The sequence below is a fragment of the Nicotiana tabacum genome, chromosome 7, assembly GCF_000715075.1.
Source record: "Nicotiana tabacum cultivar K326 chromosome 7, ASM71507v2, whole genome shotgun sequence".
Classification (NCBI taxonomy): Eukaryota; Viridiplantae; Streptophyta; class Magnoliopsida; order Solanales; family Solanaceae; genus Nicotiana; species Nicotiana tabacum.
This window is the reverse complement of record NC_134086.1, coordinates 113157287-113229375: the sequence shown is the minus strand read 5'-3', so window position 1 is coordinate 113229375 and position 72089 is coordinate 113157287. Positions and strand designations below refer to the sequence as shown.

General features: G+C 38.2%; 2 protein-coding genes across 3 annotated transcripts; both read right to left on the bottom strand.

The window, feature by feature from the left end:
* Nucleotides 1–2146: 2146 nt before the first annotated feature.
* LOC107761957 (potassium channel AKT2/3) lies at nt 2147–10090 on the bottom strand. The gene is made up of 11 exons (XM_016580254.2): nt 9640–10090; nt 8567–8785; nt 5509–5667; nt 5282–5339; nt 4595–4912; nt 4163–4402; nt 3770–4087; nt 3497–3685; nt 3287–3362; nt 2622–3185; nt 2147–2502 (listed from the first exon to the last, which is right to left on the bottom strand). Exons 1-11 carry the CDS (start codon nt 9882–9884, stop codon nt 2375–2377), a joined length of 2514 nt encoding a protein of 837 aa, XP_016435740.1. The 5' UTR covers nt 9885–10090; the 3' UTR covers nt 2147–2374.
* A 30092-nt stretch (nt 10091–40182) lies between these two features.
* LOC107818951 (UDP-glucose:glycoprotein glucosyltransferase) lies at nt 40183–63449 on the bottom strand. 2 transcript variants are annotated; one of them, XM_016645030.2, is made up of 37 exons: nt 63102–63449; nt 61820–62269; nt 61547–61697; nt 61213–61384; nt 60456–60529; nt 60162–60258; nt 59963–60075; nt 59735–59850; nt 58136–58193; nt 57318–57470; nt 57128–57226; nt 56835–56999; nt 55283–55351; nt 54113–54195; nt 53791–53953; nt 52855–52989; nt 52655–52760; nt 52475–52569; nt 52238–52350; nt 51914–52124; nt 51305–51373; nt 50953–51098; nt 50005–50106; nt 45675–45822; nt 44777–44833; nt 44558–44688; nt 44380–44468; nt 43903–44255; nt 43312–43407; nt 43160–43224; nt 42620–42722; nt 42362–42520; nt 42097–42237; nt 41943–41986; nt 41744–41858; nt 40891–41043; nt 40183–40778 (listed from the first exon to the last, which is right to left on the bottom strand). In XM_016645030.2, exons 1-37 carry the CDS (start codon nt 63260–63262, stop codon nt 40602–40604), a joined length of 4932 nt encoding a protein of 1643 aa, XP_016500516.2. In that variant the 5' UTR covers nt 63263–63449; the 3' UTR covers nt 40183–40601. The 2 variants fall into 2 exon arrangements, with proteins under 2 accessions (XP_016500516.2, XP_016500517.2); XM_016645031.2 differs by having other exon boundaries at nt 43160–43218.
* Nucleotides 63450–72089: the final 8640 nt, after the last annotated feature.

The window sequence follows — 72089 nt, the reverse complement described above, 5'->3', positions numbered from 1 at the left end:
TAAAATAGGTATTTGACAATCTAAAGTCTAAGAAATCTAGTAAAGTAATCTTCTGAGTGCTATAGGCATAATAAAATGAATGTGTTGCTACAAACGAAAAAAAATTACTTTAGAAGATAATTTGATAGTTTAGTGACCATTTAAGTGGTGGACTCATACCTATTACCTAATCATTCAGCTTAGTTGTATTGTCCTCTCCGGGACAACAACCTTTGAGTGTTAAAAGAATTTTGCAATCAAGTTTGTATATAAAAATTCCTTTTCCACGGTAATATGTACCAGGTAATTTTGTTCACCTAGGCTTGAACAAATGGAAAATATCACCTAGTATTTTGCCTCCGCTAGAATTTGAACCTAAGACCTCATAGTTCTCAACCACTTAGGTGACACCTTTGAGTTTTTCCATGAACTTTTCTCCGTATTTCCTAACGCAATTTCTTTCTCGCAGCAATGGGTAAATCCTCAATAGCCCATTTCTTTAATGATGGGCTAGGGGCGCTTGTGCTTATTCTAAGTCTCCACTGCGGCGTCTAACTGATGCTTTACAACTACGTTTCGGAGTGTAAGGTGTCCTATGGTCTGGTTGCTACGTACGGCAGTTGTGTACCCGCCAACAACAAAATTACTTGAATCATTCTGCATTATTCTCTTAAATTTGTACACGCCAAATTTAAGGTCAAAGCATATTATATACACCATCTAATTATAGTCCACAAGCTTGACCATATCCACTAAAACACTAATCTTACTTGGCTCTAATACCTGGAGATGCTCCACTATAGATTAAGAGACTTTCATCAGTATAATACGATGGTGAAAGCCTTCGCTTGCTCCTTCATAGGTTTGATTTTAAACATGATTTAATATTGATTAAATACATAGATAGACACTTAAAGTTGAGCATCAATGGTCAAATAAACACTTTAACTATATGCCAATGACCATTTCGACACTTCATTTTGTTTTTAAAAAAAATAACGATTTTATATTCTTACGTATTTATAATAACAATAACTAAAAATTTTAAAAGGACACAATGCGAATGCAATGGAAGCTAGCACTCGTCTAGGTGATACCAACTTGTTGAATTACGTTTTAATTAGTTGTTTATTATTAACCTTACTGTACGTCTGGTGTTTGTAAAGAGTCCCTTTAATCCTTAAATGTCAATATAAGAATAAGAATAAATATGGAATTTAGAAAATCTCCTTCATTAGTGAACCCTTAATTTAATTTGTCTTAAAAGACAATTCTGTTTTGTGTTGGAACAATATTAGCTCAAATAGAGATTAGAGAACATGTTGGTTCAGAAGGTCTTAATCTTGGAAAGAAGAAAGTAAACAAATAAGTTTTGCCAATTTAAGTAATTCTTGAATATGGTTAATATCTTTTCCTTAGCTTACAATATTTTATATGCATATTGATGAAATTTATCAGTTGTGTTGTAGGGAGAATTTCAGAATCTTCACAGTCAATTAGTTTATGTTAATTATAGTTTAGTCTTTCTTGATTCAGTTCAGTAGTTTATATTTCAGTTTTCTGCTATAATAGAGTGCTAAAATTTCAGTACTCTGCTGTTTCAGAAGTGTTTCAAATGTAATGCCACCTTTCAAAAAACTTAGTTGAGATCACTATTGAATCATAACCAATTTGCAATAAGGGGCCCCAAGAACTTTTAGATTTATAAGTTGCTACCATTAGTTTTATTAATTGAGTTGTAATAATTTAACTTTGTCTAGAATTAAGGCATAGTTCTGTTGTTAATTGATAGATAGCTCTAACAAGGATAGGTAGTGCATTGACACAACTCCAAGACATTTTCAGAATGCAGTTATTGATAGGGGAACCTTGGAGCAACGGTAAAATTGTTTCCGTATGACTTATAGGTCACGGTTCGAGCCGTGGAATCAGCCACTGATGCTGCATCAGGGAAGGCTGCCTACATCACACCCCTTGGGGTGTAGCTCTTTCCCAAATCTTGCGTGAATGCGGAATGCTTCGTACACCGACCTGCTCTTTTAAATGATTGACATTTGAATGGAAGGAAGTAGTACTAAGTTTCATTGGCATCCTTCACTTTTAGTATGTGGATTGTAGGATTATATCATGTCAAGGTGGGCACTCAAATCCACTAAGGTATTTCTAGTTTGTCACCAACCAAAGTATTTCATTTCATGGCCAACACACACACTATCAACCTTTTGATCCCATCAGTAGATTGTCCACTGCAATAAGATCAGGTAAAAGTTTGAGAATACATCACCAGGTGATTCATTGGATCTTTTAATAACTTAGTGGCTCAACATGCCAGACAAATGGGGAAGCAGTTGAATATTTCTGAACAAGACACCTTTAAGTGTCACAATAGGTATTGCTACAAGCAATTTGGATCTTCAACTATATACAGCTTATCATTATCTCTTATCACTTCAATAGAGTCAATTTCTGATCCTTCTTGATCTGTCACCAATGCTTTTGTTGCATCAAATCCAAATTTCTGACCTGTACATCACATAGATCACCACAAATAATCTGCTTAACGTTGTGTATGACGGTGTACTTACGTTTAAAAGATTAAAAAACTGCATAGAAGTAAGTAGTATAGTTCATTGCAGAACTACCTGCAATGATCTTGAGCTCTGCAAGTGAATTTGGAAGCATTATTAATTTCCCTGGTTCACAGCAATGAGTTCTTTTCCTGATCACCGGATGGCCTTTGTATATGCTAACTCTAAAAGACGATTGATCCCTAGTACTTCCCGAGTTGTACTTTTGCTCTTGTTCGCGCCACTTTTGAGCAACTTCATCCATTGTGTCGGGAACTATAACCCTGTGCCCTACTTCTCGTTTTTGTAGAATCTCTCTTAGGTTCATCGAAGAAAGCTTGTGCTTAAATTTATCATTTATCTCGGCTCCATTCATTAGAAGTAGCTTTACCATGTCCTCATGATTTTCTCCCAATGCAACATCAATAGCAGTTGATCCGTGGCGATCTTTTGAGTCAACTGTTAATCCATGTTTTAGGAGTTCTTTCATCACTGTTATGTCATTTCTCTTAGCTGCGGTGCATAAGAGTTCACCAGCAACATAAGGATCGGAGACAGAAGCCCAATGGTATAATATCCGAAATGTTGAATGTTGTTTTGCTGCTATAGCTTCCCACAACGCGGTGTTACCATTTACATCTGCATTTATGGTATATTCAAGACATTACTTGGCCAAATTAGCCCTGTCAAACATTATAGCTTGTTGAAGTCTACAGTGATATATAACGATGATGACTTACCTGGGAGGTATATGTTACATCCATGTCTAAGAAGTACCATCACACACTCTTCGTGCCCTTTCGATGCTGCTATGTGCTAATGCATCAGAAAGAGAAATACAAAGTCATAAACTGTGAAGGAGAAACTAATGTTATTGGCAGCAAAAAACAGGTAAACTGAACACAAAATCTTCTTTTTCGAGTACATGTAGGCCACGAGTGGACACGTACCAGTGGGGTTCTTCCTTGGGCATCTCCGATATCAGGATCAAATCTTGCCTTGAGAAGTTCCTCAAGAAAAGTAGCATTACCTGTACTAGCAACAGTTAGCAAATTAACAGACATGTTTGGATCACCATTTTCTTCCCCAACTGCATGAAATAAATCTCCAAGCTTTAAATCCCTGAGCTTCTTGTGATGCTGCAATTACCATATCATAGGTACAATATTAAGATTCAGCTCTGAATCAGCCGTTGGGAAGATCACAGGGTATTTTACACCAACCTGAAGGAAATTCTTGATCATTATGATATTATCTTCTTGTCTGGTTTTCATTGCTTCAATCAAAGAAGTTGTTCTTATCTTCAGGAGTTGTGAAAGTGTCTTGGTTCGATACGTGTAGCTCTGAGGCCTACGGCAAAATGCCCCGACTTCTCCTAACATATCTCCAGATTTGAATGTCCAAACAACCTGCTCATTTTCCATCTCAGACTCAATCATTTCCACCTCCCCTGACACTATGATGTAAACCTCATCTGGCGATTCGTTCTGCATTATTACATCCTCTCTTGGGGGTATGTACTCAGCCTTCGTATCTGCAACCTGCAGATTCTTCAGTTAGACCCCACACACATACACGAAACTATGTAACGATTTCAAGCAAATGTGATATCTTACCAAAAGTAACAGAATTTCCCTTGAGACACCCTTGAAAAGATAAACCTTCTCTACTGTTGGCAAAAACAAATGGTGCCTAATGCTTTTGCAGATTGTCTTGGGAAGTTGTTCAATCAATTGCTGTTGGTTTAGGCTCTCTGCCCTGAATCTTAAACACATGTAAGCCAATATTTGCTCTTTTAATCTTGGAGGCAACCTGTTTCGACACACGAAATTTGATGCTGCTTCGATGCTATTTCTCTGCAACATACCATAACAAACCACTTACATCTCATTTATTTAGTGATGATTCTGATAGAGGCGGATTCAGAATTTGAAAAAGATTGGATACACAATCTAATATATATACATAAATATATAGTAGTGGATCCACCTCTAATGATGAAACATTTGTATATACACTGACAGTGCAAAGAAAAGCAAAGAGCTTACGAATTCCATTGTGCGACGAGTTCCTTCGACAACTAAATTGGTCATATTACCAATAATATAAGCAGTGAGACCAAGATTGAAGAGCATATAGAAAATGATGAAGACCATTTCCAAAGTGTTGACAGCATGGAGATCACCATAGCCAACTGTTGTCATGGTAGTAATGGACCAATATAAAGCTGCAATATACCTAATAAGAAGACTTGTCTCCTTGTAATTTGGATTCATAGCTCCTAACCAAGTATCTCCTTGGTGTGGATATCTATCAGCTAGCAAATAGTAGAGGCATCCAGCACAGTGCACTGTCAATAGTGTTACCTGTTACATGCCAGTCACAATTGTGAAATTCAGGTTGCCTAAAAGATAACTAAAGGTAGCGTAAAAAATAAATGTGATTAGACACCTTAAGGCACTAACTTGCTATAACATGTTTAACCATACTTGTTTGCCAAAAAAAATGAAAAAAAAGGCAGTCTGATGCACAAAGTAACTCGCATTCACGCAGGGTCCGGGGAAAGACCACATCCCAAGGAGTGTGATGTAGATAGTCTACCCTAATGCAAGCATTAGTGGTTGCTCGAGCCCCCGACTTATAGGTCACACACAAACAACCGTACTAATAGTGTTAAAAAAAGAATTTACATTGTCACTTTACATAAGTTAAATCCTTTTTCTTTTAGAACTTACAAATAGAAGCCTGGCACATCTGACCCAAAAATAGCTGAATCTCATGTCCTTTTCAAGTCTGTCAGCAATAAATAAAAGAGAGTTTAATAATTATAAAATGGTTATATGAGTCTTAATATGTCAAGTGCCATCTAAATAATACATTATAATAAAAAGGAATTACTAGTAAAAATGAGAAATGAAAGAAAACAAACCATCTCACCAAAAAAAAAAAAAAAAAAACAAACCTGGTAAAAAACTGTTTAACCCTGCGAAGACGCCAAAATCTGAGCATTCCTAGAACTGAGTAAGAAACACCAATTTGGTGTTTGCCAGTGAAAATCAAGGCAAGAAGGTCGAATGGTATGGTTGAGGCAACATCCATCATAAACCATGTAGATATATATCTGTATTATTATCATCATTATCAATCATATAATTGACAATCCACTTGCTTGTAAAAGAAAAACTCTAACTACATGCTATAATGCAAAACTTATAGCAATACTACTTTACACTTCTTTTTTTAACATAGGAGGACCATGAAAAGAGAAAATGAAAAGGGATAGTATTAAAATTCGAACCACACGTAGTCACTCCGTAAAATGGTAAATACATTATATATGTCTTATAAATATGGTTATCACTAAACCTTAGATTTTAGTATCACCAACAATATATCCTCTATTATTTTATCATTATTCTTAGATAAGGAAATTCAAGTAAAAGGAAGAATACTTCCTTTATAATTGTGTGATTAAACGAATTGTTCGATTACATTTGAGTAAAACTAAAAGTTGCTGGAAGTTAGAGTTTTTATTTTATTTGCAAAACAATAAACTGCATTTTTTTTTCTTCCTTCTTTTACTTTTTTTTTCTTTAAATTATTATGAGACTTTATGGCAAAATAACTTATGAACTTAAAATGGGGAACTTTAATATCAAGATCTTTTGACTCTTCAACTTGTGCTTCAATTACAGTCGGACATCTCTATAATTGTCATCCTTTATAACAACACTTCATTATAACGGTCAAGTTTTTTTCGAAACCAGTTTTTCATATTATATTATAATATAGGGATAATGCATAAAATCCTCCCCGACATATGACCATATTACCAACTACACACTTTTTTTTCGGGGTGTCCTATTACATCCTTGAACTATTTTAAAGTCTAATAAACATCACCCTAAGTGCTGAAATGGCATAGAGAGTGTGCACACTCTCTTATGGGCAAGTGAAAGTTACAAAAGTAATTTTAAAATTGATTATAGGTACAAGTGTCATCTTTTGATTGGACATTACATAATTAGTTACATCTGATTAATTAGTCTCCTTCGTCTTCTAAACCTTTTCTTGCACGAACAAGGGGGACATCGTTTCAATGGCGAAATGTTGGAGCAAAAATCCAATACAATGCAAAATCAACCCAGAAATCAAAAGCAGATGTATTTAATAACAGAAACAAAGCTACAACTAAAGGGAGCAACGAGCATGATTCAGTAAGAACCTACGAACAGTCAAAACAGTCAACAACAATAGAGTTTCGCCGGAGCAAGGGTCTTCATTGGAGTTTCGTTCTCCGGCCAGATCTGACAATATCAAATAAGTATTATATAAAACCCATCAAATGAGGCTTTTGCCTTTTGGCCGGATATGGAAATGAAGGTCTGCAAATAGGAAAATAAAGAAGAAGGAGAAAACGGTGAAAAAAAGTTTTTAAGTAAGAAATACACATTTTAGGCGCGTGTATTTCACCACTTTGCACGCATCTGGTTGTAGCTTTTTACGGGGTAAATAATTTTACTTTAAAATAGTGCAGGGGGTAATAGGACCCCCGGAAAAAAAAGGTGTGTAATTGATAATATGGTCATAGGTTGGGGAGAATTTTATGCATTATCCCTATAATGTATGTTCTCTGTAACAACACTTCACTATAACAGCCAAAAAATATTAGAACAAAAACATGCTCTGAAGCATTACTAGTGGACTATTTGTCAGGTCAAACTTTGGCCAAAAAGTAAGGCTTTGGCAATTGGCATATGCCATATGGTTCATATTGGTGCTGGGTTAAATTGCTCAAAGATTTTTTTGAAATTATTTTCGTGCCACCACCTTTCCTCTTGTATAGCCAAAAGACTATTCCAAATTCTCAAAGTGTAAGCAAAAGTGGGTTGTGAAATGTGAATTGTTTATTGTTAATTCTTTTTGTATATTTAATTTGTGTTGGTGTGGGCGTGTGGTGGGGTGAGGATCTAACTAAATTAAAATATTGAGTCAAATTGTTAGAGAATAAAGGAATGTCTGCAAATTGAATAGTGTTCTAATAAAAAAAATTAAATATTAAAAGTGATGATAATATTTAAGTATTGGCTTAAATAAGTCAGACAGAGTTAGAGTTAAGATATTTGTAAAAGAAATGACTTCCTTCCATAAGGTAGATATATATATATATATATATATATATATATATATATATATATATATATATATATATATATATATATATATATATATATATATATTGTAGAATTAAAAATTCACGTTGCTTTATTAGTTTTTTGACTTAAATTGAAATGAAAGAAATAGAAGACGGGTCAATTAATTTAATTGTGCAAGACAAAATAACCTCTTTCTATTCTTGATACATTGGAATAATCTAGTTTTCTGATTCTATAGAGTTAACCCAAAGGAGAAATAGAACCTGAGGATTCTATGTGTGCATCATTTGAACACGACATATATATAGCTGATCATAATATATAAGCAAAGAATCTGTGTATGATTGGTCATTTTGATCCCACGTAGTTATTAAAAATGCGTTCTACAGGAATAATTGGACCCACAAAACCTTTTGATTTGCTTAATGCGGTTAATATTAAAACGCAATTATTTCCTAATGATCGAGTTAAAACTTAAAGTACTTTTCTTTTTTGCAGATACTCAGTAGCAGGTAGCTAGCTAGCCAGGTTAAGACTTTTGTAGCCAACCCACGTTTTTTCGGTACTTGACAAACAAAATGGCATGAAAAATGTTTAACAAACAACTTTAAAAAAAAAGTTGTTATTAGTACTATTTAACTGGTTATAGCAGATTAATTCTTACTATATTCTTCAGGTTATCATATAGATTTGCTAAAAGAAGTCGTCTCTTATCGCAAGCCAACTAATCTGATGGTGGAAAAAAGTCTATGCACGGTCACTTTAAGAAATTTAAGCAGTTAATCTGCAATCACATGTTACATTATATATACGATATTTTTATTTTGTCAGTGTATGTTACTTAAATCTAGTAAAAATTCGTACCTTGTAGCAATTCTTTTCCTGTCACGTACGAGAAGCTGAGTAGTAGTATCAATATAGGCAACAAAGAAAGTCAAGATGATATCAATCGCAAAGAAGAGATCAACAACGTTGTCTGCGATGTATAGCACTCTATTTGGGTTAGAGTGCATGAATGCTATCTCAAATGGACATACCCATGCAGAATACGCCACCATTATTACCATTAGCGTCTCCCAACACCTGCATGTATACACAAAAAATAATAATTTTGATAGTATAATCACTGTCCTAATGTCCCCGCTATATTATTGTTGGATATACGGTAAAATTTACCTTAGGACCACGGTCATTTTAATCAATGTAACTAATGATGTCTGACATGATATTTAACATTAAGTCCCTCTGAATCTTATTACGAGTTTCTTCAAACAATTAGTAGAACCTAAATTTAAAAAGTCGCCAAGTCGATTCAAGTAATAAATCTCAATGACAAGTGTCTCAATTTTGGTTCAATTTGCACTATAGTAGTGTTGCATAAAAAGAGACTTGCCCAATCTTAGTAAAGCGGCTTGAGAATAGAGGCTTTTCGGGAGGAATTTTTTTTTTTATTAAGGATTAAACTAAGTTATAGGTCTAGAAAAGTTAAATTTTATAATACACAAAATCTTCTAGTAGTTGGTACGTACTATTTTTGACTAAAAAATTGCAAGAAGTGAGACTAGACGTTTAATCACATCTATACAACTTCAATTCTTTCTTTCTTCTTAGTTTTGTCACTCCCTTTTTTAACAGATTCTTGGGGTTGCCATGAAAATATATCGGTCTAAATGGGTAGAAATGAGTTTTGTCCACTTGGTAGGTGATATGAAAGAAAAGAAAAAAGAGCAGCCCGGTGCACTAAGCTTCCGCTATGTGTGGGGTCGCGGGAAGGGCCGGACCACAAGGGTCTATTGTACGCGGTCTTACCCTATATTCCTGCTAGAGACTATTTCCATGGCTTGAACCCGTGACCTCCTGGTCACATGGCAGCAACTTCATCGATTATGCCAAGGACTCATCAATACATGGAAGCTAAACTCGTTACTTGTACTAACCTGTATCTTGAATCCATAGGGGTGATGGTCTTGCCTTTCTGTTGAGTTTGATTCTGGTTGTAACCATTGGAACCAAGAGGAGGTAGAATGAGCTTTGACAGGTTTCGAAAACTGAGCTCATCTGAATTATTGCTACTCCCATGGCTATTATCTTGCACATGTTGGTCTTTAATTTGGCTATCTTCAATTATCATGTTTTTTGTAGAGCTATTGTACACACTATAAGATGAATGGCTCATTTGCATATTGGCAAAGAGATATATATAAGCACACAAAAAAAAAGCTAAATGATAAAGTTAGATGAATTATTGCAAGGAAGAGTAGGAAGAGACTATTTTGGTTGGTGTAAATGGTTTAGGTGATCATATAAACTCATGATAAAATTGAGGTGTGTGAGGAAAGAATGGAATGTGGACCTTTGTTTTTGTGGTCCTATATTTATGTCAGAAGTGACCTTTGAAAGATGCTATAGGAAATTAAAATTGCCTTAGTGTGAAATTGGACCCTTTGAAATATGATACAGAAAATTGCCTTAGTGAGAAATTAATTAACTCCACCTGCTAGGTAGTGTTATTTGATTGATTTTTATTTATGATAAGGTTATCAATATTATAAATCAGATGGTTGGAGAGATGTGATATGATGTCCTATACGTAAATTAGTGCAATAGGGCCCTGTCCTCTTCAACACGCACCCCACACACATTTTCTGTCAATATATGGACACACATATTGTACTGAAATATTTTTAATATTATTTTATGTACGCAAATGCATTTCATGTTGACATGTAAGGCCTCTGTCTTTGTACGAGACAAATATTGGTATATGTTTTAAGATGAGATGAATTTATAGGTATAATAATGCTTATACTCAATCCAATGTGTTATTTGTATATCATGCCCCTTTACAATTTTAATATTAAGAAAATAATTTTTTAGATTTTTTATGTGTAAAAGTAAATTTTTCATGTGTAAAAAAAGAGATAGGATCATAAAACTAAAAAAAAAAAAAATCGTAAAGAGCCACAAAACCAATTGACCCTATGTCCATGATTTCTTGAGGTGGCATTTCTAAATATAATTCATTTTAATTTGAGTTTAGTTTATATATTTGTTACAACGATACAGAAAGGTTATATAATCAGGTCACTAAATATTAATCAGTAACCCAGTGCCGGTTTTAGGGGGAGACCACTATAGCAATTGCATTAGCCCCACCCCCAACCCCCAATTGAAGGCCCCACTTTTATGACTATTATTTAGTATCCCATATATTGTAAAATTATTATTATTATTATTATTAAAAAGCAACTAAATTTATGTTTTATTGGAATGTGATAGAATTTATTTTGATAAATACTGAATTTTCTAATAAAAATATATTAGGTAAAAAGAAATAATTTGACGACGTTATTGAAAATTAAAAAGATAAAATAAAAGTCTCTTGTAGTATTTCTTTTAGAGTTGATTTCTTAAAGAGTGAATGATCAACTGATATTTCAATTCAAAATAGACTTGAACTGTTTCAAATATCTAATTATATTTAACATATACTTAACAAAACGAGATCATTAGATGATAAAAATTTTAGAAAAAAATTATCTTGACCATGGATGTTAATAATATCGAAGCTTTGATGAGTAGAGTTTTCAGATACCTTCGTTGGTGGGAGCTAGCTGGTAACTCAATGGCTAGTCAAGATACGTGCAAGATGGTCTATACACCACCTTAACAACAAGAAGAAAAACATATAAAATTATATTTATAAAAATTAAAGGCATCTTCTTAAGATTTGGCTTTAGACCACAAATTCTGTTAAATCGCATAACCTGAAATAATAATAACTGGTTTGTTATTTATAACAAGTTAAATTATACCTTGACGGTAATAGCCATTAATTAGATCAATTAAATGCATGGACATTTCACTGCGAGCTTAACATTTTCTTTTGTTTTAACCAGGTATATTGATTGGATTTAGTAGAACTTTTCGTTGGCTACTATAAAACAATTAAGTTTCCGGAAATGGTAGTCTTAATATGTTAATAAGATGATTTAAACAGATGTTCTAGACTTAATTTTAAAAATAGTTCCCGCATATGAGGAAATAGACTTTTTTTTCTTCTTATTTTGTGGTAGGGGGAGGGTTGGCTATGTTACACCCCGTACTTTCATGTTAGAATTCATCTTAAGTGAATTCATATGAGCCGGAGAGTTAAAGGACCTTTACAAAGATAATGATGGGTTAAAACAAGTGTCACACCTCCTTTTTCCGTACCCGAGAGGGTACAAGGGAGTTTTTCCAATTAAAGGACAATCGAAACGGGATTTGTTTATTCATTTCAGAGTCGCCACTTGGGAGATTGAGGGTGTCCCAAGTCACCAATTTTAATCCCGAATCGAGGAAAAAGAATGACTCTATATTACAGTCTGCGTACCAGAAATCCGGATAAGGAATTCTGTTAAACCGGGAGAAGGTGTTAGGCATTCCCGAGTTCCGTGGTTCTAGCACGGTCGCTCAACTGTTATATTCGGCTTGATTATCTGATTTTATACTAATATGAACTTATGTGCAAATTTTAACTTTTTACCGCTTTCATAATTATTATTATTATTTTTATAAGGGATTATAACGTTGTGAAAATATATCTCGAACCACGTTACATCAATGCACCCGTGGTTGTTGACATATCTCGACTCGGTTGAGATTTGGATTTGGGTCACATAAATGTGCACCCGAGTTAAGGAAAATAGGTTATTAAAAGCGTGCCTAAGCAACTAGCGTGTTGTTATTTGGAGAAGGCCGTAAAATTCGCTAGACGGCCTGTCCCGAATTCTAAGTACTTCAATATATATATATTTAGAGGGCCCCGCGACTTGTACATTTGTTTGTCGAGGCTCGTCTCATTTATTGTTAAAGAATTTGCAACGTCATGGAAATGCATCTCGGGCCACGCCATAATCAATATACCCGTGATTAGAGACACATCTCGATTCCGTTGAGATTTGGATTTGGGTCACATAAATGTGCACCCGAGTTTAAGGAGATAGCATTATTAAATACGCGCCTAAAGCGACTAGCGTGTCATTACTTTGGGTGGGGCCGTGAAATTTGCTAAACGACCCGCCCTGGAAAACTGAATGCTTTGATATATACATTGAACGAGGGCCCCGCATCTTGTGCGTTTTTATTTGTCGAGGCTCATCCCGTCTTTATTTTAAAAGGATATCCTATAGCAGCTACGTTTCTTGTCGCGCTTGTCTCTACTAATCGAAAGCAAAAATAGCCCTAGTTAATTACATGCTTGCCGGTTATTTACAGCAGGATTCCGAATACTTTTACAAAATTCAGAAACAGGGCCACGCCTACGGGCGAGCGATCGAATCTCATGGGCCCAAACCCAGCTTGTGCGGGGTTGGCCAAGCCTGGGCCGCTGACTTTCTGACGAGGGCCTGCTTGGTCCGTTTCAACTTGGGATCGACCTTCACGAGGTTGAGACCGTAAACTTGTGTTATTTGTTCTAGAGGTGTGGTTTATCAATTATAATAAGGCAGTTTATCAAAAGGGAAGGAGGTTTAACTAATGATGGATAGTTTTCATGCATTAATGGACATGCTAATCACAGACATAGCTCATTTCTGAGCTATAGCCTATTATACTGTCAAACCCTTTATCTATCAACCTACACACATAATAAAATATCAAGCTACCCTACCATTGATATTTGCTATGTATGAGAGCTAACTCAAGTATCCAAACAGAAATGTAAAACTACTATACATTCCGTGATATTCAGTATACAAGCTATGTCTAAAAATAAACAATCTTCAACTCTTCTCTTTTGTATTCATGCTCAACTTTTCAAGTTACATGGACAGTAGTAATCGTGTACCTGGTATAGCAAAGCAAAAGAAGAAGGACAATGATCAACTGAGTAGTATGCAACAAACACAGCAACAGCAGATAAACAGCAACAACACAGCAACAAACAACCAGCCACAATGATGAAGCTCACAAGTGGTCGAGCAATAAACAGGTAATCCCAGAAACAAAATGGTGAACCAACAGAAAACCAGAGTATTCAATGTAACAGCACCAGCAGTTCAACAATCACAAACAGCTCGGCAAATAACCAACAACAATTAGCAAAGATAGCTTGACCAATTTGAACTCTTATGCAGTTTTCAGACAGTACTCATTCACAGTATTCTGAAATTTCTTTCTATTTTTCCCCTCTGAAGACTAAAAGTGTCCAGCCCCTTCTTAGCTAAAAATAGCTCTATTTATAACCTAAAAGAGAACCCCTTCAGGTCTGCCTGGAATTTCCAGCCTAAGGTCTGCCCATCCCCTTCATTCCTCATGCCTAAGCATCTTCTTGATGCAAAACATTTGGTTCCCCACGCCTGGCCTATTTCTCTATTCAAGAGTCATGGGTTTAGTTAAGTATTAAACTCTCATACTCTTATGTTTTGTCCCCACTAATACTAGATTAATAGCATTTCTGATTAAACAATTGATAGCCCATTAATCCTGAATATTTAATCAATCTTTGCCCAACCAAGATTACCCAACCGACCCTTGATCCATGCTGCTTTGCCCCACCCTTTCATTCTATTGGATCTGCCAGTTATGACCCTTTGAGAACTAGTTCGAACCCCCCCACAACTAACAAACCAACCTATAATCAGTCCAACACAACCATTCAACAAAAATCAGCCAGTAAGAGTTAGGTCGTTTGTTATTTAATACTGCGAAACTAACGTCAAACATGTGTCGAGTCGACTTTGCGAGTTATAACGTATACTAATTAGTCGCTAATCAACTAAACTTAAAACAGAAACAAACTGAGTGTTTCAGGCCCTTTTCGGACAACAATGGAACTTTACAACACTTAATTATTTGACGACGTTACTCAGGTCGACTATACGAACTATCATACGTAACAATTAAACGACTAACAACATAGACTAAACAGGGTACCAATTTATTTCAAAACTCGGGACATTTAATTATGCAGTTTATGAAACTTAAACTAGTTGACAACATCAATCGAAGCGAATAGGCATGTTATAACACTCCATTAACATTTAAGAAAAGAAATCAACCAAACAAAAGGGTCTTTTGAAGATGGGGGAACTGACAGAAAATAATCAAAAGATTCAGAACAAATATACGAACATATGCACAAACAAAAGGAAAGAAAAGAAGATTACACCGGGAACTTACCTCAACACGAACCAGGTTTTGGTTTTTAGGGTTCTTGAACTCAGATTTGGGATTTGAAGAGTTCTGCTTATATTTGACCGGAACCAAAGCCGATTATGGTATGAGGGATGTTAGGGGAGTGACTAGGGTGAATTTGGGACTCATCTGGTGACTTAAGGTTTTGGCTCGAATCTTTGATCGAAGATTCGAGCACCTTGGAGGTGATTTGAAGTTAGGTGATTAGGGATTTGTGTTCAGGGGGGCTCGTAGGTCCAGTGGTGTAACTATGGTAGCCACCGGCATCCTGGCCGCCGGATTTATGCTGAAAGGGCACCAGGGCGGCTGCTAGGGTTTCAGGGGTTTGGGGTCCCTTCTGAGAGAGACGAAGGAACGGGGGTGGGTGTTTGGATAGGGGGCGGGGTAAAAGGGTTAGGTTTATATATGCATTGGGGGTTTAGATCCTGGCCGTTGGATCAAGTGAGATCTGTGGCCAGGATCTATTCACTTAGGAAGGACGACGTCGTTTAGGGGTGTGGTGGGTTAGACCGGGTAAGGAAATGGGTCGGACCAGATTAACGGGTCTAGGGGAGGGCCTAGATCCGTTGGATCAATGGGGATTGGACGGCTCAGATCAATCGCCCTGAACGGCGTCGTTATGATTAAATGAGCGGTTTGATCGGGACCGTTTATCTAAATCATATCAACGGATCAAAACCCAGGTAGCTGATACGGCGTCGTTTGGGTGTGTGCTTGGGCAGGCCTGGTCTGAACTGGACCTGTGTGCTGGTGTTGGGCCTCACTTTGGGGCCCAATCCAATTTTCCCACAACCTTTTCCTTACAACCAAAATTAAAAATTCCTAAAAATAAAATTTTGTAAAAATTAAAGATGAAATCATACACATGTTGGTTAACACCTATAACAATTAACACACAATTTAACGTTAAATACAATCACTCAATGACAAAAGACACTTAGGATTTTTTTCTTTTTGGAGTAATTCCCGCGAAGCAAAAATCATATGCTTACAGCTGCCCCTCTTTGCCTGAAGACACGAAGGGTTTTCGTGCAAAGATAAAGCGAGCGATTTTTGCCCATCCGAGTACTCCGTGTGAAGCATTTGTTTTTCAAAAAGATTTGACCGAACCTTTGCTTCAGAGGTTTCCTACATATCCTGGGCTGAACAGGAATCAGGTCAATATAGTTCGGGAAGTTTTGGTAGCTGGGACTACCGTGTGACTGTCATGTTCGCTGTTGTTGCGTGCTGTTGCATGCTGATGTAGGACGCTACTGCTTACCGATCTCCTTGTTACACCGTGCTAAAAGAAAAACAAGAAGCTAAGCTAGACTATGGATCATAAGATCTCATCTATCTTCAACTTGTTCTTGTCGCCTCGCTTTCTTGTCGGCTTGTGCTTCCTCTAGTGCTTTTCTTCCGAGAATTTGGGGATAACACTAGTTCTTGGCCTTTCTGAATGCCAGTTTTTTTATCATTTTGCTTGGTCTGCTGGGGATATGGCTTTCTTCATTAAGCTTTTCGGTGGTTCCTCTGGTGGTACGGCTCTCTTCATCAGATCTGCTATGATGGGCATGATTTGATGTTCCCAAACCACTTCTTTCAAGACGCGACCTTCCTTCCTTTTGACTTGTGCGCCTGACTTTGCAACCTTCTGCTTCTTGGTGCTGGGGATTTTTTTTGTTTCCTGCTTGGGGATCTCTGTTGTAACCTTCTACCTTCCGGTGGGGTTACTGCTCTCAAAATCTGAAATATTCAAAACATAAAAATATTCCTCTCATTATACAGGTGGGCGCCTATTTAAACTAAGACTAAAAAGTATTCCTCTCGTTATACAGGTGGGCGCCTATTTATACTAAGACTAAAAAGTATTCCTCTCATTATACAGGTGGGCGCCTATTTAAACTAAGACTGCAAATTATTCCTCTCGCTATACAGGTGGGCGCCTATTTAAACTAAGACTGAAAATTATTCCTCTCGTTATACAGGTGGGCGCCTATTTAAACTAAGACTGAAAATTATTCCTCTCGTTATACAGGTGGGCGCCTATTTAAACTAAGACTGAAAATTATTCCTCTCGTTATACAGGTGGGCGCCTATTTAAACTAAGATTGAAAATTATTCCTCTCGTTATACAGGTGGGCGCCTATTTAAACTAAGACTGAAAATTATTCCTCTCGTTATACAGGTGGGCGCCTATCTAAACTAAGACTGAAAAGTATTCCTCTCGTTATACAGGTGGGCGCCTATTTAAACTAAGACTGAAAATTATTCCTCTCGTTATACAGGTGGGCGCCTATTTAAACTAAGACTGAAAAGTATTCCTCTCATTATACAGGTGGGCGCCTATTTAAACTAAGACTGAAAATTATTCCTCTCGTTATACAGGTGGGCGCCTATTTAAACTAAGACTGAAAAGTATTCCTCTCCTTATACAGGTGGGCGCCTATTTAAACTAAGACTGAAAATTATTCCTCTCGTTATACAGGTGGGCGCCTATTTAAACTAAGACTGAAAATTATTCCTCTCGTTATACAAGTGGGCGCCTATTTAAACTAAGACATGAAAATTATTCCTCTCGTTATACAGGTGGGCGCCTATTTAAACTAAGATATGTTTGATTTCTGACAATGGCAGAAAATTTTCTGCCCCTGTTTTGGTGACCTTTCTGGTATCGCGTCCCTCTGCCTTCATCGACCTTTATTTTCCTGCAGCAGACAAAAGGACTTAATTAGTTTTAATCATGGTGGGGCAACGGTGGTCTTTCCGTTGGGGGATGCTTTTTCCCTTTTCTTTTCCTTGCTCTGTGTATACTAAGACTAAAAAGTATTCCTCTCGTTATACAGGTGGGCACCTATTTAAACTAAGACTGAAAATTATTCCTCTCGTTATACAGGTGGGTGCCTATTTATACTAAGACTAAAAAGTATTCCTCTCGTTATACATGTGGGCGCCTATTTAAACTAAGACTAAAAATTATTCCTCTCGTTATACAGGTGGGCGCCTATTTAAACTAAGACTGAAAATTATTCCTCTCATTATACAGGTGGGCGCCTATTTAAACTAAGACTGAAAATTATTCCTCTCGTTATACAGGTGGGCGCCTATTTATACTAAGACTAAAAAGTATTCCTCTCGTTATACAGGTGGGCGCCTATTTAAACTAAGACTGAAAATTATTCCTCTCGTTATACAGGTGGGCGCCTATTTAAACTAAGACTGAAAAGTATTCCTCTCATTATACAGGTGGGCGCCTATTTAAACTAAGACTGAAAATTATTCCTCTCGTTATACAGGTGGGCGCCTATTTATACTAAGACTAAAAAGTATTCCTCTCGTTATACAGGTGGGCGCCTATTTAAACTAAGACTGAAATATTCCTCTCGTTATACAGGTGGGCGCCTATTTAAACTAAGACTGAAAAGTACTCCTCTCATTATACAGGTGGGCGCCTATTTATACTAAGACTGAAAAGTATTCCTCTCGTTATACAGGTGGGCGCCTATTTAAAGACTGAAAATTATTCCTCTCGTTATACAGGTGGGCGCCTATTTAAACTAAGACTGAAAAGTATTCCTCTCATTATACAGGTGGGCGCCTATTTAAACTAAGACTGAAAATTATTCCTCTCGTTATACAGGTGGGCGCCTATTTATACTAAGACTAAAAAGTATTCCTCTCGTTATACAGGTGGGCGCCTATTTAAACTAAGACTGAAAATTATTCCTCTCGTTATACAGGTGGGCGCCTATTTAAACTAAGACTGAAAAGTATTCCTCTCATTATACAGGTGGGCGCCTATTTAAACTAAGACTGAAAATTATTCCTCTCGTTATACAGGTGGGCGCCTATTTATACTAAGACTAAAAAGTATTCCTCTCGTTATACAGGTGGGCGCCTATTTAAACTAAGACATATTTGATTTTGTTTTCTCGTTCCTCCGAGAAAATATTTGGCAATGGCAGAAAACTTTCTGCCCCGGTTTTGGTGACCTTTCTGGTATCGCGTCCTTCTGCCATCATCAACCTTTATTTTCCTGCAGCAGACAAAAGGATTTAGTTAGTTTTAATCATGGTGGGGCAACGGTGACCTTTCCGCTGGGAGACGATTTTTCCCTTTTCTTTTCCTTGCTCTATGTTCCAACAACTGGTTGGTGGACGACGCTGTTTGCTGGGGGTGGTTTTCCATTTATCCCCCTTTCTGCTTTCTCTTTTCAGGACATGCTGTGGGAGTCTGCTTTTAATCCCGAAACTACTCCCTTCAGGAGTTTACTTCCTCCCGGCACTGCAAGGCATAGAATTGCATTGCCTGGGGATACCTTGCACCGGATTTATTTCCCTTTCTTGTGGCGTCCGACCACTTCGGATTTGGGTCCGGGATTTATCAACATTCTGCGGGGAAACCTTCTCGGGACTTGGTCCACAAGTCCTTCACCCGTCATTTTCCGCTCTCTTTACGTCACCCTTCTTTCTACACAATTCATCCTTTGGTTTTGCAGCTGATGCCTTTTGTCTTATTGCATCGGCTCTTGGCCTACCCTTTTCATACTTTGCTTTTGTGCCCCTTCGGCCTCTGGTAGTAAACTTTGAAAAATCTCTTTCAAAACGAATTCTTAGAAAGAAAAATGAAAGAGATAGAAAAAGGAGGAAAGTCTTTCTGAACCAATACTTGGTGGAAAAAGGAAAAGAGAAAAAGTTATCTGGACGACATGACTGGTCCTTGTGATCATGACGTGCACCATAGATTCCCGACCCAGTCTATTTGTATCAATCAACTTGCCTGATGACCTTACTTGCTGGGGATAAATGGGCGTCCATTTCTTTGTGAACGTGGATCCTTTTGCTGATTTGTCTTGTCGCCTCATAGTGCCCTTGAGGGGTTTTCACTAATGAGACTCTCTCTTTTCTCTCAGCTCCCGGCGCCTTATGGTGCCTGTGAAGGTTTTCACCGATAAGACTCTCTCGTTTTATATCTCTCATCTTTCGTCGCCTTGTGGTGCCTGCGAAGGTTTTCACCGCCAAGACTCTCTCATTTTATTTCTTCAACGGAGGATTGAAGTGCTGTCGATATGGTCCTCTCTTTTGGATATTCCTTTGGACTATCAATTCATTTCCAGTTTTATGATCCTCTTCTTCGCCGGGGATCAGTGTATTGTTCTCGGCTTTATTTGCCTAACTTGGCACCTCTTGGGTATTGATCGGGAGGTCTTTTGGACGTCGATGTTGGTTTTGGTGTGGGGATAAAAGAAAGGCTATCAAAAAATGAAATAACTTTGATGGGTGATCCGCTATAACTTTTGGAATCAAACCTTTGTTGGAACTTTAAAACATAACCTCTGCCTCAGTTTTCTTGCTTGGGGGATTTTATTTTTTACACTATGTTGAGCTATGTGCGTTACGCACACTGTGCCTATTATGCGTACTTATGTACACTATGCACACTATGACCGAGCTGTGAGGCGCCTACGTATCCTCTTTGAGGAATCAGGTCAAACGTAGTTCCCGCGGTTTTGTTTTTCTTGTGATTTTATCTTCTTCTTTTTCATTTTCTTTTACAATTTTCTTTTTCCTTCTCTTTTTCATATTTATTTATTATTATTTTTTTATTTTTTATTTTTTTCATTAGTGATTCCAAAAGAGGGATATGAAAGAATAACCTAAGGCTCAAAAAGGGGGAAACAAGGGTAAAAAGTGTTTGGATAGAAGAAAGAATTGCCTCCGTCATTTCATTATCCAATAAGTACCAAGTACAAACAAACGAACCAATAATTGCCGTAACCAAGGAAGTTACGCATAATATCTCTTAACTGCATCTGAATTGATAGCCATGTCAACACATCTTCCCTCTATATCCGTCAAACACAAAGCACCGTTGGACAATACTCTGGTTACGATATAAGGCCCTTGCCAATTTGGGGCGAACTTGCCTTTTGCTTCGACCTGATGCGGGAGGATCCTCTTCAATACCTGTTGCCCTACTTCAAACTTCCTGGGGCGTACCTTATTATTATATGTCCTTGCCATTCTCTTCTGATACAACTGACCATGGCACACTGCTGCCAATCTTTTCTCGTCTATCAAGCTCAACTGTTCCAATCGAACTTTGACCCATTCATTATCATCAATCTCGGCTTCAGCAACAATCCGGAGGGACGAAATTTCGACCTCCGCTGGTATTACGGCCTCAGTTCCGTACACCAACAAATAAGGAGTTGCACCTATGGACGTCCGGACGGTAGTGCGATAACCCAACAAAGCAAAGGGTAATCTCTCGTGCCATTGTCTAGATCCTTCCACCATCTTTCGCAGTATCTTCTTGATGTTCTTATTGGCTGCTTCGACCGCTCCATTTGCCTTGGGGCGATATGGGGTAGAATTGCGGTGTGTAATCTTGAATTGTTGGCATACCTCTTTCATCAAGCTGTTGTTAAGATTTGCACCATTGTCCGTAATGATCACTTTTGGGATCCCAAATCTGCAGATGATATGGGAGTGAACAAAATCCACCACTGACATTTTAGTCACCGATTTGAAGGTTTTAGCTTCGACCCATTTGGTGAAGTAGTCGATGGTCACCAGAATGAACCTATGGCCGTTGGATGTTGCCGGCATGATAGGGCCAATGACATCCATGCCCCATGCAACAAACGGCCAGGGTGCTGACATCGTATGTAACTCTGTAGGAGGAGAATGAATCAGATCTCCATGTATCTGACACTGATGGCATTTCCTCACGAAAGTGATACAGTCATGTTCCATGGTGAGCCAATAGTACCCTGCTCAAAGGATCTTCTTTGCCAATACATATCCGCTCATATGTGGCCCACAAACTCCAGCATGTACCTCTGCCATAACCGTCGTGGCTTGACCGGCGTCTATACATCTTAACAATCCCAAATCTGGGGTTCTTTTGCACAACACTCCTCCGCTGAGGAAGAAACCATTTGACAAACGCCGAAGGGCTCTTTTTTGGTCTCTAGTGGCCTGTTCCGGATATATCCCCATTTCTGAGGTACTCCTTGATATCATGAAACCAGGGCTCGCCATCCGCTTCCTCTTCCACCGTGTTGCAATAAGCGTGCTGATCACAAACCTGGATGTGCAGAGGGTCAACATACATTTTGTCAGGGTGGTGCAACATTGATGCTAAGGTGGCCAATGCATCCGCAACCTCGTTATGAACTCTCGGGATATGTTTGAACTTCACCGATCGAAATCGCTTGCTCAGATCGTGCAAGCATTGTCGATATGGTATGAGTTTCAAATCCCGTGTTTCCCATTCTCCCTGAATTTGATGTACTAAGAGGTCCGAGTCTCCCAAGACCAAAACGTCTTGGACATCCATGTCCGCAGCCAATCGCAGACCCAAAATGCAAGCTTCGTACTCGGCCATATTGTTGGTGCAATAGAAGCGTAGTTGAGCCGTAACAGGATAATGGCGCCCTGTTTCAGAAATGAGTACCGCTCCTATTCCAACCCCTTTCGCGTTCGCAGCTCCATCGAAGAAAAGCTTCCAACCCGGTTCCTCGAGTAACTCTAGCTCGTTTGTATGCATCACCTCTTCGTCGGTAAAATACGTTCTTAAAGGCTCGTATTTTTCATCAACGGGGTTCTCTGCCAAATGGTCGGCCAGTGCCTAGGCTTTCATGGCTGTCCTCGTCATATAGACGATATCAAACTCTGTGAGCAGAATTTGCCATTTGGCCAACCTTCCTGTGGGCATAGGTTTCTGAAAGATATACTTCAATGGGTCCAAACGGGATATGAGATACGTAGTATACGAGGACAGGTAGTGCTTCAACTTCTGAGCTACCCAAGTTAGGGCGCAGCATGTTTTCTCGAGTTGAGTGTACTTGACCTCATATACTGTGAATTTCTTGCTAAGATAATAAATGGCCTGCTCTTTCCTTCATGTGTCATCATGTTGCCCCAGTACACAACCAAACGAATTTTCCAGGACCGTCAGATAAAGAATTAAGGGTTTCCCTGGCTTAGGCGGGACCAACACGGGTGGATTAGATAGATACCCTTTGATTTGGTTGAAAGCCTCTTGACACTCTGCCGTCCAACTTACCGCAGCATCCTTTTTCAGCAGCCGAAATATGGGCTCACAAGTTGCTGTGAGTTGAGCGATGAACCTGCTGATGTAATTGAGTCTACCCAGCAAACTCATTACCTCTGTTTTGTTCTTTGGCGGTGGCAAATCTCGGATGGATTCGACCTTGGATGGGTCTAACTCAATCCCCCGCCGACTGACGATGAATCCTAACAGCTTTCCTGAAGGAACCCCGAAGCGTATTTGGCCGGGTTGAGCTTGATATCATACCTTCGGAGTCTTTGAAAAAATCTCCTTAGGTCTGTTACATGGTCTTCTTGACGCCAAGACTTTATGATCACATCATCTACGTACACCTCAATTTCTTTGTGCATCATGTCGTGAAACACAGTAGTCATTGCTCGCATGTACGTTGCCCCGGCGTTCTTCAATCCGAACGGCATTACCCGATAGTAGTAAGTTCCCCATGGCGTAATAAAAGCTATCTTTTCCGCATCTTCCTCGTCCATTAGGATCTGATGATAACCCGCATAGCAATCCACGAAGGATCCAATCTCGCGCCCAGCACAATTATCGATCAAGATATGGATGTTGGGCAATGGAAAATTGTCCTTGGGACTTGCTTTGTTGAGGTTGCAGTAGTCGACGCACACCCTGATTTTCCCATCCTTCTTTGGAACTGGTACCACATTGGCCAACCACTCGGGATATCGAGTGACCCGAATGACCTTCGCCTGCAACTGTTTAATCACCTCTTCTTTGATCTTTACACTCATTTCTGTTTTAAATTTCCTTAACTTTTGCTTGACCAGAGGGTATGCCGAGTCAGTGGGCAATTTGTGAACCACTAAATTGGTGCTTAATCTCGGCATATCGTCATATGACCATGCAAAAACATCTTTGAATTCCATGAGGGTTTTGATCAATTCTTCCCTGACATTCGGCTCAATATGGATGTTGATCTTGGTTTCTCGGACATTATCAGCGTCTCCTAGATTCACAGCCTCAGTGTCATTTAGGTTAGGTTTGGGTTTTTCTTCAAATTGGCACAGTTCTCGGTTTATCTCTTCGAAGGCTTCATCTTCATCATATTCAGAGTCATCGTCACAAACGACCTCTTATATCATTAAGTCGGATTCAGATTGATTTATTAGACTAGGTTGAAGATCCACTGTGCATGCCATGTCATTAGAACCAGTAAAAAGAGAACTGTTCAGAAAGAAAAAGAACAAAACAAAATTAAAATGAGACAAAAGAAGAGAACTTTATTAAACTTGCAGGATAAAAGGGTTCACACTTTTACAAAACAAAAGTAAAATTTGGATTACACCCTGGAATAATCCGAACAAAACAAAACAAACAAAAACATAAATCAAAGCCTACTACCAAGACTCCCCTCGGACAGGAAGAGGAGTAATTGTCCAATTGTTGGTTTTGGACTCAGGCCCCACAAACTGTATCTCTGCTCTGCTGGAACCTTCTCCAGCTTCTACCACACTGACATCAGCGAATAGCCTCTCGAAACTCTGATTCAGGTCCCCATCCATACCAATCAATGGTCCTAGAATCTTTGGGACTGGCGGCCCCTTGGCACTTGCTCTGACAAAAGACTTTGAGAGACGTGGCACTGGCTTGGGCAGAAACCAAACCCTCTTCTTCATTTTTTGCGCTTGCTTCCTATCTACCGCGGTTGGTTTGAACCCCAAACCGAAGTTTTCTAGGTTCTTGGGCAGGGAGACAGGTTGGACAATCCCTTGAAGCTCAACCCCCAAGCCTTTTCCCGGCACAAACCCGTTGCCCAGCATCTCCGAGACCATCATGATTATTGCAGAAGCTACCCTAGGGTACTGAAGGATCTCACCCTCAGAAATCTTATTTGCCGACATTGTATCGAAAATCTGGTAGACCCAAGGACCTTTGTCATCCTCGGTCTCTATGAAAGGCACAATGGCGCCACCCATGGTGCATGCCGTGTCCTCGCCGTGCAGTACGACCTCTTGTCTATCCCACTCGAACTTGACCATCTGATGTAGGGTGGAAGGCACTGCTTTGGCTGCATGAATCCATGGTCGTCCTACCAGAAGGTTATAAGATATTGTGGCATCCAACACCTGGAACTCCATGGTGAACAGGACTGGACCGATGGTCAATTCAAGCACAACATCCCCCACAGTGGCTGTTCCGTTTCTGTCAAACCCTCGGACGCAGATGCTATTCTTGTGGATTCTTCCGTGGTCGATCTTTAACTGGTTTAGGGTGGATAATGGACAAATATTGGCGCTTGAACCGCTGTCCACCAATACCCGAGTGACTACCGAGTTTTCACATTTGACAGTTAGGTAGAGAGCTTTATTATGCTCTGTACCTTCCATCGGCAGATCATCATCTGAGAATGTTACCCTGTTCACCTCAAAAATCTTGTTGGCAATGGTTTCTAGGTGGTTTACAGAAATCTCTTTGGGCACATGAGCTTCATTCAATATCTTCATCAGGGCCCGGCGATGTTCCTCAGAATGGATCAGTAATGATAGCAGCGAGATCTGTGCTGGTGTTTTCCTCAGCTGCTCGACTACGGAGTAGTCCTGCACTTTCATCTTCCTCAAGAACTCCTCAGCCTCTTCTTCGGACATAGGTTTCTTGGTTGTAGCGAGGTTGGTTCTTCTTAGCTCCACCGGAGCAAAACACCGACCTGATCGAGTCAGCCCTTGCGCTTCACAACTAACTTCCTCCACTTGTTTTCCTTTGTACATCACCACTGCCCTCTCGTATTTCCAAGGCACAGCCTTGCTATCAATCATCGGCAGCTGGACTACAGGCTTTATAGTGACCAGTTCCCTGTACACCCCTTTCAACACAACTGCAGGCGTGGGTGGAGTCCCTAATATTACCAACTTGTTTGGCTCGAGTTCGCTTGTTATGGCGGCCGGGCTCTTTCCCAATATCACTACTGGCTTGACGCATTCCCCTTGTGACTGTACCCCCGTCCCTCCATTGGTCGATCCTTCTTTCGGAGCAGCCTGGATCATCATCACTGTCTGTGAGGGCTGTCTCAACTCTCCTCCCTCATACACCAACTCGATCATATGAGTCTCGTGGTGCACTGGCAGTGGGTTCTGATTGATGTTAGGTGCCTCCGGTGTCTGGACCTCGATTTTGTTAGCATCAATAAGGTCTTGTATCGCCTGCTTCAGTCTCCAACATTTTTCAGTTTCATGTCCCAGCATTCCTGAGCAGTACTCACAGCTTATTGACCTGTTCACATTTTGGGATGGGGGGTTTTGCTCTCTAGGTTCGACAGGACTCACCAAACCCAACCGTCTCAATTTGTGGAATACGGCGGTATAGGACTCTCCCAGCTCAGTAAAGGCTCTATGTTTTTGTAACCTATCATTCTTAGCAGCTTGACTCCCTCGAAAACCTGTCCCTGGAGGGTTCTTGTATGCTCTGGGTGGAGGGTAGGTACTTTGTGGTGGTGGGTAGGTATTATGTGGAGCTGGGTATGTATTGTGGGGAGCTGGCGCACGCCATTGTGGGCGAACTGGAGGTTGGGTGTATGTCTGGGCTTGATGGACGGTGAAATGCGGTTCTTGGGGTGGATAGTAGTGATGTGGTGGGTTGTATTGGTAGTTTGGCCTGTGAGGTCTGGGTTGGTTGTAGTGTGGCTTGCCGGACCCGGTCCAACTGCCTGCCTCGATCGTGGCCATTTCTTCTTTCTTTCTTCTCAGCGCACCTCACGTGCCGTTCTGAATAACCTGGGTCGTTGCTTTGAGTGCTGAGTAATTCAGGATTTTCTCAAACCTCAGACCCTCTTCTATCATGACCCCTATCTTCACCACCTCGTTGAAGAATTTTCCAATCGTCGTCACCAAGTGACCAAAGTAGGTTGGATCCAATGTTTGCAAGAAATAGTCCACCATCTCTCCTTCTCTCATGGGAGGATCGACTCTGGCCACTTGCTCTCTCCAGCAGAACCCGAACTCGCGAAAACTTTCCCCTGGTTTCTTCCCGGTCCTCAATAATGTGAGACGGTCAGGGACTATCTCGAGATTGTATTGGAAATGACCCGCGAAATCCTGCGCCAGATCATCCCAAGTGTACCATCTGCTGGAATCCTGTCTGGTATACCATTCCAGTGCAGATCCGCTCAGACTTTGGCCGAAATAAGCTATCAGCAGCTTATCTTTGCCGCCTGCCCCTCTCATTTTGCTACAGAATCCCCGCAAATGTGCCATGGGATCACCGTGCCCTTCATATAAATCAAATTTGGGCATCTTGAACCCAACCGGGAGTTGGATGTCCGGGAAAGGGCATAGATCTTTGTAAGCCACGCTGACTTGGTTGCCCAATCCGTGCAGGTTCCTGAAGGACTGCTCCAGGCTTTTGAACTTCCTCAATACCTCATCCTGTTCGGGGGATTTAACTGGCCTTTCAGTCTCTGTCGGTACCTCCAAGTGCGGATTGTAGGCCTGTGGTTCGGGGGCGTGGAATGTAGGCTTATGGGGATAGTATTGCGTATCGTGAGCCTGAAACAATGGCTCACTGGTCGTCCTTTGCAGGGTTGCTGATGTGGGTCCCACAAAAGTGGGAATATTTGGTGTTGGGAGAGGTTGATGGGGTGGTGGAGCTTGGGAATCATGGGGGCTTCTTTCCTGATGATAACGGGGATTCGGGAGGCTTGTTGAAGGACCGGAGTGAGGGTATTCCGGCATGTGCCCCAGTGGCTCAGGGCTCTTTTGTGCTTTGGCTAGAGCTAGCTGCATTGCACTCATTTCTAGTCCCATCCTTTCAATCTTTTCCATCGCTTCTTTTAACAACTGGCTCATCGGCCTTTCTTCCTCGTTACTATTCTCTAAAGTAGTCATGCTTGTTGCTACTGGTCCTTTGGATCTGGTTTGGTAAGAGTGTGTTGCCAGAATTCTTTAACAACTAACTGTCTGGATTCAGACAAACAACGAACTTCGTTAGCGTTAGAGATTAACAGATTTGATAACAACACCTTGAGGATGCAATGCTCCTAGGCAGTTAACTGTTTCTAACATGCTATGCTTCAAACAACATGTGTCATCCCGGCTTGCTCATTTGTCCCTTTTTAAAGCACTTTGAAAAACCCTGTATTTATAATTATTATTTTTTTATTATTATATTTATGCCATCGAAACTTCCGTTATCACCCGCCGGTCAACATGCAAATTTGAAGCAAATTAAATGCGATAACAGACAAAATGCCACATGATGGTCCCCCTTTTTGTTTCAGGTTGCTATTCCTGGACGGGCCCAACCCCTGTGTTGAGCCCCCTAAGTCAAATGCAACGTGATGCAAATAAGCGTTTTCCTACTAGGGATCCGGCATGGAGTTATGTTTTACTAAGCTTCAAACTGGGCTTTGTTCTAGACCTGGCTTACACGAGCAGACAACTCGAGTCGAGGAGGGGGCTACGTACCGGGGACCCGCGGGGTCGTCCGTCTTTGTAACTTATCCGAGCCTCTTTCTACTTGGGCATTGACACTAACAGAATAAGGAGTTTCGACCAGCGAGCTTCTCCCCGGAGGTAAGAAGAGAAGGGTTTCGGCACAGTTTATATGTACAGTTCAAATAATATCAAAGCGGTAAAAGCAGCATTTGGCACGTTAGGCTCAAACATGTAAAAATCAGATAAAACCAAATATAACAATTTATCTAAGCTCGAATTTCTAACCCTGAACCAGTGGTTCTGGGTCCCTCCAAATCCCCAGCAGAGTCGTCAGAGCTGTCACACCTCCTTTTTCCGTACCCGAGAGGGTACAAGGGAGTTTTTCCAATTAAAGGACAATCGAAATGGGATTTGTTTATTCATTTCAGAGTCGCCACTTGGGAGATTTAGGGTGTCCCAAGTCACCAATTTTAATCCCGAATCGAGAAAAAAGAATGACTCTATATTACAGTCTGCGTACCAGAAATCCGGATAAGGAATTCTGTTAACCCGGGAGAAGGTGTTAGGCATTCTCGAGTTCTGTGGTTCTAGCACGGTCGCTCAACTGTTATATTCGGCTTGATTATCTGATTTTATACTAATATGAACTTATGTGCAAATTTTAACTTTTTACCGCTTTCATAATTATTATTATTATTTTTATAAGGGATTATAACGTTGTGAAAATATATCTCGAACCACGTTACATCAATGCACCCGTGGTTGTTGGCATATCTCGACTCAGTTGAGATTTGAATTTGGGTCACATAAATGTGCACCCGAGTTAAGGAAAATAGGTTATTAAAAGCGTGCCTAAGCAACTAGCGTGTTGTTATTTGGAGAAGGCCGTAAAATTCGCAAGACGGCTTGTCCCGAATTCTAAGTACTTCAATATATATATATTTAGAGGGCCCCGCGACTTGTACATTTGTTTGTCGAGGCTCGTCTCATTTATTGTTAAAGAATTTGCAACGTCATGGAAATGCATCTCGGGCCACGCCATAATCAATATACCCGTGATTAAAGACACATCTCGATTCCGTTGAGATTTGGATTTGGGTCACATAAATGTGCACCCGAGTTTAAGGAGATAGCATTATTAAATACGCGCCTAAAGCGACTAGCGTGTCATTACTTCGGGTGGGGCCGTGAAATTTGCTAATGACCCGCCCTGGAAAACTGAATGCTTTGATATATACATTGAACGAGGGCCCCGCATCTTGTGCGTTTTTATTTGTCGAGGCTCATCCCGTCTTTATTTTAAAAGGATATCCTATAGCAGCTACGTTTCTTGTCGCGTTTGTCTCTACTAATCGAAAGCAGAAATAGCCCTAGTTAATTACATGCTTGACGGTTATTTACAGCAGGATTCCGAATACTTTTACAAAATTCAGAAACAGAGCCACGCCTACGGGCGAGCGATCAAATCTCATGGGCCGAAACCCAGCTTGTGCGGGGTTGGTCAAGCCTGGGCCGCTGACTTTCTGACGAGGGCCTGCTTGGTCCGTTTCAACTTGGGATCGACCTTCATGAGGTTGAGATCGTAAACTTGTGTTCTTTGTTCTAAAGGTGTGGTTTATAAATTATAATAAGGCAGTTTAACAAAAGGGAAGGAGGTTTAACTAATGATGGATAGTTTTCATGCATTAATGGACATGCTAATCACAGACATAGCTCATTTCTGAGCTATAGCCTATTATACTGTCAAACATTTTATCTATCAACCTACACACATAATAAAATATCAAGCTACCCTACCATTGATATTTGCTATGTATGAGAGCTAACTCAAGTATCCAAACAGAAATGTAAAACTACTATACATTCCGTGATATTCAGTATACAAGCTATGTCTAAAAATAAACAATTTTCAACTCTTCTCTTTTGTATTCATGCTCAACTTTTCAAGTTACATGGACAGTAGTAATCGTGTACCTGGTATAGCAAAGCAAAAGAAGAAGGACAATGATCAGTTGAGTAGTATGCAACAAACACAGCAACATCAGATAAACAGCAACAACACAGCAACAAACAACCAGCCACAATGATGAAGCTCACAAGTGGTCGAGCAATAAACAGGCAATCCCAGAAACAGAATGGTGAACCAACAGAAAACCAGAGTATTCAATGTAACAGCACCAGCAGTTCAACAATCACAAACAGCTCGGCAAATAACCAACAACAATTAGCAAAGATAGCTTGACCAATTTGAACTCTTATGCAGTTTTCAGACAGTACTCATTCACAGTATTCTGAAATTTCTTTCTATTTTTCCCCCTCTGAAGACTAAAAGTGTCCAGCCCCTTCTTAGCTAAAAATAGCTCTATTTATAACCTAAAAGAGAACCCCCTCAGGTCTGCCTGGAATTTCCAGCCTAAGGTCTGCCCATCCCCTTCATTCCCCATGCCTAAGCATCTTCTTGATGCAAAACATTTGGTTCCCCACGCCTGGCCTATTTCTCTATTCAAGAGTCATGGGTTTAGTTAAGTATTAAACTCTCATACTCTTATGTTTTGTCCCCACTAATACTAGATTAATAGCATTTCTGATTAAACAATTGATAGCCCATTAATCCTGAATATTTAATCAGTCTTTGCCCAACCAAGATTACCCAACCGACCCTTGATCCATGCTGCTTTGCCCCACCCTTTCATTCTATTGGATCTGCCAGTTATGACCCTTTGAGAACTAGTTCGAACCCCCCCCCCCCCCCAACCCCACAGCTAACAAACCAACCTATAATCAGTCCAATACAACCATTCAACAAAAATCAGCCAGTAAGAGTTAGGTCGTTTGTTATTTAATACTGCGAAACTAACGTCAAACATGTGTCGAGTCGACTTTGCGAGGTATAACGTATACTAATTAGTCGCTAATCAACTAAACTTAAAACAGAAACAAACTGAGTGTTTCAGGCCCTTTTCGGACAACAATGGAACTTTACAACACTTAATTATTTGACGACGTTACTCAGGTCGACTATACGAACTATCATACGTAACAATTAAACGACTAACAACATAGACTAAACAGGGTACCAATTTATTTCAAAACTCGGGACATTTAATTATGCAGTTTATGAAACTTAAACTAGTTGACAACATCAATCGAAGCGAATAGGCATCTTATAACACTCCATTAACATTTAAGAAAAGAAATCGACCAAACAAAAGGGTCTTTTGAAGATGGGGGGAACTGACAGAAAATAATCAAAAGATTCAGAACAAATATACGAACATATGCACAAACAAAAGAAAAGAAAAGAAGATTACACCGGGAACTTACCTCAACACGAACCAGGTTTTGGTTTTTAGGGTTCTTGAACTCAGATTTGGGATTTGAAGAGTTCTGCTTATATTTGACCGGAACCAAAGCTGATTATGGTATGAGGGATGTTAGGGGAGTGACTAGGGTGAATTTGGGACTCATCTGGTGACTTAAGGTTTTGGCTCGAATCTTTGATCGAAGATTCGAGCACCTTGGAGGTGATTCGAAGTTAGGTGATTAGGGATTTGTGTTCAGGGGGGCTCGTAGGTCCAGTGGTGTAACTATGGTAGCCACCGGCATCCTGGCCGCCGGATTTATGCTGAAAGGGCACCAGGGCGGCTGCTAGGGTTTCGGGGATTTGGGGTCCCTTCTGAGAGAGACGAAAGAACGAGGGGTGGGTGCTTGGATAGGGGGCGGGGTAAAAGGGTTAGGTTTATATATGCATTGGTGGTTTAGATCCTGGCCGTTGGATCAAGTGAGATCTGTGGCCAGGATCTATTCACTTAGGAAGGACGACGTCGTTTAGGCATGTGGTGGGTTAGACCGGGTAAGGAAATGGGTCGGACCAGATTAACGGGTCTAGGGGAGGGCCTAGATCCGTTGGATCAATGGGGATTGGACGGCTCAGATCAATCGCCCTGAACGGCGTCGTTATGATTAAATGAGTGGTCTGATCGGGACCGTTTATCTAAATCATATCAACGGATCAAAACCCAGGTACCTGATACGGCGTCGTTTGGGTATGTGCTTGGGCAGGCCTGGTCTTAACTGGACCTGTGTGCTGGTGTTGGGCCTCACTTTGGGGCCCAATCCGATTTTCCCACAACCTTTTCCTTACAACCAAAATTAAAAATTCCTAAAAATAAAATTTTGTAAAAATTAAAGATGAAATCATACACATGTTGGTTAACACCTATAACAATTAACACACAATTTAACGTTAAATACAATCACTCAATGACAAAAGACACTTAGGATTTTTTTTCTTTTTGGAGTAATTCCTGCGAAGCAAAAATCACGTGCTTACAACAAGTTTTAAGGAAGTATCATGAGGGTTGGAAAGTTAAGAAGCTAATCAAATTGAAGAAAATAAGTTTCGCCAAAAGTCGACAAGTTGGGAATGGTATACCATGTACTTTTGGGGTGAGACTAGGGTGATTAACATTATTAGGAGGTTGTGCTATTAGTTATTTTAGTCGTTTCATAGTCGTGTGTTATGTTTCGAAGTCAAGCGAGATGTAAAACAAAAGTTTGCAAATCTCATCACAAGTTATATTCATAAATGTGATAAACATTAGGTTAAATGTAGATGAGATTTTCTCCCAATGTACTTGGAATTAAGAGATAATCTACCTACAAAATTGAAGATCTGCGAGTCTAGTTTTCAACTCATTAAACCGTTCATCGATACGATATCGGAGTAGAGAGATATTCGCATTTTTGTGAAACTGCGCAAGTAGCTCCCTATGGGACCCCTTAGGCGGTTGAGATATCTTGATATATATGTGATGACTACAGCCCATTTTCACTCATTCTTTCTCATTTTATTCAAACCCTAGATACCTAAAAAAACTTCTCTCAAAGTTCTCTCATGATCCAAGACCCAAACAAAGAACAAACAACAGAAATCAAGTGTCGGGAATCCCGTGGCGCTAGTGAGTTTCTTGTTCTTCTTGTGGTTACTGATTTTGGTGTGGCTCCAGCTCATGGGAGGGGGGTTGTTTTAAGTGGTTTAAGTTCTTTAAAATAATCTCCCAAGGTTTTCATATCAACCCTAGCTTATTTCAAATCTTCCAAATGGATTACATCATATATCAACATCAAAAGTTTTTTCTAGTGAAGACAACACGTCTTTGAGGTTGTGTTGTCATTGAGAATTAGTGTGAGCAGTGTTTGGCTAAAATTCCAAGTGGTTGCTACTGGTTTAGGTATGTATAATACTCTACTAAATGTGCTTGAAGTTGTTTGTATGTTGGTTGCATTAATTGAGCAAGATACTACAAGAGGAAACTTAAAATAGTTTGAGATGTTATTGTTCTTAATGGACTGTTTTTGAAAGGATGTTTCCATGAACTTTAAATGGTTGGAAACCTTGAAAAATAATTTGTTTATGTTGTTGTCTTCATTAATACATTGTCTACATGTCGAGCTTTCTGTTGGTATTGTGAATAAGAAGATAAAAGATAACATGACAATTGAAAGTTATACTTGCAGTTGTTGTTGGATTGTTGGGCTGTTTGAGTGTGAATTAGGTGATTAATAGGAGGCTAGAAGTCCTCCAATTGTTCTTGGTATCATGGTGGACATGTTGTTAAGTTAACTAATGTATGATAATGGGGTTGAAGGGGGCTAAAGAGATTCAATCCGAGCTTACCGCTCGTTGTGATATTCCGATGACTTGTTAATGAAATATTTGGTACTGTATTGCTGATGTTGTTATTATTGCATTGCTGGTTGTTGTTGGATATGATATTGGAGGAGTCCCTTCTAACAGGGGAGTTGCTGCCCGATTTCTGTAAGTTATTCGACTACCCAAATACGATGGTACGACATTATATGTTGACGACAATATCATTTCACTTGTTGTAGACGCATGAAGTTGAGTTGAACTTGGTGGAGGAATAAGGAAGAGATCATACAGGTATGTTAAAGAATTTCTTTCTTTCTTTTGGCATGACCTAAAGTGAAATGGACGTACACGATATGCTATTTCATAACTGATCTACTCCTAGCAACTAAGGTTGTCCATGTTGTTCTTTCTTTATAAAGTTATTCTAAACAAGTATGCATGAGCCTTGAATCCTATTGAGGTTCATATTGATGGTGTGGGTGTCCATAATGTTAATCAAAGGTGTGACGACCTTACGTCACTCTGAAAGGTTTAGAACGTGATTCCATGAGTCCAACATTCATTATATATATGTATCTATTTTACTCAACTAAGTCGCGCTATAGTCGGCCGGATACGGCACCTATTGTGCAACCACTAATCAGTTGGGTTTTATCGAACTCCACGTGGCCGAGTACAATTCTACCGAGCCTTATGATGATAGGGTATGTTTTTACCGAGTCCTTTTCGAGGCCGGGTACGATATGATGATGATAATGATGCCCACAGAGGTGTATGTTTTAAAAGTATATGTATATATATATGTATCATGCATTTCGTGTCAATCGCCCTTAGAGGCACTCCGATGTTACAGGTTGTATCTTCTCTATCTTTTTTTACATTACTGTTCTTATTTATGCTTTCCTGCCTTACATACTTGGTACTTTATTCGTACTAACGTCCCTTTTTCTTAGGGATGCTGCGTTTCATGCCCGCAGATCCCGATATACAGGTTGACAGTCCTCCTAGTAGGCTATCAGCTCAGCGGAAGGTGTTGGTGCACTCCACTTGCTCCGGAGTTGCCTATTTGATCAGTTTGCTTTGGACATGTATTGATTGGTATGGCGGGGCCTATCCCGATCTTTATGATGTTTATGTACTCTTAGAGGCTTGTACACAGATATCATGTATATGGATACTTGCATGACCTTGTCGGCCTATGTTTTGAGTGTACAAATGATCATGTCGGCCTTATTGGCATGTATGTCACATATATGTTTGTATATCATGTTAGGTCATCCAAAGTCGAGTATTCTCTTATGTTTTATTCTGGTTATCTCATGACAGCCCTTCTGGCCCATTTATCTATGATGATATAATAAGAAAGATATGTTACGTTAGTACTCGGTTGAGTAAGACACCGGATGCCTGTCGCGGCCCTCCAATTTGGGTCGTGACAGGCCATGGAGTAGGCTTTTTATTAACTATTTGGCCAAAAAGATTGGATTTATAATTTTGGCTTTATATTTACTTCTAAAACACAGTGTCTGCAATTGGTCTTCCATCTTCGATATGTTGTTATCAATAATATATTGCACGGAATCTTTAGTATGCAAATTGGCTTTTATACTATTGTCTTCCACGTTCTAGACAAATAAGAAATTTGCTGGTTTAACTTTGTTGTTGTTCTATAGGTTTATGTCCAATTGTCAAGTGACTTATACAACCACAACCAAACATTCAGATTAACGTACGATATTAATGAGAGTCTACTACACACGATGTATGAATTTGACTAAGACTCTTTTCTCTGACTCCCTTTTGGAAAAATGACTCACTATACTCTATAAACCATTCAGTCTTAAATCCAGAATGGAACAAAATAGAGAAAATGACACAGTTATCCACAAAAATAAAATTATTTACTCTTGTTTACTTATTTACTTTTATATCCATAAACTAACTGCATTTTCTATCCATAATAGTTTTTATTGAGAATTTTTTCTTTATTCTCCAATTCTTTTTTATTTCTATGCTTCTTCTTTTTTTTCTCCTTTACTTTTTTCTTGTTTTCTTTTTTTTTTCTTTTTTCCTCTTCTAATTTCATTTAACTTCTTTTTTTATATATTCTTTTTCTCTTCATAATCTAACTTTATTTGCTATTTTCACAATTTTTTATTATTCTTATTTTTATACTATTACTAAAGAAAAATCAAAATGTGTACCAATTAAATGTAGCTAATACAACCAAGAAATATTAAATAATATATGATACCAGTATAATATATAGCAATACCACCAGGGTATACAATTGTGTGCAAAGAGTTAAAAAAAAAATTAACTCAATTATTAAACTGAAATAATATCAGCTGTCAATAAAAATTTTAAAAAATTCTAAAAGGATCTAATTGTAAAATTATACCGTTACATTATATAGCATACTATAATATATATTTTATTTTATTTTTTTGCATTTTCAATTTGCCCCTCACTCTGGGTAAAAGCTTAAAGCAAATTAAAAGGGAAAAGTCAAAAGAATTTATGGGTAATAAGTATACTATTATGGTATATTATATACTATTACAGCATAATGTTATAGTATACTATAATAATATATTGTATACTATAATAGTATATTGTTGCAGTATAACTATATACTCCTATAGTATATTGTATACTGTAGCGGTATACTGTTAGGTAACTGTGTTCTTCTTCGATTATTATAATATACCGTTGCAGTATATTGTAAACTATAATAGTATACTGTTGCATACTCCTGCAACATATTGTATACCTTAGCGATATATTATTGGGTAATTGTGTTCTTCTTCGATTTTTAGCTGAAAATTTAGATCTCAATCACCTCAAATTAGCTCTAAATGCTATCAAATTTCAGTATGAACTTCCAGAAGGTACTATAAGCAATATTTAACAGCACCCACTTTGAATCAAACAAGAAATCTTCAAAAATAAAATTGAGCTTCAAGCCCAATAATGGTAGATATTCAAATACACATAAAAATTTAGATTTGGGAAGCTTACTCGAAGATACTATAAACAATATTTTATAGCACCCACATCGAATCAAACAATAAATCTTCAAAATAAAATTTCAAATTCTGGAGCTTCAAGCTCAACAATGGTGGGTCTTCATACACACATAAAAATTATAAGAAGAGGAGGTAGAGCAATAGCTTGGGTTGACCCTCTCAATGAAGATCGATCTGACAGAGGAGAAGTAGATCCATTTAAGTCCACTACCAAGTAAGCTTGCAAAAATGAAGCCAAATGTTTTAACATTCTGTACTTCAAATGCGAAGGCAAATAGCTGTGGGCCGGGTAAATAGTCTTGGTTGCAAAGGTAGAAAAAATAAATAGTTTAGGTTTGGATATTTAAGGGTAAATAGTTTGGGCTTAATGGGTATAAAGTGAGACTTTCTCAACAAAATATAGCATATTCTCCGATCAAGTCTCGACATTCTCAACAACAACAACAACAAATCCTATGAATTCTCATAAGTGGAGTCTGGAAAGGATAGTGTGTAGTGTGTAGGCAGGCTTTACCCCTACCTTGTGAAGGCAGAAAGGTTGTTTCTAATAGACCATCGACTAAGTTTCGGCATTCTCATTAGCCCCAATTTATATTCACAGACAAGGTAACATGTTATTTCCAAAACTCTTATGATCAATTTCGTTTACTAAGAGGACGATGTTTGGAATAAGATTTTGGCACACATGTCGAACATAATGCGGAATAAACAGAGATAAATTTCTCACAAGAGTCATGACCCTAAGGGGTCGTTTGGCGCGAAACAAGTTATCTCATGATTAATTATTTCGTAATTAGTTATCCTGGGATTAGTTATCACACTCTCCATAGGGATAAAAAAAAATATAATCCCGAAATTAGTTATACCACTATTTTATCCCAACCAAACATATAATAAATTCATCTCAAATTTAATCCCGAGATTAATTATCCCTCATAGCTAATGAGCCCTAAAAGAAAAGAGTGGCCTGGCAGGTAGAGGCTGATCTAGGGCAAATTTTACTGGTTAAAATGAGATCATACTCATTCTAAACAAACTGCCTCTAAACCTGAATGTGCCTCTGTCTTCTGGCTTTAAAAAAGTCTTTTTTAAATAAAAAAGTATTAAATTAAGATTATGGATAGATAATTTAAACAATATTAACTGCAAAGTATAGAAAGAAGTGGAAATTGTGATCCCTGGATGTGTTAAATCTACATCCTCTGACGCTTTATTTGTCTCTTTTGACATACAAAACAAAGGCCAAGTATAACAAGAAAGTATTGTATTAGCTGATCTCACAATCCTAAGGCCCCATTACCCGCCATTTTAGAAATTACTGCATTAATTGTGGTCTATTTTGATGAACAGACTCAATCCACAACTCCCCTTTACCTCTCTCCTCTTTCCCCCTCCATTGATTTTGTGATTCTAAATTAATTTACTAATTTCCATCGTTGATAAAAAAAAAAAAAAAAATGGTAGATGGTAAATATTATGGTTTAGAAGTTTTTAAGTTAATTTTCAAAAACTACATTAACTTTTATTAAATTTGTTTGATCAAACACAAATTGGCTTTTGAAATACCAACATGGAAGCAAACTAGCAACCATTGCTAGATTAATGAGCGAGTATACCAATCTTTTTCCTAAGCAAAAAAGAAAGAAAAAGACGAGGTCCAGACAGCACAACTTGTGATCAGAAATAGCTGCGTGACGTTAGCTTAGTGATTGGAAAATTGGCATGCACTCATCGGCCTTTTAATTTAAGTGGCTATTATTATTGCTAAGAAGATACGCCAAATTAATTGGATCTTTTTTCTTCTTTAGACAAGTTTGAAGAATAAAAGAGCCGTATTAGGTAGCGCGTCAAGAGATTATTAGGAAAATGGCAGTTGTAGAAACTGAGGAAATGAAGGAAGCCTTTAGTATAAATCGATTGGTTTTAACTTTGAAGTGACGTGTAATTTTAGGAGAAATGACAGTGTGTTGCCGCTCTCAAAATAATAGCTGAAAAAATATTATATATATACATTCTATATGTTACATACAAAAATTATATAAATTTTATACAGTTTTTTCGCAACCGAATATAAATAATCTTTGGCGCGGGCTAAAAAGGATAATACCCCTAATTTTAGTAAAAATAGCACGGGCTAACCAGTTTTCGGACTGGTCATTCAAAAATAGCCAGCGTTTGCAAAATCATTGAAAATAGCCACTATTTTACTGCAATACGAAAAGTTCCAGCATAATATACTGAAGAACGGTGCACTTGTGTTTGAACATCCAGCATATTATGCTAGAACTCCAACACACGAGTTTAATATACTGAACATTGGAGCACCGGTGCTCCAATCTCCAATATATTATGCTGGACTGGTATATTATACTGGAACTCCAGTATATATACTTATGCTGGAACTATAATATACTAGAGTATTTTTCTGGATTTTAAATAGTGTTTTCGTTTAGATTTATCTTTACATGAAAAGTGGCTAAATTTCAACTACTTTTGAACCTGATTTTTTTTGAATGACCACTTGTAAATCTGGCTATTTTTGAATTTCTCCCCTAATTTTACCAACCAAAAAAAAAACGTGATGGACGAAATTTGCAATAGCAAAAGAGGGGGATATAATTTGTATCATGTCTTTCAAGTGCCATCTAAGGAAAATGACTTCCACCCAAATAAGTAAGGAAAGCTCCTCTTGATGAAAAATATTTCCATATAACCAAATACCATATTCTCTTTAAAAATAACTTCCGTCATATCAAATACACCAATATTTAGGAAGGTGGTAATAGATAACTTGGTCATTTGCTAGCTATTTCATTCGAACAACCTCCTCCCTTGCAGCAATACAGTGCCTGAGTGTTGTTTCAGGTACTGTATTTTTTTTTACATCTTTTGGAACACAGATAACACAGTCTGCAGCCAACAAATATGATGCCAATCCATAAAACAATATCGTCTTCTTGTTATCAATTTTATAAGTCGCCGGCCTTGGAGTACTTAAATTCAAGAATGATAATCGCAAAGATAGCTTCATGGATAATTACAACCTGATACACTCACACTAGAGCACTTGTCTACAAAAGCCAAAATTAACGTTTGTTCAAATCCATTTTACTTATCGATTCCACGGACATTGTGGTTGGGGTTTTCGGGGTGGGTTGGGGAGGGCTCAGATTTATTTAACTGTTCATGCCTTTCAAGTTACTGCAATGTAGTTGACCTCAATATTATCTATCAAAATTGCAGAATGTTCTGGCTTTTAACAACAAAAGTTGTATGTTTCCCTAAGCGCCCTATGGGCCTGTAAAGAGAGACAGAAAAAATTTGAGATATTACCAGGTCCTTATGAAGTATCTTCTGTAACAATCCATATGAGATGTCAAGCACACCTCGCTAATAGTTGGTATTCTTTTGGCACCTCATAATCCATCTAAATCTTAACTCAGATTTTTCAGAATCACTGCCTCAATAGACGCTCCAAGAAACTCTGCTCTTAGTCTTCTACGTTGAAGCTAAGATGCACCACAACATAACCAGATAACATCTATCTGATTCGAAGGTGTCAAAGAATCAGGAGAACTTGCCTTGCAAATTTACAGTTCGGACTTTGATTCCTCGTCTTCTAATGGAGTATCACTAATGGTTTGTTGTGTTTCAGCAGAAGGTGCTGCCTGTTCTAGGGGATCAAAGTCTTCACCCAAGATCTTTGCAGTAAAGTGTCTTGCTTCATAGTCGAGTTCTGGCCACTCTGCCACTATCCTCTTGGCGCCCTACAAAATAAGAAGATAAAGTGGAGCAAATGACACAAAGGACAAAGTGCAAGAAAAGATATGAGGGCTGTCGATAATAAGAAGCCATTGAGACATTCTAGGTGAAGCATACCTGGAGCTTGGGTTCCTTTGTCATGGGATTATTGCAGAGGTCTATTGTTTTTGCCTTGGGCTTTGTCGCATTACCACACCATGACTCGCACCATAGCCATTCTTGTGGGAGTGAAAATATGGGTACGGAATGTTGAGCGTAGTTTGGAAGATCCTGATATACAACAAGGATAATTGTCAGTAATCACACAATAAATAAACAAATAAATAAATAAAGAGCAATATAATTATCTTAAACATCAGCCTGGTCGGAATGTCTCGACCACATAATGAAATATAGAAGCAAAGAAATTTGCCAGGAAAGCCTAAAGTTTTGCTGAAATGGGCAGATTCCTAACTTTACACTAACATAATATGATTGGTGTAACTTTCCATTGATATTTTACTTATATCAGGTCTGCTTGGTTGTCCATCTAGCTTACAATATGTCCTGAATATCACCATGTAAGAGCACGTATAAAAACAGAAGTGTGTGAATTACTAATTTCAAGTCGTTCAACCAAAAAAAGAATCAGGAGGAAAATAGGCATGTTGGGCCTCCACAGGTCTAACAGGATAATACTGTCAAACTATCTCCAGGAAACTGTATAGTGATTTCTATATCTTCTTAAGTTCTCCAATCTGAAATGAAGCACAAATTCAAAATAAAAAGATATCCGATTACATGAGACTATATTTACTTTTATTGCATGCACTTGCAGAAAGCATTAGTAGAATGCAAAGAAACCTTGCAGCCTAAAGTCAAGACAATATTGGCTTGTTTCAAATGTAAGGAACAACAAAAAATGAGATAATTTATGATGAGCCAGTAGTGTAGAATGATATGATGATTGCACATAAGAGCTTTGACTCACCTGATCCAGATTGGAAAGACTGTTTGGATCCTTGCTCAGGGTCTCATAAAACACTCGTAAATTATCTCCAGCAGCAGTCTCCCGGAATTTGAGCAAATCAACAACATATAAAGCACTGCAGGTTGCATTCATCATGGAAAGCTTGTTTATTTTTCAAAAAAATACAAGTAATATTTATGCCAGTTTCATTCAATGGAACCTAATATGATATGGCCTTCCTCGTAAATGTTCCTTCCAGAAGCCCTATTAAATAAATACAAAGAACATTAGCGAATAGTTGAGTCAGTAAATGGACAAAAAAGTGAAACCAGCAAGTAAAGAAGTGATGAAATATTAGAACAAAATGCCAATACTTGTTTCCAAAAACGATATCCATCCATCTCTCTGTTGTTGTCACAGAAAGGTGTGTATGCAAGGGGTCGTCCCTTCAAATCCATGTCATAAAGTTCTCCCATGTCAGTTCTGATAATTTGGTCTGCATCTACAAAAATAACCTGCAAGATAACAATTACAGAACTTCAATTGACTATAACGAGACAACTAAGAAAAACAATGATCTAGTAGCATAATCTATTGAATTCTTTTTTTAAAAAGAAGAGAGAAAAAAAAATTTAATACCTTCTCCAACGCCAGGGGGAAGATGACATCAAGAAATAGAATTTTATATGCCCAAATGATTCTCTGTTTCTCCTTTTGTTTGTGCAGCCATGTAGGCCATTTGTATGTAATTAATTCATAGTCAAAACCATATTCCCGAGCCATATGCGGAATTACATCCTAAAAGAACAAAATATCTCATAAGTACAACATCAAAAATTTATACATTAAAACAACCTGCTAGAAAGAATTAAAGGTGAAAACCAAAAGTTAGAGAACCTTGAACTGAGGAGAGAGATAATTTTTTATAAACCAGAACTTCACTGGCCGTTGAGTATTCTTCAGAACACTTAGTATCATAATTTTTAGGAAGCGTTCATATCTGCATAGTACATCTTAAGGCTGTTATGCAAGGAAAAATATGCTACAAAAGAAGCATAAAAGTAGGGCAAGCATAGTCAAGTCTGACCTAAACCTTCATCTTTTTAACAACTAAAAGATAAGTGTGACCAGAACTATATAACTACCCAAATATATTATTAGAAGAATAGACATGTAAGATCCTTGTAAAAGAATAGACATATAAGATGACATTAGAAGTAAAAAAATATGAGAATTTATTAACAATGGCAATAAGATTTTGTTTCTTTCTTTGGTTCTTTTTCTTGTTAGAAAAAAAAAACATAAGAATTCGAAGAGACAAAAGGAAGGGGATGGGCCAGGGAGTGGACATCATACTACACAAAAAGAAATTGGGGCCACATAAGGACCATATAAATGCAGGGAAGAAAAAAGATGAATCCAAAACAGAAAACTCACAAGTGTCCGGAAGCAACAGAGAATATGTTAATCGTCTTCCCATGACGACCACTGGTTACCTGCTTCTTGACAAGGAATAGAAAACTGTTTAGCCATCATGGTTCTCTTCATTTAGATTACTTATATTTGATGAGGGAAACTTGAGGAATTACCACTGGAGTGCTTTTACTCTTCTTTGACTGGTCACCACCACCGATAAATCCAGAAGCCCATTTAAGAATATTAGAATTCCAACTGTCCTGGTTTCCCTGCATACAAGAAAATTAGTATTCCAGCGGCATATTGTTTCAGAGTTACAGATCAACATTATCAAAGGCGAAAAGCGCAAAAAAGCACTAAGGTATGTTGGGACTTTAAGTGCAAAGCGCAAATAAAGTGTAGGCTTTAATGAAGAAATGCGCAAAAGGAGAAAAACTATAAATATGAGTGTGTAGTCCAAGACAAATATCTATAAGCATGAATACCAAATATATGGACAAAGAAATTGAAGAAAATTTATGATAAAACGAAATATCAATTATTTAGTGTCGCCTCTTCAGGATAACGCTCATTGGCAAGGAAAAGTATGCCTTAGAGCCTTGATGACAACACTGAAGGGCCTGCTAAGCGAGGCGAAGCGCTCAACATGTTTTGAGCCTCGCTTCAGGGCTTAAGCGCGCTTTTGATAACATTGTTACAAATACATAATAAAATTTTCTGTAAAGGGAAATGTTTTACAATATAAAAGAAAGGGAACTTATCACCTTTTTCTTCTCTTGTGAATAGCTATTGTCGTCAGCAGAAACCAAGAGTTTCTCATGTTCCTTGCCCTTTTTTTTCATCACCTCCATGTGAACAAGTTTACCACGCAAATCATCTATAGTGATCCGTTTTGACAAAGTTGTCTCCTGACCACCATCACCATCTTCCTTCAAAGCATAAAGCTCTGAGCTTCTCCCTGGAGCAAGCTGCAGGTACCAAACTCCAGGAAACACTTTCATTTGCCAATAACCCAAATTGGCCATGACAAGTGTGTCAACCAAGTGCGGTGTACTCTTAGTGCCAAGGATCAGCTGAAGGCCTCGAGGAGGCTCATGATCCTTCTCGGAGCAGTGACCTGGTCAAATGGTTTAGAAACTAGAGAAATTAACTCACTCGCAGCGGAACCATGACATTATTCTTCTCTAGTCAATATTTCAGGTTACTAAAGCGATCACATCAAATGGAGGAGAGTCAAGTACCTGTTAGGACAAGTGCTTCTAGTTCATACACTGCTTGCAGTGTCCTAGTCTCTCCTAGGTTTTCAAGCAATATATTATCTAGGTCATGGCTGCAAGTTTATGCAACTATTAGACATGACTAGGTAGCCTGCCATATATGTCATTGGTAATTAGCTCCACAATTCTTTTAAATACTTACATGGCAACAACAGGCTCAACAAGCCAAGGCTCAGGAACATCAAGATTCATAGTCAGCGTCTTAGAAGGTGGCATATTAGCGAAAAATGCTTTGGGACCATAAATGGTGTAATCTGCACTACTAAAGTCATCCTGCAAAATTAGCAAAATGAGACGGGGAGCATGATATGTCTAAAGGGCTTAATTTATCAACAACAAAAAAAAGGAATGACTGGCATACCAATGTTGGTATAACATATCTGTAGTAGTTCTTCAACGGGAGATCAACCAGTGAGCTCTGCAAGTAAAAAGATAATGCTAATTTCTTAAGCCTGACGTTTACTGACAAAGCCTTTACTTTGAGATGTTTCATATGATTAATAAAGAGGCAATATACCATAGGACATGCACACATTGAGGATGTTCCATATTATTAATACAGAGGCAATATACCTTAGGACATGCAGATATTTGGGAGACAGAAAATGCAAATTGTATGTTAAAAGCTAAAGTAAGTAGAAATTTGTACAATCTGTTTAGCCTGCTAAATGAACAAGAGCAAGATGGTCAGTATTAACACTTCATATTTGGAGCATCCTAATAACAAAAGGGACACGAAAATTTTTGAAACACTATCTTCTAAGTTCAGCCATTTCTGACACTTCAAAATTTAACTGCTTAAGCTTCAGCTGTTTCAAACTAGGTTTCATCTCCAATCACTAGCAAGGGGAATGTATCTGACTTTCTTTCCTTTCAACCTCTGCTTGAAATATTTAAACGGCAAAAGCTTACAATTAATAAATTGCTGAAATGGTTCCTAAATTGTTTGTCGATTTTGAATCCTATCATTCGCTCGATCTTGCGCCAATCACAAGATTATAAAACCTCGCACTGATGTTGGCTAATTTTCCTTCTTCACCCATGCATCTTTCATGTGACGAAGCCCAAGGACAAGCCTGTCTTGAAACCCTAAAAGCCCCATTAGGCCTGCCCACGACTCTCACTAAGTGATATCTGCAAATCACTTTTACCACTGCAGAACACAATACAGAGGCAGTTCCACTGCCAGTCCCCAATTATGGAAAAAAGTAGTGATCATTTTCATGGTTGTCATATACTACATACAGAGATCAACTCACCATTGGGTTAAGTACAAGCCTCATGCTTGGCCGAATGGACTTTGACAAAAGCCGAAGAAGAGAAGACAACTTTTGACCAGATGAGCTCAAGGGATCGATGACAGCATCAATATGAATGCTGGAACTTTCATTTTCTAAAACAACAGCACTGCCACAAACACATTAATTGCTTTCAGTACAATGGAAATTCCAAAATCAAGAAAAGTCAAATCAGCAAAAATCTAGTTCACAGCATAAAGTTGATGGCTGATTTACATGCAGAGCATTGTTGTTTGATAAAGCATCTTTTACTTATAGATGTATGTTTACAACATGACTGAACTTCGAGCACATTGCACATCAAGAAAGTTTTATGTAGACTCTAGCTTCATATCTCATAAACCCTTAAGCAAGAACCGTATGCAAGACAAAACAATGAGAGCCCAGTCATCTCCTTCTCAAACCCCAAAAAACGAGAGAAAACTAAAGAAACTAGTGTTACACGACAGTTGGTGCAGCATCTTTGGTTAGTGAGACAATAGAATAGCCTAAGGCATACCTACTTGAGCGGTGCTAGGTATTTCTTCACAGAAGTTTATCAACATATCCAAAGATATGGAGTACATCTTTTTTTTTAAAATCAAGCAGAAGACTATCTTTCTGCTTAGAGTTTCCGTTTCTTCCAGTCCCTACTTTAAATCTTTAACCAACCTTGTCGCTTCCTATGATTTCAAATTTCGGGAAACATATAACGTAAACCACCACAATGAAAGGCTGCTAACGAACTCATATGTCCTTGTAATCTAATGTTTTAAAAGGCAAAGCTGGGACTCATCTCACGGCTAAAAGCTCTCGAGTGATCATGAACAGCAAAAGTCTCAAATGGCTTTCTGGCTTTGGTTGTTCGCCCTATGTGCCCTGGAACATTTTATTTCTTACACTTTCTTTAAGCATTTGGAAATAACTTTCAGAAAATGTTTTCTTTGTATATATAATGTTGGCTGTCAAATTTATGAGGCTGTCAGTGTCTTGACCAACAATATCACCTATGTGTAGTTAAAATAGAGGTCAAAGTGTTAGCGAAAATGCAGTAATTTATTTAAAGTTACAATGTAAACCAGTAGATGATCATAGCCATGGAGAGTGCAACTTGAGTCCAATATAGTCTCCTAAATTTAAGGTCGAAAATTTACCGACCATATTGCTTTATTTTCAACGTGAATTGCCTGCAAAGTTTCTGCTATTTAGTAGTACAATCTTGTCTCAATTTTCTAAAGTTAAATAAGGCCAAATGACTTAATATCTTTCTTTTCACGCCGTCAAAGGTGCCGAATAGGCAAATACTGTGTTCTCTTTTTTCTTTTTCCTCTCTTTTTTTTTTTTGGAGGGAGGGGTCTGTGTAGAGAGGTTTGGAAGTTAAAACTGATTAACTTGGATTACTCAAATCTCATGCGAATGGATTCAATTAGTTCCATTCAATGTGAAAAAAATGAAATGTTAGTGCTGTTTTGAATATTTTGTTTTCCTTTCATCCTTATTTTTAAAATGGGATAGACTATCTTGTAAGTTTACAACTTTGCCAAATATATTATCTGTTTATCCACGTTGAAGAAATATATTTTTCTGCTCATTCCATTCAGTATATTTTCTGGGATTCTGTCCAAAAAAATTGGTTTTAACCACAACCATCACAACATCTTTCTTCGACAATCCTAGAATATATGATGCCCACGAGTTGAACCTCTAATACACTGGCTGTGTTATTATCTCTTTTTCGTCTACGTGTATTTAACCTTTAGCGACCCAGAACTTTTATGCTCATATGTTATTCTATTTTAAATAGTTTATTTTAATTTTTAAGTTTCTATTTTTTGAATTATATACGATGTTTAACGCATTTTGTTTAATTTTTCATATCACTGTTATTTTAGAATAGCAATGTAAAAAGAGAAAAGGTGAGAAAGAAAACTCATATTGAATTGAGAGTCAAGTACATACAATAAGACTCCTTATATAAGAGTTTTGAGTCACATGTAATAGAGGAACTTTCTCAATTCTCGATATTACTAATTATTATGATACTATTCTAAAAAATTCTTAATAACTTTTTCTGACTTTCTACGCTCCCGCCTATGGCTGTCCAACGGGACGGGACGGGACCAAATTAACAGGACGGGACGGGACAACATTTAAGCGGGATGGTGGCAGGACGGGACGAAACGGGACGGGACAAACGGGACGAAACGGTCGGCCCATCCCGTCCCGCTAACAAACGGGATGGGACGGGTTCGCGGGACTTAAGTGTAGTTTTTTTTTAATAAAAAAAAACGTCTAGTTTTTTGAAAATGACTAAGTTTTTAAAGTTTACAATGGCTAGTTTTTTTACTTATTTAATAAACTTAAATGTTAAAAAGGAAATTAGAAAACTAAGTAAAGAATTATAAAATATTAAAACAATAGACTTGTAATGAAATATTCTAGTAATTGCAAATTTAAAATAGAGTTATAATTTATTTAATATAATTTCAAAGTATTAAGTAACTAAGACAATTCATAAAAAAAATTCAACGCTTAGAGCCTGTTATTTTATTAATAGAACTTTAAAATCTCACATACGAATATAATTCTTTTGAAGAGCACCTATTCTACACAGCCACCTTCTAGGAAGGCTTCTGTTTGAATTAGGCCTTTATGATCTCCGATTTGAAATATTGTTGCACTAAAAGCATTCTCCGATGCTAAGAATCAAGTTCATCATCAATAGAGGAATCAAAACATGTTATATAATTCATATCTTCCTATAGAACTTCTACTCTAGACTTAGAAGTAGAAGGAGCAGTTTCACCACCTGTTATTTCCATAGATTTATATTTATCAAACATTGATCTAGATTCTAGCACAAGAATATATGTTAGCTTGGAAGTCTTCGAGAGATAGTTGTTTATTTTCTTGAATTGCTAAATTTTGATAAATTTTACGAACAAGTCCCTTTGTACTCTTAATTTTAAATATGGTTTAAGTATTGTAGAAATTAAATAAACTTGGGGAATAGAGAAAAAATACATTTTAAATTTTGCAATCATTTCATTAATGGCCGGTGCATAAGTTGAATTTGTTTTATACTTACTAAATACAACAAAAACTCCACAAATATACCATAAAAACTCGCGGGACAGGCGGGACAGGACGGGACGGGAAGGGACGGGACAAGCGGGACAGGACGAAACGGGACAAAATGGGACGGGACAAACGGGACGAAATGGTCGTCCCGTCCCATCCCGTGTCCCGTTTAACATTAACCAATCCCGTTTAAAATGAAGTGGCACGGGACCGGGACGGGACGGGACCGGGACGGGCCGTCCCGTTGGACAGCCATACTCCCGCCCAATCTCAAGGTGGGAGAACACATCTTGGTTTGTTTATCCTAAAAATAAGAAATACTAAGCAGACGCCCGGTCAATATTGAGTTGAATTTTTCTTTAAAAAAATAAGAATACTTACTTAAATTGAAAAACTATTTGTGGAAATCAGCAGAATAGTAAACATCAGCTGGAATAGTGCACAATTTTTTGAAAGGAAGTGGTGCCATCAATGTGTAGGTTCTCTATTTTTAGTATATTTGTTTGTATATGGGATGTCCCTTATTAAAAATATAATTTACGTTATCACAAAAAGTGCTGTCATAATTCTGCCCTCGAAAAGGACTGATAATTGCAGAGCAAGAAAAAGTAATCTTTGCAGCACATAGAAAAGGAATTACTCAATCACTTGAATGAGCTAGAATAATGCCCACAAAAAAAAAATACAAACCCTCGCTTCGCATTGCTTCTCGCTTTAAGCAACAAAGCCAATGGCTTTTTAATAACATTGATTTGGAATTCTTTATTATTATGACATCATAACTACAAATATTTTTAAAAACATTCGTAATGATTCTCTTGACAACCAAGAATCTTTCAACAACTAAACAAAAAACTCCTGGGCTTTAAGGCCATGCCTATCCTATGACAAGTAAACTGACCTAGCGGCCTTGTTCTTTTAGAACAGTAGTCCAATATATGGGATTAAAGAGCTTAGCATTAACTCTCTTTATCTGACCTGTAGTCTCTTCAAGGATACCTTTTTGCTGTCTTCTATGTATTTATCCATACACGCTTTAGGTGTGTTCTGTTTCCTTTATATACATATCCTTATTTACATATATTATAAGTAATAAATGAGAGCCTAATCTATGACAGCATTGTCAAACACATAAACAATCCCTTATAAATAACTCTTCAAGTGAAAAAGATTGATCCAAATCATCAATCAAATGTGCGTTCACAAAATTATGAATTTTGAAATGTGTTACCTGTATTTTGCAGACAGAAGTTCAAAGCGAGCACCTTCGGAACTCCGATCCCTCATAGAAATTGAAGATGAGACAGACATGACAATGTCACTGATGAATTTACTACAATGTGAAAAATCACAACATTTTTTAGCACAATGAAGAAAAATAGTTTGGAAAACCTGAAATTGAAGAAATAACCAAAGCACCCCATTAGCTTAAATTGTTGAAAGATAGTAACTAGGTTCATAACAGAAGCAGAAAATATAATAAAAGACCAGAAAATATTCCAAGAAACCAAAGGTTTGGATTACTTCTTATGCTGGTAGTTGGCCAAGCACTTCATCAAAACTTAAAGTAAATTAAGCGGAAGTACCACAATGGTTCATGAAAATTCTCACCCAGTGGAATAATAGCAATCTAACAGTCGATGAGAACAAATCTTTAGATGGAAAAAACAATTGTGCTAATATGACCCAAAGGACAAAGTCATTAAGAAGGGTAATGGAGAATAGATACATGAGTAGGTCTCTCCAGAAACAGCAATATCCTGTCATGTATAAATCGACAAAGATGGCCCAGTTTCTAGAAAGCAGCAACAGGAATATGTGGTAGCACTAAATGACAGCAATGCTGGGATAACAGACTGCGCAATAACTCAATAACAGTGGTTGATTGCGATGCCATCATCTGACTTCAGGGGAACCTGCTTTTAAAGCAGATATTTGCAGAAGTTGAAGATAATATTCATATCTGTTAGCTCCATAGAATAGGATCATATATAGTGTAGATATGTAACAAAAGCAGCTTATTTATGAAGGGAAGAGCAGCTTGTTTCATGGAAGGAAACAGGGGTATCAAACTCGAAAAATCACTTTTCATGCTTTCTTTAAAAGCAGTAAGCAGGTGTTCACAATCAGCATTTGAGAAGCAAGAAGAGAGCACATTGAAGAGCAAAAGAGCACAAACCTTGTTAGCATATCAGGATCGATCTCCTCCCACTTTACTTCTTCTATGATTTCGACTACATGCTTTATTCTTTGCTTAAATTCCAGAGACTCCAAAAGTTGCAAATCATGGCTCAAGAATGTTGTGTCGTCAACCAGGCCAATCACCTATCAAATAGGTCAAAGAACATTATGTATCCAAAGAATAATATAATGCTCATCAAAAACAGATTAAACAATGTCTCTTCAAAGCACCCCAGTACTCAGAAAAACATGAGGATGAGATCTCAAAATCAAAATAGTATTGGAGGACAATAATTTCAATAAAAAATCAGCATTTCAAATTAAATGCAATTGTCAGAAGTCAAACTTACTCTCCCATTTGTAATAACTGCATTGGCACCATATTCCAGGCCAACTTGTCCAAACAAAAACGTTCCCACCTGCAAACGTATTGAAAATAAAAGATAAGTGGAGAACCTACTCGCCAAGCATGCATCTCATCAATACCTTAGCCCCATAGCACCTTACCGGAACACAGAGTTCATATTGGCAAAATTGGAGTCTTTCTGAACATTTTGACCATAGAGTGCACCAATTCAGTAGGTAATTTTGTTCTTTCATCTGAGAAACTGGGTTCTAATGATAAATGTTCGTTTCACTGGTAAACTTAAGCATTCTGATTGATAGAAGGGTTTAGCTATTGACACAGCTAAGCCATGAAGTGGGTCAAAGCAGAACTCTGCTATGTTGTCTACAAAATTACTATCAAATGTTTCCAAGAATTTCACTAAGCATAGCTAAGGTACTATCAGAAATAGAAGATATAAATTGACATCCTAAGCATTTGCAACTTCTATCGCATGGAATTTGCTCCCATATATTGGCCAGTCCCACATATTGGACACCTGATTAAAATTTAAAATTCAAGGCCTTGGATGCATTGATGAACAGACTAGCTAAAGGCAAGAATAGTCAGGTACCTTGTTCAAGTGCATCCTCAACTTCTCGTCAGAAAGTCCAGAAAGAGCAGACTTGAGTGCTTTTGAGGACAATCCATTTGAATTAGCCAGTTCAAAGACCTTATCCAAAAATGCCTCACTGCTTTCAGTGCCCGCAGAAGATGCATGAATATAATCATGTTCGTAAAACGAGCAAATTTGGTCCAGGAACTCCAGAACGCCTTTCTTGTGACTGCAAGTCATTATTATAAAGCAAGATGAAGAAAGAGAAGAAGTGTAGTTAATGAAGCAATTTAGAAGAGAAACAGTGCCTAAAGAAATCATGTCAAAAGAATCAGTAGAGACCTATATGATGAGGCTGTGATTTGAAAAACTTTCATGAAAAGAGAACTCGGGGAATGAGGATCTAGAACGGAGTTAAAAAGCACTCCCAAGCGTCCAGTTGTTGTGCCTGCCATCTGCAGAAGAAACCAAGCACTTAAGTCCCATAACAGAAAAGTATATATAAGCGATAAATGATGACAAATGAAATACTAATGCCACAAAATCTTTATTAAAATAAGAGAAGAGAAGGAGAACTACCAGATAATGTATTCCTTCACGAAGCAATCTCATCCCTTTCTTTGAAGCCATATTGACAGCAAGAAGATGAGTCACTGGCTTCAAATCATCTATTGCTGGAAGAAATTACGGAAACACAAATCACAAACATACTCAAACATGTTCCATAAAAAATATAGTGTTAGGCCGAGTATAGCTTACTTTCTGTAGAATGCAAGTAGCTGACATCATTAAGAAATGAGTCCTCTGCTAGAATTATAGCAGAAAGCGATATGAATCTTGGTTTGACTTTCCCTTCAGCTATAATCTAAGTCAACAAAGGGACAGCAATGTAATCAATTATTTCAAGCACTAAACACTAAAGTCAATACAACATATTTAGAGAAGATAAAGAACTGTACCTGTGGGTTATAGCGCTGCACGCCACTCTCTGATAGGAACTTTTCCAGGATGTCTGTATGAGAGTTTATGTGCCCAAAATAAACTTGTTCCTGTATTCTAGGAAGCTCATCGTTCATTGCATTCATAAGAGCGTCCTGCCAATAGCAGTTCCAGGCATATTATATCATGCTATAGGATGTTTTCCCCCTCCAAGAAATAAATTTCAATGACAGATAACAAACGCCACAGGAATAAATATTTCTACCTGATATAGTTAAGATAGCTTTAAAGTCCAGTAACAAGAAAAATTAGTTACAAAATCACATGAGCTGCCAATTGCGTATATCAGGTCTCCAAAGAAAAAACTCTCATTCCCTAAACCTTTTTCCAAAAGCAAATTCCATATTATAGGAAACATATCTTTCCTAGAGCAACCAAAGCACAAAAGAGGCCGGTTCGTGAGACAATGACATTACTCAGAAAATCTGAATATAGGACAATTTAACAACCCAACTAATCAAGATCCTAGAATTATGAGCCCGTTTGGATTGGCTTATTTTAAGTGCTTTTAAGTCAAAATAGCTTTTAAGCTATTTTATAGTGTTTGGATAAAGTAAAAAAGTGCTTTTAAGCACTTGTTTTTAAGCTAAAATGACAAAAATAAGCCAAAAGCCAAAAGTTAGAATTCCTAACTTATGGCTTTTGGCTTAAAAGCCATTTACAACAAGCCCATCCAAACGGGCTCTATGTCATACTTGTGCAGGATATTTTTCCTTCCCCCTTCTCAATCAACCAAAATTCAGCAAAGAGTAAAAGCACCAATTATTGAGACCAGTTACGTACTTGGCAAATTGGTTGCACAACTACTAGTAGAGATGCAAACTTAAAGTTAAAATCTCAGATGCCAAGCTTTTCTTTGCAATATTTTGACTATGTGATCATAAATAGGGTAATACCTCAGTAGGGTCATGGACAAGCCCATTGAATAAGAGGCAACAACGCCTCTTAGCCAACCCTAGCTTAAATACAAACAGAGAGCTTTCCTCGGAGAGTTCTTTGAAAGAATGTTCTTTCTCCAGTTTCAGTAAAGTATCTTGAGGTGGAGTTTTGGCCTGAGGTCTACAAAAAGACACTAGCTGTAAATGTTTTGGAACACAAATCAAGAAAGATACAATCCATCAGCTCCAACAAAGAAGAATGAAAAGCCCTTGTAATGCATGTAGCTCTCATGAACAAGCAGAAACATATAACTGGATGTTTGAAAAATAGTAGACTTACAGCAGTGTTTCCACAAATGCCGCTTCAACATGGTGTACTTCAAGAGGATCGTCAGCAGCTGACTCGATTCGCAATTTGTTTATCTACATTTCTAGGTAAAAACTATTACTAACTGTGTATATTTGTAATAAACCACAACACTACCACAGTGACAGGGGAAAATATTAACTGTGTATATTTGTAATGACCCACCACCATTTTTAAAGAACAAAGCATCAACAGAAAATATAAAAAGAGCTAGCCACCATTACTCCTCGAATTTACACCCCATCAGAGATACTCTAGACATAATTGTTTTCAAATTTACACTAGCAAAGGTAGTTTTCTAGGGGAGCGATGTTGTGGGGAAAGCTCCATGTATGAGAAGTATAACAAAAAGTAGAGAACACGCGCAAAATATGGGTCTCTACAAAAGACAACCAATCATCTACACGTAAACGAATGGTGAAAAGAAAAAAAGATTAATATGACTGACTAGAATAAAACACCTATGAGGTGTGAGAAGCAATGGAATGGAACGGAACTGATTAGGTTCACAGCTCAACATGACCCAAAGCTATGGCAGGTCATGTTAAAGTAAAATTTAATCACTTTGATAAGTAAATATATTTTTTCCTTCAAAAAACAAGGGCACCAGCAACGGATTTCACAGAACACTAAATATTAGTTCTGGAAACACAAAGAGATCAGGAACATGCAGAATTACATGGCAGATTAGAAATAGTACTCCCTCAGTCTCATTTTATGTGGCACTATCGTTATTAGTCCTTCCCAAAAAGAATGGCAGATTTCTATACTTGATGGCAATTTAACTTTAAACTTCACATTTCACCCTTAATGGTATGCTTTTATAATCACATAAATCTCATGGCTTGTTTAAGATTAGAAGTTTCAAAAGTTTCTTAACTCTGTGTCCATTCAAATTATGCCTCGTGAATTTTGAAACAGAGGGAGTACTTGGAAATTCTAGCTAATACAATATGGCTCCTCTCAGAGGGCAAACAATTTTTCTTTTTTGGGCTTTTTAAACAGACTCCTGTATGCATCAAGTTTTTAACCTTCAGACACAGCTATCCACATACTAACATGGTAATCACACATTTGGCATCCCTGCAAGCTAACATATTCTTTAATAGGCATTGTAAACAACTGAAAGTGTTAAAATCATACATTGCTCAAGAACTGGAAAGCTGTTGCAATTCCTTGGTTTTCCTTGATGTAGATGAAAAGACGAATAATCTGCAAAGAAACATTACAGTTTTCAACAGTTCACATGCATCACGAACAAAAATTTGAACTTCCCTGGAAATAAAATGTTAACTTAATGGAACCAAAATAGGGTCAGTTACAAGAGTTCTTTTAATAAATTATGTTACGTTCTAAAAGAAAGTAACAATACCATCAAAGGCTAACGTTACGGAGTGGTTGCCTCTACAGCAACACACCATGCATGAATACTCAAGAATAACAGATTGTAGATATGAAACAGCAAAAATCTTGATTCGTTATCTATATCAAAGTAGACAGAGATGTTTAAATAAAAGCTGGAACGAGCAGAAGTAAGATAATTTGCATTTACAGTTATTACGTCACATCAATGGCTCAAGGAAAAGCAACATGGATAATCAATTTGAGTTTTCAACAAAGAAGAATTTGCCATCTCAGAAACAGGGTCAAATCCTCATAGGTAAGTGCTACAAGATCAGGTACATCTGAATACATGGTTATGGACCCGAATCATTTAGTATCGAACATTTCCTATTCCAACTGAAATCCTCAAATATGTGAATGAGTAAATTTCCTATTCCAACTGAAATCCTCAAATATGTGAATGAGTGTAAAAGTGTTTCTCCTGCTTCTAATAAGAAGTCTCAACATCTTGATGCATGCATTGCTATTTACCTACCAAAAAAGAAAAACTAGATGTATGCATGTAATTTAATCTAAGCTATTAGAGTAAGATCCAAATAGGGTCGAATTAAATACTTCTATAAGTGGCTAGCCGGTTGTGCTTTTAATTGCATGATACCAATAACATAGCATGTTGTAGAATATAATAAGTTCATATGACATCTCTTTATTCTTAGATTGCTATTACTACTCACTGTTTGATTGCTATCTTTCGCTTCGGTTTTCGTAATATCTTGTTTTTCGTAATATCTTGTTGTTGTTACTGCTTGTTGCGACTACTTCTTTTCATTTTTTTCTTCAAACAACCTCTCTGCCCTCCCAGGGGTAGGGGTAGGGGTCTGCGTACACTACCCTCCCCAGACCCCACTTGTGAGAATTCACGGGGTTTGTTGTAGTTGTTGCATATGACAAGCGCCTTATAGAAGTATGTTGCAGAAAAAAAAATTGCAATAACCGGCATATCAACTATGATACGTAAAAAAAGGGGTGATGGAAAAGGCATAGAAATCATGTTTGTTTTACATGGCTATATACACTAATAAGTAATTGATCAAAATAAACACTCTCCTAGTACTTCTGCGCTATAGGTAGGGCAAAATTAGGCATAGAAATCTAGTAATTGTAACCTGACTCGCATGTTAATCTGAAAGCATTTTCTTTCCACTCTACCATGCGTCATGCAAAAGAAACCAGTAATTACTTGTAAACATTGAGTTACTTGGCTTATACCAAGAGCAAAAAAATGAGTTTAACTACAAATCATCTTATTCAATCATTTACTATTTATTAGGAAAAGATTCCGAGTAGTTACCAAACTGGAGAAGTCTTCCTGACTAGGACTATCCTTCTCCCTATAAGAAAGGGGAAGTTCACCACCACTCGACTCGATCTCCTCAATTAACTTTGCAGAGTACAATATCACACCAAATCTCATTGGAATATGATTCTCAAACAATGAAACAATTGTGTCAATTGCCTGCAAAATTTTAGAAAAACTATTAACCCACAAATCGCCTTTGATTGGGTGAAAACAACACAAAACCAATTCAAACACAAATGAGCACAAAAACATTTTGTTTCAGTTCACAAGATGATAGAGCTTGCCTCAAGCCCACAAATGGAAGCGGGGTCCAAAACATAAACTGCATGGAAGAGGTTCTTCCGGATGTAACGCAATTGTCCGGGGAAGACTGGCATCAAGATCTAAAGCAGAAAGATGCAAACAGTTAGAAAATGAAAAGCTAATGAAGATGATCCCGAAAAGCGCAGCCCAAAGATCAGAGGAACACGGTACCTCATTCAAATTGCTCCGCCAACGTTTATACATCACATCCACCTCCAAGTTATTGAGATAATGAACATGATCTGAGCGAAAATCGACACGGAAATTACTGGACTCAGAAGGGGGCAGTGCTGAAAGGAGCTTCCTCACGGTGCTAATGGGAATCTGAAATTCTCAAGCAACAGGTTACTGCATCAGCATATTGCTTAACAGAATGCTCATGAAAAAAATTAACATCCAAGACGTTTGGGATAAAAATAAAAATGGTAGACATAATATTGATATGGATGAATGCACAAACAAAAGACAAGTGATAAATTTTGAGGTATGAAGAAACTTCATCTCCCATGTTCAGTCTCATGTTAAATGATATATTTCCTAAGATTTGTAATCATAGTATATTTTATGCACAATTGATGAAAAAGTTCCAATCGATGTTCTAAGTCCTGAACTTACTCTCCATGAGTAGAAGCTGAGGCAACTGTCATAATGGCCATCTTAGCAGAGCTAGCTTTGTAATCAAAATAATGAGCTAAATCATAGTTAAGGTTCAAGCACTATAGACTTCATTTTTTTAATGAGGGAAAATACAGTATATTGTATGCCGTATAAATACATGAAGCATTTTAGTCCCTGCAGCAAGATGTTTCTGCAGCATATCCTTGTATAACACCCCAGTAAATTAGGTAATTGTTCACCGGAAGCATTAGAAGAAAATCTCAGATAAGTAAAAAAGATGTTAAAACCCAGGGAAGTTGTATCAGACATGCTCACATGCTAGCCCAAAGAGAGTTAGTCAGCTTTCTTGAGAAGGTTCTAGAGCTTCGCACCTTCATTTTAGAGTATTGATCAGCTAATGATAACTCCTTATGGACCATATCAACCAGCCTGGAAAACAAAGTTCAGAATTAAAACAGTAAATAGGACGATCTCCGCTTCTCCCAGTGAAACACCTTGGTGACAATAAGACACATCCTAAAAGTAAAATCAGGTGAAACCAACAAATTGAACCACCGACAAGCAATACGCTTAATTGAAGTTATCAGTCTTATGAATCGTATAACCAAGCACTCGGAGACCTTCATCGAAGCACATATACTAGTAACAAAGGATGGCCATTATTAAGAGTTGACGGATATTTCACAATGCTGCATTGAAGGCATGCAAAGTGTAGGGATGGTCTGCGCAACACAGTATATTGTCAGGCAATCTGATATGCCATTATCACTTCTTTCCAGCTAGTTTGAATCAAACTACGGCTGTATTTTGACATTGTAGAGCACAAAATTCCACTACTGTTGAATTCAAGTACAAGAACCACAACACACCAAGAAATAAGAATACATTAGCCTTGAAGAAAACAGTAAAACAAAAAATTCAGTAAGCCTGAGGGAGAAGAAAAAATAAAAATGATGAATAAGGAAAACAATTGCCATCATTTCCGTTGTCAGTTTATTTTGCCTCTCAGTAGGGTCAAATTATGAAAAACAGCTGTGGTTATGCATCTAGGGAAGTTGAAGCTTGTGCGAATTCAGAGTTATAGGATTAAAAAGGGGGAATACAACAACGGTAAAGGGGTGGCTGATCCATCTCTTATTACTCAATATTGCAATTTCCAGTCCCTATCTAAATGTTCTCAATCCCGAAAAGAATGCAATATTTTGAGATAGTATCGCTGAACTGCCAGGCAACATTATGTTGCACTTCTTTGCGTTTTGTTCAAGAACTCCCACATCTTCGTTATTTTTGCAAGTATTTTTCAGGTATGATAAGAACAGTTAGAGCATAAGTCCTCCAATCACATACGATTCTGGTGAAATGTGGATATAAGTTTACAGGAGATGTAAACAGTGCAATATGGCAATGCTACCCATGCAATCCTTCATCTAGCTAACCAAAGTTGTATTAAATAGTGATGTCCAAAGTACCCAAGGCAAGGATTATATGTGATAACCATTCTACACAAAAACACTATCAAATTGCTAGCTGCAGTGTTTTAGATTCTAATCAGAATGGATTGCTATATTGACTTCCTAAGCACAACGCAGGTCTATCTGAAATTGTCCCTACAGGAATCATTTTTTCTATAGCTTATTTTCCTATCTCTAATGAGGGATCAACATAACAAACAAAGTCAAAAGACACAAAACCATTGGAAGGATGAGACAATATATGTTGCTCGCTTCCTAAGGGCAATGTTGACAGTTTTAGTTCCAGTATTCACTTCCTTGTTTCAATAGAATCATCTCTCTGACTCTAAGAAATTCTAAACAAGATTCATTTCTATTTTTCTTCACCACATATCTTGACAGTTTAACAATAGCACATATTAACAGATATTATAATAAATGAATTACACAGATGGAAAATAAATGGTGGGAGGGGGAGGAATTAGAGGAGGATAGCCTAGCAGCAAGTGGAAGTATTACAGATAAAGGTCAATATCTTCAATATTGACTAAGGCACCATTCAAGGCCATTAACGACTTTCCAGGTGGGATCATTCGCTGATTTTCAACAATTTCCTCTTTGATAGATTCATTGAGCTGCATAAAATTAAATACATATCAAAGAATCAGATTCATAATAAATGTCACGTTATTTGGAAAAAAGTTTTACAGGTGGAACACCAAATATTGTAACTGCAAAATATTTTACCTTCATCCGAGATAAAGAAGAGACAACACTAGGGAAGTTTTGATTAATATCTTGCATTAACTGCAAAGGATCAGCAGCATGAACTATCCTCTGCGCAGTTTGATGCCCTAAATCTGTTTATGAATATTTAGATAATCAAAAAGAAGCTCTCATTCTAACAATGATAAGTACTGGCTCATAACAGTAAAATTATCATCACCTTTTAATTCCCAGACATCAAGTGTATCAGATACTGCCGACGATAGAAGATAATCCCTGAAAGCCATGATTTCAGATGTCAACTCCGGTTTACGCTCCTACAGATATGGGAAGACGGAATCAGTTCTTCAATCTACAGCCTTGGCAAAGTGGATTGCATGCAACTGTCAGTAAGGCAATATCCTTTTTCTCTTTGTTTCTTTTTCTTTTTTCTTTATTTTTGTTTTTTGGCTGAACAGTACGTCCAAAATTCATCAACATGTACATGGGACTATAAAGAGTTGATAATACAAACCAGAATCCTAGAGAATATAAATCCTCTGACTTCTTGCCTAAGGTCTTCAGTGTGAGGATCTTCAAGAGTGACCCCTGCAACAATGATAAAATGAGATACCTTTTGCTAAAGAAAAGATAATGAACCAAGAACTTGGGACATAAAAATACTTGAGATATGATGCAAATAAAGCAGTAACTTTAAATATTAGATCAATACCACTATTAAGTAAAATCCGGATTTCTTCAAGATGTAAAGTGGGTGGATCTTATTAAACTTAAAGTTTTGCTCAACTGATAAGAGTATGCTTGAACTCCTAAAATTCAGCTTTTCAAAAACATTTTAACAGGATTTGGAAAACAAATACACAAACAACTTTTTAACAAAAGTATAGACACTATCAGCATGGGAAAAAAGTATACAGAAAATTGAGTCTCCGAAATTCATACAAGTTTAGCCTTAATATCACAAAAATAAAGGACGTTTCTTTATGTTGAAGTTCTATTGAGAAAATTATGAGATCTGAAGATGCAATCACTATTATCATTGATCCAAGCAATTTCAGCATAACCATGGAAAATGTTAATGAAAAAGCGAAAAATATCCTGAAACAAGATAGTGTCAAGCTTCTCATCTTAGAAAAGTCAATGTTATCCCATATCAAGCAGTAAAACATCCTATGCCGACAAAATTACTGAGACACTGTCGGAAATTATCGCATCAATACCACTGTTTGCATCAAGTAGCACAATGCAGATGAGTGCATAACAGGACTTACCTTTTTTCACAGTGCTGTCATCCATGGCCTTGTATTCCATGTTTTTCAGTGCTAGTTCAACACCATAACCACCCAAATTCAAGGAGTCTCTGGTACCAAGAGCTCCACAGGGGCCACTTTTTGATTCACACCCAGAAGGTAACACAGGCCGAACCACATAATAAATTTTTCCCTGTGCTAGTTATTGGATAGTCAATAATAGAACAATTCTGAAACTATTGGTTCTAGTAATAGGAAAGACAGTACAAAAATAGAGAAGGGGGCTATTCCCACTGTTAGTTAAGAAGCAAGATAAACAGAAAGTAGAGAGGAGCATAGAGTCATGGTAGCTGACCTCTCTGGCAGCATTCGCCAAGGTACGATGAAATTGTTCGAAGCAATAGGTCCCCAGAGCACCATATAAAATAGCTACTGGACTTCCTACATTTGAATCTGGATGGACATGATCAAACTCAAATAGCTCAGGGTGAAATGTGTCGAGAGATCTGAATACAAAATTATATACACGTCAGTTATTAAAGATCAGCAGAGCTCAAACGTTTTTGGGCATAAATCAACAATATCTACTTATGTTTCATAGAGAGAAAAGAAAGCCAGACAGACTTACACTTCTTTGGCGTTCTGCAGCCACACTAGCAACTCAGCAACAACAAAAAATAGTCTTCCACCAGTGTCTATCCAACAACAGTTTCCTTCAGGACTTCTTGGATTCTCACCAACAAGCAGAGGGTTAACCTTTTTGTTCTTTGCATTATCATTTTGCTGAAATACTCCTCCTTCAGGAGAGCTTGAGCTGTTATCGTCGGTAAGTGGAAAAGAAGAAAGAGATTCCTCTGCCAATTGACGATACAGCACTATTCTAGGAGACGCTGATCGTAGAGTGAGAGAAAACTCAAAAATTGATGCCAAAGATTCACTTAATTGAGACCTCCCATATTTTACAATTCTCTTTAAGCAATCTTTGGCAGTACGGCAATCAGAATTTTCATCTGCAGATTGAAGCCAGAACTCACTAAAATCCCAGTAGAGGTCCTTAGATTCCTTTGATAGCAATTCCCTGTCCATCATGAGCAGAACATCACAAAATATAAAAGGATAAGGCACGGTTTGCTCCTACTATAAGGAAACCTATTAAAAGACTGTTTTGAGGACGCTTTGGCACTAGAAAGAATCTTTAGTGTGGTTTATATCTTCGTTATATCATTTCAATTTTATTAGATGTCCCCAAAGGGATAACCTTAATGTGTAAATAAATTTCCTTCATGTGAGCATGCATGATATAAGTAACCATGATATTTTGACTTCTCTGCATCTCTTAATTTTGCTGTCAAATTCCTCCTTTATTTATTACTACCTGATCTTCTAGACATGCTTCTTTACGATATGTTAATTGTTGCAAGTATCCTTATTTAAACTTACCTACAACTGCTTAGCTTTCCTTCTGCAATTTTATCACCCAAATTTGTTTACTACTTTTCTTTAAACACATGACATTCTAACATTAGATTTGGCATTACTTTCATGGAACCATGTTCTTAAACACTATAATGACTCAGGTTTCCCAATGGCAGAACAATGTGAATATCAAAAATCTCTCATTACACACACTCGTGTGGCCTACCACTCCATAAGAAAAACGAATATAACATAACACTACTTTTCCACACACCAAACTAGACGACAAGGAGTACCCATAGAAGCATTGAAGTAAACAGAACACTATCTTCTACTGAAATTTAGGAATCCTAAACTCTAGCAAGAAATATTGTGTCACCATAATTTGTGATGATTAAACCAGTCTTAATTTATCAAGTCTAAAAAGGAATTAGAATGATATACATGCAAAGATGCTATGTAAAACTCAGTTATAATGGTGAAGAAAAACATACCCAGCTTCCAAGAGTACGGGGGTACCAGACCACTTAGCCCTGAGAGCAACCTGAACGTTCTTGGGTTTACTAGTTACAGCAGAAACTGAATGCCCAGAAAGGCAAATGCAGAAAGCTACTGCGATCACAACCCAAAACCCAAATCTGAAACGGGTCTCCATTCTTGATATCTTGATAAATATCGATCAGGCTTTTTCGGATTTTTTAGAAGAATTAAGCCATACAATAAAATCCAACAATCAACATTGAAACATTAGTTGGACTGCAGATCAAAGACTATTGCGCTAGGAGTATGTTAGGGCTCAGTGAAGTCCTCCTACGTTGCTCAAATCTGTACCTGCGATTGGAAAGGGGCAGCTTTATAGTGCATGGACTTTCCGGGTTTTGACCGAACGAAACAAGGGTAGTTTAGTCAATTCACAATATTTCCACGTTCATTTTCTGATATGGCAGTTGTTCATTGGTGAGGCGCTAAGTAAATAACTTGGGGTTTTGGCATGGTATAACAATATACCCATATAATTGGCAGAAAATAGCCCTAGTTACAAATATTAGCATCAATAGCCAATAAATGTATATCACAATAATAATATGTATATCACAACTTTTTTTTCCTTCTTTGTCTATATCATTAAAATTTTATTTTCATTCTTTGTATATAAATAATATTATTTTTTGTATATCAATAATATAAAATTATATATATTTATTATTGTCTTTATATCAATGTATATCACAATAAAAATATTGTATTATTTGTATATCACAGTGTATAGCACATCGGACATGTGTATACCAAAATAGATATCATAAATTTATTTTTCTTCTTTGTGTATATCAAGAATTAATTTTCTTTGTATATCAAAATATTATTTACTCCCACAATTATATTTATTATTTTTATATTTTAGAACTTGCTTAAACATGCTATATCAAAAATTTATTTTCCCTTTTTGATCAATAATTAACAATTATATTATTTGTATATCACAGTGTATAACATAATAATAATAATGTGTATATCAAAAAAGTTTATTAAAATTTTATTTTCGTTCTTTGTATAACACATTTCAGACTGAAAACTCAAGTTCATGACGGCTCCACATGTATATCCCCTATTGTAACCCGTGTATATCTCTATGTACATCAGTAATATCTCATGTATTTTATCTGTATCTGTGTATATCCATGAAAATTTGTTTTATATATACGATATACAATGTGATATACACGGGCGTCCATAAATAAATTTTGTTGTATACACGATATACAAAGTGATATACACGGACGTACTTAAAAACTTGTGTGTGATATACACTGACGTACACGATTTACAATATGTTATACACAAGTCGTAGTTAGATTTTTAGGTCTGATTTTTAGCATGAAACCAATCTAAATCACTTCTAATTTTTTTCAAATTTTGTATATAACCTCGTTTAGGTATTTTCAACTAATTTCAATTACACTCACTCATTCAATCTAACCAAAAAAGGAAGAGAGAAGAAAAACAAAGTTGAAATATATTTTTCTCTCTTAGTTTTTGCTAATCTTGCTCAAATTTTGTATATAGTCTCGTTTAGGCGCGCATTTACGCTGAGTGAATCACCGTCCATTTCAATAACATGATTAGTTGCCCTCATGTATTTTTCTTAAGTTTGAGAAGGATCCGAAAATTCCTCAAAAACCTAAGAATCTCATAGCATTCATATCTTGTAGGTTGCTCTTCTTCGATTGCGGTGAAAATTAACTGGACAACATCAGCAAGGCATTGGTGGTTGTGGATGCTGATTTGACGATGCAATTGGTGTGGATAAAAGGAAAAATTAAAAAAATCTAAATTTTCTCCCCTCCTCTTTGAGATAGAAGAAGAAATATAATGAGAGAAATGTGGAGGGAAGCCAAAATAAGCGTGTAATTTTTTTTTAGGAGAGAATATAAAAGAGAATAGTTTTTTTAAGATTTGGCTATATAATGCCAATTGTTTGGGGCTATCTTTGCCAAACCTAATATAAGGCTAAAAAATTGCCAATTTCTATTATGTATTGTTATAGGATGCCAATTTTTCAAATAACTTTCCCCTGGGTCGGGTAATAACTGGTTTTGACCCCGATTCGTGTATTTCAAATTTGTATCATAAAATTTCTACAATTTTTTCTTAGAAAATTTACACCCCATAACTAACTTATACATTATATTTATCATAAATAAATACACTTTAAAATAATTATAATAAATAGCAAAATTTTGAATTCTATAGAAAATACCCACTTTCAAAGCCTATCTCAACTACAACGCCTCTTTGCCCCAAACCCAAGTCACAAACTCTACTTTTTTTCATTACATCCATCATCGTTGCTCCGTCACTATTGCTCTATTGCCACTACTCCGCCGGCAAAGCTTCGTCCTCTCCGGCGAATGGCCATCGCTAGCTAATGTTTGGCTACACTGAATGATCTCTCAGATCTGGTCGGATTTTTGAAGGAAAAATTTTCTCAATGTTTCCCTACAATAGTGTGTTTTCAGCAGAATTTTTGTTCGTCTCCATTTTTAGTTTTGATACAATGTATATAGTGTTTTGCTTGGCCGGAAGACACCATCTCCGACGAACTTTCTTCTCTTCTTTGTTATTGAGTAATATACAATGATACAATACATACATTATATTCTCATATCTGGCTGGAATAAATGTTAATACATAATAAACACATTGTATTCTTAGATTTGGCTGGATTTTAGTTCGTCTCTGGTGACGCGAAGCCTGGAGGCCTCACTCTCAAACCGCCACATTTTCAAATGATAAATACAATGTGTAACGACCCGACTGGTCGTTTTGCCTTTTAAAATCCCGTTCTCTTAAATAAAACTTTCCGCGCTTGCTTTAGCTAATTTATGACTTACGGGGACGGTTGGTTCGAGATTTGGAAGAGTTTTGAGTGAAATATGCCCATTTGATTCCTTAGGACTTTCTTAAAGGATTAAGTTTGACTTTAGTCAACATTTTGAGCAAACGAACCTGGATTCGTGATTTGACGGTCCCGGAGGGTCCGTGGGAAAACATGGGACCTTGGAGTATGCCCAGAATAGAATTCCAAGGTCTCTAGCCCGAATAATGAATTTTTATTAGAAATTGTTAATCTGAAGTTTTAAGGATTTAAAGAAACTAATTAATGATTGATTTTACGGGTATCGGGATCGTATGTTGGTTCCGAAGTCCGGCACAGGTCTGATATATCATTTAAGGCTTGCCCGCAAAATTTGGTGTCAATCCGAGTAGTTTAAGGGCGTTTTGGCTCGTTAGAGGAAAATTAAGAACTTGAAGTTCATAAGTTTGATTCAATTGGTTTTAGGGGATTATTCTTAGATTTAGCGTTATTTCGGGTGTTCCAAAGGTTCGAGTAGGTCCATTTCGTGATTTCAGACTTGTCGTTATGTTCGGGCGGGCCCGGGGCCCCGAGCATCAATCGGACGAGGCTCGAGTGAAGTTGAAATTTTTGAGAAGTGCTTAAGTTGATGCTTCTGTCATAACCGCACCTGTAGTTGGTGGACCGCAGGTGCGAGACCGCGTATGCATCCCATGGAAGGCCCGGCCAAACTGCAGAAGCGGCTTTCGAACCGCAGAAGCAGTCCCAACCTTTTTAGCCCCTTTCGTACATGCGGTCCTTTCTCGCAGATGCGGAAATCGCTGAAGCAGTGAGCTTCATTTAATACGGGTTGTAAGCCAATTTTTACCACTTTTCACTCTTCCATTGGCGATTTTGGGAGCTTTTGAGAGAAGACTTCCATTTAGCATCTTGAGGTAAGTTTATCCCACCTATTCTTAGTTTAATACTTGTGTATTAGGTAGATTAAACACTAGAATTTAGGTAAAATCAAGGTGTTAGAGCAAAACCTAGGGTTTAAATTTAGATTTAACCACGAAATTTGTTATGGAATAAATTAGAAATCATATATTATTGATCCTTAGGTTATAAAGAACAACTTCCTTCGAAAAATCTTGGAATCCGGGCACGTGGGCCCGGGGTCGGATTTTAGGAAACTTGTGCTAAAGAATGGAAAATTGCTTAAATAGCTAGAATTCGATCTTGTGAGTCTATATTGACTAGTTCCTACCTCATTTAACTAGTTTGGGATTGTTCGGCTCCAATTGAGGGCTTGGACTCGTTCTTGGGATTGGAAATGCATTTTGGAGCGAGGTGAGTCTCCTTTCTAACCTTGTAAGAGGGAATTGTCCACATGGGTGCAATAATTGAGTAATTTGCTGCTAAATGCGGGGGGACTGCGTACGCACTAGGTGACGAGAGTCCGTGCATAGCTACTATTATGTTAATTGTCCGGGTAGTCTAGGACCCGTATCATGTTATATTTGTGAATGTCTCTATATTTTCTTGCTAATGTGACCACTTAGGGCATGCTAAAGACTTGGAAAGGAATATAAGCAAACGTATACACTTGTTGGACACTTGTATGAATTTCCTTGGAATTAAATGCGCATTCATGTGTTTTCTTGATATTAATTGATATTTGTGGATCGGACCGATCGCCTCGGTAAAATTGTTGCATCTATGGTTCGTGCCATTTGACCCTCTGGTAGTGTACAGTTTATTTTCTGTTGGATCGGGTCGTCGACCTCGTCATAGTGTGCACATGATATCTGTATGAAATCTTATCCATGACTTGACCGGCTAAATATTTGAAATGTAAATGGCTAATTGTAAAATAGTTAAGAACATGATGTATTACCTCTTGCTACAAACTGTTGATTATTTGTGACTTCCATGCTTAGCGTAACACTTCATTGTAGTATTTGATCTTAGTGAGTATCAAGTCGACCTCTCGTCTTTACTTCTTCGAGATTAGATGGGATACTTATGGGGTACATATTGTTTATGTACTCATACTACACTTCTGTACTTAATTGTACAGGATCTGAGGCAGGTATATTTGGCTATCGGACTGGTGCGCGCCCCTGATTCTTAGACTAAGACTTCCACGGTGAGCTGCTCCCTTCCTGTGTCGTTCAACAGCTTGATGGGGTCTTTCTTTACTTTTGTTGTCTATTTTATCCCGGACAGTAGGATAGTATTATTCTTTTGTACATTTTACTAGATGTTCACTACTTGTGACACCAGGTCTTGGCACACACATTAGTAGATAGTTCTTTTGGGTTGTATAATTATTATTATTACATATTGCTTATCATCACCAGTTTTAATTGCAAATTAAGAAATGTTGTAACCGATTCGAGTAAGTAAAATAAGAATTTACTAATACTTCCGTGTCGGCTTGCTTGACAACGATGTTGGGCGCCATCACGACCCTTGGTGGATTTTGGGTCGTGACAACATGGTATAAGAGCATTAGGTTCACGTAGCTCTCACAAGTCATGGGCAAACCTAATAGAGTCTTGTGGATCGGTACAGAGACGTCTGTATTTATCTTCGAGAGGCTATAGGGACTATTAGGAAAAACTACTCTTTATTCATTTCCTATCGTGCAATGGTTGTTGTGCTAAATTTCTCTCTTCTATTATCTCATAGATGGTGAGGACACGTACGACTGATGTTCCAAACCCGGGCGGAGCTGCTTCCCCTGTTTCTAGAGGCCGAGGCAGAGGCCGGGGGAGGGCATAGGCCCGAGGTAGGGGATGAGGGCATCCTAGTAGTACCACCAGCAGATACCGCAGGAGATCCTATCATCAAGGAGCAGGGTGAGGTGCCCGCAGATGAGCCCACCCCGGCGGACTTTATGATAACACCGGGATTTCAGGAGGTCATGGGTCGTATACTGCGGTTCATGGATTCTATGACTCAGGCTGGTTTATTTCCAGTAGATCCAGCTACATCACAAGCAGGAGGGGGAGCACAGACCCCTACTGCTCAGGCTTCTGGACATGCAGTTGTAGTGTATCAGACTCCGGGTGCACTACTCGCAGATGGGGCTCAGCCAGTTGCTGCAATGGTGCCCCAGCCCAGACCATCTGTGGATGGCAATACACATAAGTTAATGGATAGATGGACTGGGCTTCACCCTCCGGTCTTTGGGGGCGAGCGTCATGAGGATGCCCAGGACTTCATAGATAGGTGCATGGATAGACTACACAACATGAGGATATTGGAGTCGCATAGAGTTGACTTCACTACTTTGTAGCTTGAGGGCAGGGCCCGTAAATGGTGGCAGTCCTATGTTCTAGGCAGGCCTGCAGGTTCTCCTCCCATCACTTGGGGTCAGTTTGCACAGTTGTTCTTGGATAGGTACAATCCACCCTCTGAGAGGGAAGAGCTACGGTATCAGTTTGAGTATCTTGAACAGGGTCAGATGTCTGTGACCGATTATGAGGTGAGGTTTTTTGAGTTGTCTCTCCATACACTCATGATACTTCCCACAAATGCAGAGAGAGTGCGGAGATTTATTGCAGGGTTGCACCCCGGTATTCGATCTGGCATGGCCCGAGAGGTGGATATGGGTACAAAGTACCAGCTAGTGGTAGAGATCGCTCGCAGGATTGAGGGATATCGCCAGAGGGGTAGAGAGCATATGCAGAAGGATAAGAGGGCTAGACTCTCTGGAGAGTTCAGAGGTGCCCCGGCTAGGGGTAGAGGTCAGTTTGGGAGGGGTCAGCCCAGTATGCCCCCATATTCAGCACCATCGCCTGCTCGGGGTGCTCCAGCACGTCATTATTTCAGCGTCATGCCAAAAAGCTCGTATCGCCCGCCAGCTATTCAGGGTTCCTCTAGGGTATTCAGGTCCTCAGGGCTCTTCTGATTCTTATTTCAGTGTTATGCCGGAGAGTTCATACCGTCCACCGGCTATTCAAACTTCTTTCAGTAGGTCTACAGGCCATCAGGGTCAGCCATTAGGACAACATGTTGCCATATTGTGGGGTTGTTTCGAGAGCAGATATCTTGGCCATATGAGGAGGTACTGCCCCAAGCTTCAAGGCAAGGCAGTACAATAGGGTCAGCAGCATATGATTTCAGCACCGCCTGCCCCGCCACCTAGAGGTGGAGGGCAGACGGGCAGGGGTTGTCCTAGAGGTGGAGGCTAGGCTGGGAAAGGTCATCCAGCTACTGCTCAGTCCGGTGTAGGCCAGCCAACCGGCGCTCTAGCTAGATTCTATGCCCTTCCGGCTAGGTCAGATGCATTAGCCTCAGATGCCATCATCACAGGTATTATTTCTGTCGGTGGTAGAGATGCTTCGGTATTATATAACCCAGGGTCTACTTATTCATATGTATCATCTATGTTTGCTCGTTTCCTAGTTATTTCTCCTGAGCCTTTGGGCACTCATGTTCATATGTCCACTCTTGTGGGTGATTCTATGGTTGTGGATCGGATCTACCGGTCATGTGTGGTCACATTCTGTGGTTTCAAGACTAGAGCGAACCTATGGTTGCTTGATATGATCGACTTTGAGATCATCCTGGGCATGGATTGGTTATCCCCATATCACGCCGTCCTAGATTGCCATGCCAAGACTCTACTTTAGCAGTGCCAGGGTTGCTAAGGTTGGAGTGGAAGGGTTCCACAGTTGATACATCTAGTCGGGTTATCTCTTTCCTGAAGGCTCAGCAAATGGTCGAGAAGGGGTGTTTGGCTTATTTGGCTTATGTTCGAGACACCACCGCAGAGTCTTCGACGATTGATTCAGTTCCAGTAGTTCGAGAGTTCGCCGATGTGTTTCCTTCTAATTTTTCTGGCATGCCACTGGATTTTGATATTGATTTCTGTATTGAGTTGGCTCTAGGCACCCAGCCTGTATCTATTCCATCGTACCGTATGGCTCTGAAGGAGTTGAAGGAGCTGAAGGAGAAGCTTGAAGAGTTGTTAGCAAAGGGGTTTGTTAGACCTAATATATCGCATTGGGGTGCACTAATGTTATTTGTGAAGAAGAAGGATGGAACTATGCGGTTGTGCATTGATTACGTCAGTTGAACAAAGTCACCAACAAAAACAAGTATCAGTTGCCTCGTATCGATGATTTGTTCAACCAGTAGCAGGGTGCTAGGGTGTTCTCCAAGATTGACTTGAGGTCAAGATATCATCAGCTGAAGATTCGGGACTCAGATTTTCCGAAGACTGCATTCCGGACTAGATATGGCCACTATGAGTTCCTGGTGATGTCATTTGGCTTGACTAATGTCCCAGCGGCATTCATGGACTTGATGAATAGGGTATTCGGGCCTTACATTGATTCATTTGTCGTCGTCTTCATTGACGACATCTTGATATAGTCCCGTAGCCTGGGGGAGCACGAGCAGCATTTGAGGGTAGTGCTTCAGACCTTGCGAGAGCAGAAACTATATGCTAAGTTCTCCAAGTGTGAGTTCTAGCTAGAGTCAGTGGCATTCTTGGGGCATATTGTGTCAGGAGAGGGTATTAAGGTGGACCCTAAGAAGATTGAGGCAGTTCAAAGTTGGCCATGTCCTACTTCGGTGACCAAGATTAGGAGTTTCCTGGGGTAAGCAGGTTACTACAGACGATTCGTGCAGGGCTTTTCATTTATTGCATCACCTCTGACTAGATTGACCCAGAAGGGTGCTCCTTTCTAGTAGTTTGATGTTTGTGAGGTGAGCTTTCAGAAGCTCAAGACAGCCTTGACTATAGCACCAGTCCTTGTGTTGCCTTCCGGTTCAGGGATGTATACGGTATATTGCGACGCTTCGCGCGTTGGATTGGGGTATGTATTGATGCAGGAGGGGCGAGTTATTACCTATGCCTCGAGCCAACTGAAGGTTCATGAGAAGAATTATCCTATGCACGATCTAGAGTTGGCCGCGATTATTCATGCTCTTAAGATATGGAGGCATTATCTGTATGGGGTGTCGTGTGAGGTTTATACTGATCATCGCAGCTTACAACATTTGTTCAAATAGAGGGATCTTAATTTGAGGCAGCGTAGGTGGATTGAGTTACTAAAGGATTATGACATCACCATTCTTTATCATCCGGTCAAGGCAAATGTGGTCGCGGATGCCCTAAGCAGAA

What these genes read in the sequence shown, in the direction of transcription:
- LOC107818951 (XM_016645030.2), bottom strand. Translation starts at nt 63,262, where the DNA reads ATGGAGACCCGTTTCAGATTTGGGTTTTGGGTTGTGATCGCAGTAGCT. An exon ending in GCATTTGTGGAAACACTGCT is followed by an intron (nt 53,954 to 54,112) that starts GTAAGTCTACTA and finishes GTCTTTTTGTAG; the next exon opens with ACCTCAGGCCAAAACTCCAC. An exon ending in TCCCCCTGGCGTTGGAGAAG is followed by an intron (nt 42,238 to 42,361) that starts GTATTAAATTTT and finishes GTTATCTTGCAG; the next exon opens with GTTATTTTTGTAGATGCAGA.
- LOC107761957 (XM_016580254.2), bottom strand. Translation starts at nt 9,884, where the DNA reads ATGCAAATGAGCCATTCATCTTATAGTGTGTACAATAGCTCTACAAAA. An exon ending in CCTATGGATTCAAGATACAG is followed by an intron (nt 8,786 to 9,639) that starts GTTAGTACAAGT and finishes GTATACATGCAG; the next exon opens with GTGTTGGGAGACGCTAATGG. An exon ending in AGAGCTCAAGATCATTGCAG is followed by an intron (nt 2,503 to 2,621) that starts GTAGTTCTGCAA and finishes TGTGATGTACAG; the next exon opens with GTCAGAAATTTGGATTTGAT.